This window comes from Protomyctophum bolini (genome assembly GCF_963924005.1).
Source record: "Protomyctophum bolini genome assembly, chromosome: 10".
NCBI lineage: Eukaryota > Metazoa > Chordata > Actinopteri > Myctophiformes > Myctophidae > Protomyctophum > Protomyctophum bolini.
In genome coordinates this window covers 14,282,162-14,354,250 of record NC_137871.1, presented here as the reverse complement: position 1 = coordinate 14,354,250, position 72,089 = coordinate 14,282,162, and the positions used below count along the sequence as shown (strand labels likewise).

Genomic DNA, 72,089 nt, shown 5'->3' with positions numbered 1-72,089 from the left:
GAAGAAAATTCAAAATTTCAAAAAACATGGGTTATAGCCCATCGTTTTTTGAATTTTTGAAAAAAATGTTATCCTCATTTTTCATCATTTTTGAACATGGGCTATAGCCCCTACCGTACGGCATACTATAGCACGCCGTTTTTCATCATTTTTGAGGATTTGAAGAAAATTCAAAATTTCAAAAAACATGGGTTATAGCCCATTGTTTTTTGAAATTTTGAAAAAAATGTTATCCTCATTTTTCATCATTTTTGAACATGGGCTATAGCCCCTACCGTACGGCATACTATAGCACGCCGTTTTTCATCATTTTTGAGGATTTGAAGAAAATTCAAAATTTCAAAAAACATGGGTTATAGCCCATCGTTTTTTGAATTTTTGAAAAAAATGTTATCCTCATTTTTCATCATTTTTGAACATGGGCTATAGCCCCTACCGTACGGCATACTATAGCACGCCGTTTTTCATAATTTTTGAGGATTTGAAGAAAATTCAAAATTTCAAAAAACATGGGTTATAGCCCATCGTTTTTTGATTTTTTGAAAAAAATGTTATCCTCATTTTTCATCATTTTTGAACATGGGCTATAGCCCCTACCGTACGGCATACTATAGCACGCCGTTTTTCATCATTTTTGAGGATTTGAAGAAAATTCAAAATTTCAAAAAACATGGGTTATAATATAGCCCATCGTTTTTTGAATTTTTGAAAAAAATGTTATCCTCATTTTTCATCATTTTTGAACATGGGCTATAGCCCCTACCGTACGGCATACTATAGCACGCCGTTTTTCATCATTTTTGAGGATTTGAAGAAAATTCAAAATTTCAAAAAACATGGGTTATAGCCCATAGTTTTTTGAATTTTTGAAAAAAAAATTATCCTCATTTTTCATCATTTTTGAACATGGGCTATAGCCCCTACCGTACGGCATACTATAGCACGCCGTTTTTCATCATTTTTGAGGATTTGAAGAAAATTCAAAATTTCAAAAAACATTGGTTATAGCCCATCGTTTTTTGAATTTTTGAAAAAAATGTTATCCTCATTTTTCATCATTTTTGAACATGGGCTATAGCCCCTACCGTACGGCATACTATAGCACGCCGTTTTTCATCATTTTTGAGGATTTGAAGAAAATTCAAAATTTCAAAAAACATGGGTTATAGCCCATCGTTTTTTGAATTTTTGAAAAAAATGTTATCCTCATTTTTCATCATTTTTGAACATGGGCTATAGCCCCTACCGTACGGCATACTATAGCACGCCGTTTTTCATCATTTTTGAGGATTTGAAGAAAATTCAAAATTTCAAAAAACATGGGTTATAGCCCATCGTTTTTTGAATTTTTGAAAAAAATGTTATCCTCATTTTTCATCATTTTTGAACATGGGCTATAGCCCCTACCGTACGGCATACTATAGCACGCCGTTTTTCATCATTTTTGAGGATTTGAAGAAAATTCAAAATTTCAAAAAACATGGGTTATAGCCCATCGTTTTTTGAATTTTTGAAAAAAATGTTATCCTCATTTTTCATCATTTTTGAACATGGGCTATAGCCCCTACCGTACGGCATACTATAGCACGCCGTTTTTCATCATTTTTGAGGATTTGAAGAAAATTCAAAATTTCAAAAAACATGGGTTATAGCCCATCGTTTTTTGAATTTTTGAAAAAAATGTTATCCTCATTTTTCATCATTTTTGAACATGGGCTATAGCCCCTACCGTACGGCATACTATAGCACGCCGTTTTTCATCATTTTTGAGGATTTGAAGAAAATTCAAAATTTCAAAAAACATGGGTTATAGCCCATAGTTTTTTGAATTTTTGAAAAAAATGTTATCCTCATTTTTCATCATTTTTGAACATGGGCTATAGCCCCTACCGTACGGCATACTATAGCACGCCGTTTTTCATCATTTTTGAGGATTTGAAGAAAATTCAAAATTTCAAAAAACATGGGTTATAGCCCATGGTTTTTTGAATTTTTGAAAAAAATGTTATCCTCATTTTTCATCATTTTTGAACATGGGCTATAGCCCCTACCGTACGGCATACTATAGCACGCCGTTTTTCATCATTTTTGAGGATTTGAAGAAAATTCAAAATTTCAAAAAACATGGGTTATAGCCCATCGTTTTTTGAATTTTTGAAAAAAATGTTATCCTCATTTTTCATCATTTTTGAACATGGGCTATAGCCCCTACCGTACGGCATACTATAGCACGCCGTTTTTCATCATTTTTGAGGATTTGAAGAAAATTCAAAATTTCAAAAAACATGGGTTATAGCCCATAGTTTTTTGAATTTTTGAAAAAAAAATTATCCTCATTTTTCATCATTTTTGAACATGGGCTCTAGCCCCTACCGTACGGCATACTATAGCACGCCGTTTTTCATCATTTTTGAGGATTTGAAGAAAATTCAAAATTTCAAAAAACATGGGTTATAGCCCATCGTTTTTTGAATTTTTGAAAAAAATGTTATCCTCATTTTTCATCATTTTTGAACATGGGCTATAGCCCCTACCGTACGGCATACTATAGCACGCCGTTTTTCATCATTTTTGAGGATTTGAAGAAAATTCAAAATTTCAAAAAACATGGGTTATAGCCCATCGTTTTTTGAATTTTTGAAAAAAATGTTATCCTCATTTTTCATCATTTTTGAACATGGGCTATAGCCCCTACCGTACGGCATACTATAGCACGCCGTTTTTCATCATTTTTGAGGATTTGAAGAAAATTCAAAATTTCAAAAAACATGGGTTATAGCCCATAGTTTTTTGAATTTTTGAAAAAAAAATTATCCTCATTTTTCATCATTTTTGAACATGGGCTATAGCCCCTACCGTACGGCATACTATAGCACGCCGTTTTTCATCATTTTTGAGGATTTGAAGAAAATTCAAAATTTCAAAAAACATGGGTTATAGCCCATCGTTTTTTGATTTTTTGAAAAAAATGTTATCCTCATTTTTCATCATTTTTGAACATGGGCTATAGCCCCTACCGTACGGCATACTATAGCACGCCGTTTTTCATCATTTTTGAGGATTTGAAGAAAATTCAAAATTTCAAAAAACATGGGTTATAGCCCATCGTTTTTTGAATTTTTGAAAAAAATGTTATCCTCATTTTTCATCATTTTTGAACATGGGCTATAGCCCCTACCGTACGGCATACTATAGCACGCCGTTTTTCATCATTTTTGAGGATTTGAAGAAAATTCAAAATTTCAAAAAACATGGGTTATAGCCCATAGTTTTTTGAATTTTTGAAAAAAATGTTATCCTCATTTTTCATCATTTTTGAACATGGGCTATAGCCCCTACCGTACGGCATACTATAGCACGCCGTTTTTCATCATTTTTGAGGATTTGAAGAAAATTCAAAATTTCAAAAAACATGGGTTATAGCCCATGGTTTTTTGAATTTTTGAAAAAAATGTTATCCTCATTTTTCATCATTTTTGAACATGGGCTATAGCCCCTACCGTACGGCATACTATAGCACGCCGTTTTTCATCATTTTTGAGGATTTGAAGAAAATTCAAAATTTCAAAAAACATGGGTTATAGCCCATCGTTTTTTGAATTTTTGAAAAAAATGTTATCCTCATTTTTCATCATTTTTGAACATGGGCTATAGCCCCTACCGTACGGCATACTATAGCACGCCGTTTTTCATCATTTTTGAGGATTTGAAGAAAATTCAAAATTTCAAAAAACATGGGTTATAGCCCATTGTTTTTTGAATTTTTGAAAAAAATGTTATCCTCATTTTTCATCATTTTTGAACATGGGCTATAGCCCCTACCGTACGGCATACTATAGCACGCCGTTTTTCATCATTTTTGAGGATTTGAAGAAAATTCAAAATTTCAAAAAACATGGGTTATAGCCCATCGTTTTTTGAATTTTTGAAAAAAATGTTATCCTCGTTTCTCATCATTTTGGACCATGGGCTATAGCCCATATCGTACGGCATACGTTCTAGTCTCCTGAAGAACATTTTCACTGTCCATCTAAATTCCAAACGGATGGTTAAATATAAGTTCCCGATCATACCTTACATGCCAGTGTGGCACAGGGGATAAACCTGGGGTTTATAAACAGAACATTCAGGGTTCAAGTCTCCTGAAGAACATTTTCACTGTCCATCTAAATTCCAAACGGATGGTTAAATATAAGTTCCCGATCATACCTTACATGCCAGTGTGGCACAGGGAGATAAACCTGGGGTTTATAAACAGAACATTCAGGGTTCAAGTCTCCTGAAGAACATTTTCACTGTCCATCTAAATTCTAAACGGATGGTTAAATATAAGTTCTCGATCATACCTTACATGCCAGTGTGGCACAGGAGATAAACCTGGGGTTTATAAACAGAACATTCAGGGTTCAAGTCTCCTGAAGAACATTTTCACTGTCCATCTAAATTCCAAACGGATGGTTAAATATAAGTTCTCGATCATACCTTACATGCCAGTGTGGCACAGGGGATAAACCTGGGGTTTATAAACAGAACATTCAGGGTTCAAGTCTCCTGAAGAACATTTTCACTGTCCATCTAAATTCCAAACGGATGGTTAAATATAAGTTCCCGATCATACCTTACATGCCAGTGTGACACAGGAGATAAACCTGGGGTTTATAAACAGAACATTCAGGGTTCAAGTCTCCTGAAGAACATTTTCACTGTCCATCTAAATTCTAAACGGATGGTTAAATATAAGTTCTCGATCATACCTTACATGCCAGTGTGGCACAGGAGATAAACCTGGGGTTTATAAACAGAACATTCAGGGTTCAAGTCTCCTGAAGAACATTTTCACGTCCATCTAAATTCTAAACGGATGGTTAAATATAAGTTCCCGATTGTAACCTTACATGCCAGTGTGGCACAGGAGATAAACCTGGGGTTTATAAACAGAACATTCAGGGTTCAAGTCTCCTGAAGAACATTTTCACTGTCCATCTAAATTCTAAACGGCTGGTTAAATATGAGTTCCCGATTGTAACCTTACATGCCAGTGTGGCACAGGAGATAAACCTGGGGTTTATAAACAGAACATTCAGGGTTCAAGTCTCCTGAAGAACATTTTCACTGTCCATCTAAATTCCAAACGGATGGTTAAATATAAGTTCTCGATCATACCTTACATGCCAGTGTGGCACAGGGGATAAACCTGGGGTTTATAAACAGAACATTCAGGGTTCAAGTCTCCTGAAGAACATTTTCACTGTCCATCTAAATTCTAAACGGATGGTTAAATATAAGTTCTCGATCATACCTTACATGCCAGTGTGGCACAGGAGATAAACCTGGGGTTTATAAACAGAACATTCAGGGTTCAAGTCTCCTGAAGAACATTTTCACGTCCATCTAAATTCTAAACGGATGGTTAAATATAAGTTCCCGATTGTAACCTTACATGCCAGTGTGGCACAGGAGATAAACCTGGGGTTTATAAACAGAACATTCAGGGTTCAAGTCTCCTGAAGAACATTTTCACTGTCCATCTAAATTCTAAACGGCTGGTTAAATATGAGTTCCCGATTGTAACCTTACATGCCAGTGTGGCACAGGAGATAAACCTGGGGTTTATAAACAGAACATTCAGGGTTCAATTCTCCTGAAGAACATTTTCACAACCATTTTACAATTTTTGCGGAATTTCCGCAATTTCCGCAATTTCCATTTCCGCAATTTCCGCAATTTCCGCAAATTGCGGAAATTGCGGAAATGGAAATTGCGGAAATTGCAAAATTGCGGAAATTGCGGAAATTGTAATTGCGGAAATTGCGGAAATGGTAATTGCGGAAATTGCGAAATTGCGGAAATGGAAATTGCGGAAATTGCGGAAATGGAAATTGCGGAAATTGCTGAAATGGAAATTGCGGAAATTGCGGAAATTATAATTGCGGAATTGCGGAAATTGCGGGAATTGCGGAAATTGCGAAATTGCGAAATTGCGGAAATGGAAATTGCGGAAATGGAAATTGCGGAAATTGCGGAAATGGAAATTGTGGAAATTGCGGAAATGGAAATTGTGGAACTGGAAATTTTGCAATTTCCGCAACTTCCATTTCCGCAATTTCCGCAATTTGCGGAAATTGCGGAATAAATGAAAAGAACGATGGGTTATAGCCCATGTTTTTTGAAATTTTGAAAAAAAAAATTATCCTCGTTTCTCATCATTTTGGACGGTGGGCTATAGCCTATATCGTACGGCATAACCCCCAACCGTTACTTTTCAGGAAACAGGGGGAGAGAGCACCGTCTCCCGATGGTCCTTCCCAGCACCTTGATGTCATGACATGGGACTTGAACCGGCCAACTGTCTGAAGCTGGCAACTGGGTCAAGCGCTCCACACCATTGAGCCAAGGCACCTTGGGGCATTCAGCAGATGTCTCCTGGTGCTTTTGAGTTTTTATTTTTTATTCTAGCCTTGAAAAGTTGAAATTACTGCAGCATTGGTTGAGTATTAGTTTTGAAGCAGTAACCTTTGGATTATGAACCTCAGATTTATCTTTTGAGCCACACTGGCATGTAAGGTACAATCGGGAACTTATATTTAACCAGCCGTTTAGAATTTAGATGGTTGTGAAAATGTTCTTCAGGAGAATTGAACCCTGAATGTTCTGTTTATAAACCCCAGGTTTATCTCCTGTGCCACACTGGCATGTAAGGTTACAATCGGGAACTCATATTTAACCAGCCGTTTAGAATTTAGATGGACAGTGAAAATGTTCTTCAGGAGACTTGAACCCTGAATGTTCTGTTTATAAACCCCAGGTTTATCTCCTGTGCCACACTGGCATGTAAGGTTACAATCGGGAACTTATATTTAACCATCCGTTTAGAATTTAGATGGACGTGAAAATGTTCTTCAGGAGACTTGAACCCTGAATGTTCTGTTTATAAACCCCAGGTTTATCTCCTGTGCCACACTGGCATGTAAGGTATGATCGAGAACTTATATTTAACCATCCGTTTAGAATTTAGATGGACAGTGAAAATGTTCTTCAGGAGACTTGAACCCTGAATGTTCTGTTTATAAACCCCAGGTTTATCCCCTGTGCCACACTGGCATGTAAGGTATGATCGAGAACTTATATTTAACCATCCGTTTGGAATTTAGATGGACAGTGAAAATGTTCTTCAGGAGACTTGAACCCTGAATGTTCTGTTTATAAACCCCAGGTTTATCTCCTGTGCCACACTGGCATGTAAGGTTACAATCGGGAACTCATATTTAACCATCCGTTTAGAATTTAGATGGACAGTGAAAATGTTCTTCAGGAGACTTGAACCCTGAATGTTCTGTTTATAAACCCCAGGTTTATCTCCCTGTGCCACACTGGCATGTAAGGTATGATCGGGAACTTATATTTAACCATCCGTTTGGAATTTAGATGGACAGTGAAAATGTTCTTCAGGAGACTTGAACCCTGAATGTTCTGTTTATAAACCCCAGGTTTATCCCCTGTGCCACACTGGCATGTAAGGTATGATCGGGAACTTATATTTAACCATCCGTTTGGAATTTAGATGGACAGTGAAAATGTTCTTCAGGAGACTAGAACGTATGCCGTACGATATGGGCTATAGCCCATGGTCCAAAATGATGAGAAACGAGGATAACATTTTTTTCAAAAATTCAAAAAACGATGGGCTATAACCCATGTTTTTTGAAATTTTGAATTTTCTTCAAATCCTCAAAAATGATGAAAAACGGCGTGCTATAGTATGCCGTACGGTAGGGGCTATAGCCCATGTTCAAAAATGATGAAAAATGAGGATAACATTTTTTTCAAAAATTCAAAAAACAATGGGCTATAACCCATGTTTTTTGAAATTTTGAATTTTCTTCAAATCCTCAAAAATGATGAAAAACGGCGTGCTATAGTATGCCGTACGGTAGGGGCTATAGCCCATGTTCAAAAATGATGAAAAATGAGGATAACATTTTTTTCAAAAATTCAAAAAACGATGGGCTATAACCCATGTTTTTTGAAATTTTGAATTTTCTTCAAATCCTCAAAAATGATGAAAAACGGCGTGCTATAGTATGCCGTACGGTAGGAGCTATAGCCCATGTTCAAAAATGATGAAAAATGAGGATAACATTTTTTTCAAAAATTCAAAAAACGATGGGCTATAACCCATGTTTTTTGAAATTTTGAATTTTCTTCAAATCCTCAAAAATGATGAAAAACGGCGTGCTATAGTATGCCGTACGGTAGGGGCTATAGCCCATGTTCAAAAATGATGAAAAATGAGGATAACATTTTTTTCAAAAATTCAAAAAACGATGGGCTATAACCCATGTTTTTTGAAATTTTGAATTTTCTTCAAATCCTCAAAAATGATGAAAAACGGCGTGCTATAGTATGCCGTACGGTAGGGGCTATAGCCCATGTTCAAAAATGATGAAAAATGAGGATAACATTTTTTTCAAAAATTCAAAAAACAATGGGCTATAACCCATGTTTTTTGAAATTTTGAATTTTCTTCAAATCCTCAAAAATGATGAAAAACGGAGTGCTATAGTATGCCGTACGGTAGGGGCTATAGCCCATGTTCAAAAATAATGAAAAATGAGGATAACATTTTTTTCAAAAATTCAAAAAACGATGGGCTATAACCCATGTTTTTTGAAATTTTGAATTTTCTTCAAATCCTCAAAAATGATGAAAAACGGCGTGCTATAGTATGCCGTACGGTAGGGGCTATAGCCCATGTTCAAAAATGATGAAAAATGAGGATAACATTTTTTTCAAAAATTCAAAAAACGATGGGCTATAACCCATGTTTTTTGAAATTTTGAATTTTCTTCAAATCCTCAAAAATGATGAAAAACGGCGTGCTATAGTATGCCGTACGGTAGGGGCTATAGCCCATGTTCAAAAATGATGAAAAATGAGGATAACATTTTTTTCAAAAATTCAAAAAACAATGGGCTATAACCCATGTTTTTTGAAATTTTGAATTTTCTTCAAATCCTCAAAAATGATGAAAAACGGAGTGCTATAGTATGCCGTACGGTAGGGGCTATAGCCCATGTTCAAAAATGATGAAAAATGAGGATAATTTTTTTTTCAAAAATTCAAAAAACGATGGGCTATAACCCATGTTTTTTGAAATTTAGAAATTTCTTCAAATCCTCAAAAATGATGAAAAACGGCGTGCTATAGTATGCCGTACGGTAGGGGCTATAGCCCATGTTCAAAAATGATGAAAAATGAGGATAACATTTTTTTCAAAAATTCAAAAAACGATGGGCTATAACCCATGTTTTTTGAAATTTTGAATTTTCTTCAAATCCTCAAAAATGATGAAAAACGGCGTGCTATAGTATGCCGTACGGTAGGGGCTATAGCCCATGTTCAAAAATGATGAAAAATGAGGATAACATTTTTTTCAAAAATTCAAAAAACGATGGGCTATAACCCATGTTTTTTGAAATTTTGAAATTTCTTCAAATCCTCAAAAATGATGAAAAACGGCGTGCTATAGTATGCCGTACGGTAGGGGCTATAGCCCATGTTCAAAAATGATGAAAAATGAGGATAACATTTTTTTCAAAAATTCAAAAAACGATGGGCTATAACCCATGTTTTTTGAAATTTTGAATTTTCTTCAAATCCTCAAAAATGATGAAAAACGGCGTTCTATAGTATGCCGTACGGTAGGGGCTATAGCCCATGTTCAAAAATGATGAAAATGAGGATAACATTTTTTTCAAAAATTCAAAAAACGATGGGCTATAACCCATGTTTTTTGAAATTTTGAATTTTCTTCAAATCCTCAAAAATGATGAAAAACGGCGTGCTATAGTATGCCGTACGGTAGGGGCTATAGCCCATGTTCAAAAATGATGAAAAATGAGGATAACATTTTTTTCAAAAATTCAAAAAACGATGGGCTATAACCCATGTTTTTTGAAATTTTGAATTTTCTTCAAATCCTCAAAAATGATGAAAAACGGCGTGCTATAGTATGCCGTACGGTAGGGGCTATAGCCCATGTTCAAAAATGATGAAAAATGAGGATAACATTTTTTTCAAAAATTCAAAAAACGATGGGCTATAACCCATGTTTTTTGAAATTTTGAATTTTCTTCAAATCCTCAAAAATGATGAAAAACGGCGTGCTATAGTATGCCGTACGGTAGGGGCTATAGCCCATGTTCAAAAATGATGAAAAATGAGGATAACATTTTTTTCAAAAATTCAAAAAACAATGGGCTATAACCCATGTTTTTTGAAATTTTTAATTTTCTTCAAATCCTCAAAAATGATGAAAAACGGCGTGCTATAGTATGCCGTACGGTAGGGGCTATAGCCCATGTTCAAAAATGATGAAAAATGAGGATAACATTTTTTTCAAAAATTCAAAAAACGATGGGCTATAACCCATGTTATTTGAAATTTTGAATTTTCTTCAAATCCTCAAAAATGATGAAAAACGGCGTGCTATAGTATGCCGTACGGTAGGAGCTATAGCCCATGTTCAAAAATGATGAAAAATGAGGATAACATTTTTTTCAAAAATTCAAAAAACGATGGGCTATAACCCATGTTTTTTGAAATTTTGAATTTTCTTCAAATCCTCAAAAATGATGAAAAACGGCGTGCTATAGTATGCCGTACGGTAGGGGCTATAGCCCATGTTCAAAAATGATGAAAAATGAGGATAACATTTTTTTCAAAAATTCAAAAAACGATGGGCTATAACCCATGTTTTTTGAAATTTTGAATTTTCTTCAAATCCTCAAAAATGATGAAAAACGGCGTGCTATAGTATGCCGTACGGTAGGGGCTATAGCCCATGTTCAAAAATGATGAAAAATGAGGATAACATTTTTTTCAAAAATTCAAAAAACAATGGGCTATAACCCATGTTTTTTGAAATTTTGAATTTTCTTCAAATCCTCAAAAATGATGAAAAACGGCGTGCTATAGTATGCCGTACGGTAGGGGCTATAGCCCATGTTCAAAAATAATGAAAAATGAGGATAACATTTTTTTCAAAAATTCAAAAAACGATGGGCTATAACCCATGTTTTTTGAAATTTAGAATTTTCTTCAAATCCTCAAAAATGATGAAAAACGGCGTGCTATAGTATGCCGTACGGTAGGGGCTATAGCCCATGTTCAAAAATGATGAAAAATGAGGATAACATTTTTTTCAAAAATTCAAAAAACGATGGGCTATAACCCATGTTTTTTGAAATTTTGAATTTTCTTCAAATCCTCAAAAATGATGAAAAACGGCGTGCTATAGTATGCCGTACGGTAGGGGCTATAGCCCATGTTCAAAAATGATGAAAAATTAGGATAACATTTTTTTCAAAAATTCAAAAAACAATGGGCTATAACCCATGTTTTTTGAAATTTTGAATTTTCTTCAAATCCTCAAAAATGATGAAAAACGGAGTGCTATAGTATGCCGTACGGTAGGGGCTATAGCCCATGTTCAAAAATGATGAAAAATGAGGATAATTTTTTTTTCAAAAATTCAAAAAACGATGGGCTATAACCCATGTTTTTTGAAATTTAGAAATTTCTTCAAATCCTCAAAAATGATGAAAAACGGCGTGCTATAGTATGCCGTACGGTAGGGGCTATAGCCCATGTTCAAAAATGATGAAAAATGAGGATAACATTTTTTTCAAAAATTCAAAAAACGATGGGCTATAACCCATGTTTTTTGAAATTTTGAATTTTCTTCAAATCCTCAAAAATGATGAAAAACGGCGTGCTATAGTATGCCGTACGGTAGGGGCTATAGCCCATGTTCAAAAATTATGAAAAATGAGGATAACATTTTTTTCAAAAATTCAAAAAACGATGGGCTATAACCCATGTTTTTTGAAATTTTGAAATTTCTTCAAATCCTCAAAAATGATGAAAAACGGCGTGCTATAGTATGCCGTACGGTAGGGGCTATAGCCCATGTTCAAAAATGATGAAAAATGAGGATAACATTTTTTTCAAAAATTCAAAAAACGATGGGCTATAACCCATGTTTTTTGAAATTTTGAATTTTCTTCAAATCCTCAAAAATGATGAAAAACGGCGTTCTATAGTATGCCGTACGGTAGGGGCTATAGCCCATGTTCAAAAATGATGAAAATGAGGATAACATTTTTTTCAAAAATTCAAAAAACGATGGGCTATAACCCATGTTTTTTGAAATTTTGAATTTTCTTCAAATCCTCAAAAATGATGAAAAACGGCGTGCTATAGTATGCCGTACGGTAGGGGCTATAGCCCATGTTCAAAAATGATGAAAAATGAGGATAACATTTTTTTCAAAAATTCAAAAAACGATGGGCTATAACCCATGTTTTTTGAAATTTTGAATTTTCTTCAAATCCTCAAAAATGATGAAAAACGGCGTGCTATAGTATGCCGTACGGTAGGGGCTATAGCCCATGTTCAAAAATGATGAAAAATGAGGATAACATTTTTTTCAAAAATTCAAAAAACGATGGGCTATAACCCATGTTTTTTGAAATTTTGAATTTTCTTCAAATCCTCAAAAATGATGAAAAACGGCGTGCTATAGTATGCCGTACGGTAGGGGCTATAGCCCATGTTCAAAAATGATGAAAAATGAGGATAACATTTTTTTCAAAAATTCAAAAAACAATGGGCTATAACCCATGTTTTTTGAAATTTTTAATTTTCTTCAAATCCTCAAAAATGATGAAAAACGGCGTGCTATAGTATGCCGTACGGTAGGGGCTATAGCCCATGTTCAAAAATGATGAAAAATGAGGATAACATTTTTTTCAAAAATTCAAAAAACGATGGGCTATAACCCATGTTATTTGAAATTTTGAATTTTCTTCAAATCCTCAAAAATGATGAAAAACGGCGTGCTATAGTATGCCGTACGGTAGGGGCTATAGCCCATGTTCAAAAATGATGAAAAATGAGGATAATTTTTTTTTCAAAAATTCAAAAACAATGGGCTATAACCCATGTTTTTTGAAATTTTGAATTTTCTTCAAATCCTCAAAAATGATGAAAAACGGCGTGCTATAGTATGCCGTACGGTAGGGGCTATAGCCCATGTTCAAAAATGATGAAAAATGAGGATAACATTTTTTTCAAAAATTCAAAAAACGATGGGCTATAACCCATGTTTTTTGAAATTTTGAATTTTCTTCAAATCCTCAAAAATGATGAAAAACGGCGTGCTATAGTATGCCGTACGGTAGGGGCTATAGCCCATGTTCAAAAATGATGAAAAATGAGGATAACATTTTTTTCAAAAATTCAAAAAACGATGGGCTATAACCCATGTTTTTTGAAATTTTGAATTTTCTTCAAATCCTCAAAAATGATGAAAAACGGCGTGCTATAGTATGCCGTACGGTAGGGGCTATAGCCCATGTTCAAAAATGATGAAAAATGAGGATAACATTTTTTTCCAAAATTCAAAAACAATGGGCTATAACCCATGTTTTTTGAAATTTTGAATTTTCTTCAAATCCTCAAAATTGATGAAAAACGGCGTGCTATAGTATGCCGTACGGTAGGGGCTATAGCCCATGTTCAAAAATGATGAAAAATGAGGATAACATTTTTTTCAAAAATTAAAAAAACAATGGGCTATAACCCATGTTTTTTGAAATTTTGAAATTTCTTCAAATCCTCAAAAATGATGAAAAACGGCGTGCTATAGTATGCCGTACGGTAGGGGCTATAGCCCATGTTCAAAAATGATGAAAAATGAGGATAACATTTTTTTCAAAAATTCAAAAAACAATGGGCTATAACCCATGTTTTTTGAAATTTTGAATTTTCTTCAAATCCTCAAAAATGATGAAAAACGGCGTGCTATAGAATGCCGTACGGTAGGGGCTATAGCCCATGTTCAAAAATGATGAAAAATGAGGATAACATTTTTTTCAAAAATTCAAAAAACAATGGGCTATAACCCATGTTTTTTGAAATTTTGAATTTTCTTCAAATCCTCAAAAATGATGAAAAACGGCGTGCTATAGTATGCCGTACGGTAGGGGCTATAGCCCATGTTCAAAAATGATGAAAAATGAGGATAACATTTTTTTCAAAAATTCAAAAAACGATGGGCTATAACCCATGTTTTTTGAAATTTTGAATTTTCTTCAAATCCTCAAAAATGATGAAAAACGGCGTGCTATAGTATGCCGTACGGTAGGGGCTATAGCCCATGTTCAAAAATGATGAAAAATGAGGATAACATTTTTTTCAAAAATTCAAAAAACGATGGGCTATAACCCATGTTTTTTGAAATTTAGAAATTTCTTCAAATCCTCAAAAATGATGAAAAACGGCGTGCTATAGTATGCCGTACGGTAGGGGCTATAGCCCATGTTCAAAAATGATGAAAAATGAGGATAACATTTTTTTCAAAAATTCAAAAAACGATGGGCTATAACCCATGTTTTTTGAAATTTTGAATTTTCTTCAAATCCTCAAAAATTATGAAAAACGGCGTGCTATAGTATGCCGTACGGTAGGGGCTATAGCCCATGTTCAAAAATTATGAAAAATGAGGATAACATTTTTTTCAAAAATTCAAAAAACGATGGGCTATAACCCATGTTTTTTGAAATTTTGAAATTTCTTCAAATCCTCAAAAATGATGAAAAACGGCGTGCTATAGTATGCCGTACGGTAGGGGCTATAGCCCATGTTCAAAAATGATGAAAAATGAGGATAACATTTTTTTCAAAAATTCAAAAAACGATGGGCTATAACCCATGTTTTTTGAAATTTTGAATTTTCTTCAAATCCTCAAAAATGATGAAAAACGGCGTTCTATAGTATGCCGTACGGTAGGGGCTATAGCCCATGTTCAAAAATGATGAAAATGAGGATAACATTTTTTTCAAAAATTCAAAAAACGATGGGCTATAACCCATGTTTTTTGAAATTTTGAATTTTCTTCAAATCCTCAAAAATGATGAAAAACGGCGTGCTATAGTATGCCGTACGGTAGGGGCTATAGCCCATGTTCAAAAATGATGAAAAATGAGGATAACATTTTTTTCAAAAATTCAAAAAACGATGGGCTATAACCCATGTTTTTTGAAATTTTGAATTTTCTTCAAATCCTCAAAAATGATGAAAAACGGCGTGCTATAGTATGCCGTACGGTAGGGGCTATAGCCCATGTTCAAAAATGATGAAAAATGAGGATAACATTTTTTTCAAAAATTCAAAAAACGATGGGCTATAACCCATGTTTTTTGAAATTTTGAATTTTCTTCAAATCCTCAAAAATGATGAAAAACGGCGTGCTATAGTATGCCGTACGGTAGGGGCTATAGCCCATGTTCAAAAATGATGAAAAATGAGGATAACATTTTTTTCCAAAATTCAAAAACAATGGGCTATAACCCATGTTTTTTGAAATTTTGAATTTTCTTCAAATCCTCAAAATTGATGAAAAACGGCGTGCTATAGTATGCCGTACGGTAGGGGCTATAGCCCATGTTCAAAAATGATGAAAAATGAGGATAACATTTTTTTCAAAAATTAAAAAAACAATGGGCTATAACCCATGTTTTTTGAAATTTTGAATTTTCTTCAAATCCTCAAAAATGATGAAAAACGGAGTGCTATAGTATGCCGTACGGTAGGGGCTATAGCCCATGTTCAAAAATGATGAAAAATGGGGATAACATTTTTTTCAAAAATTCAAAAAACGATGGGCTATAACCCATGTTTTTTGAAATTTTGAAATTTCTTCAAATCCTCAAAAATGATGAAAAACGGCGTGCTATAGTATGCCGTACGGTAGGGGCTATAGCCCATGTTCAAAAATGATGAAAAATGAGGATAACATTTTTTTCAAAAATTCAAAAAACAATGGGCTATAACCCATGTTTTTTGAAATTTTGAATTTTCTTCAAATCCTCAAAAATGATGAAAAACGGCGTGCTATAGTATGCCGTACGGTAGGGGCTATAGCCCATGCTCAAAAATGATGAAAAATGAGGATAACATTTTTTTCAAAAATTCAAAAAACAATGGGCTATAACCCATGTTTTTTGAAATTTTGAATTTTCTTCAAATCCTCAAAAATGATGAAAAACGGCGTGCTATAGTATGCCGTACGGTAGGGGCTATAGCCCATGTTCAAAAATGATGAAAAATGAGGATAACATTTTTTTCAAAAATTCAAAAAACGATGGGCTATAACCCATGTTTTTTGAAATTTTGAATTTTCTTCAAATCCTCAAAAATGATGAAAAACGGCGTGCTATAGTATGCCGTACGGTAGGGGCTATAGCCCATGTTCAAAAATGATGAAAAATGAGGATAACATTTTTTTCAAAAATTCAAAAAACGATGGGCTATAACCCATGTTTTTTGAAATTTAGAAATTTCTTCAAATCCTCAAAAATGATGAAAAACGGCGTGCTATAGTATGCCGTACGGTAGGGGCTATAGCCCATGTTCAAAAATGATGAAAAATGAGGATAACATTTTTTTCAAAAATTCAAAAAACGATGGGCTATAACCCATGTTTTTTGAAATTTTGAATTTTCTTCAAATCCTCAAAAATGATGAAAAACGGCGTGCTATAGTATGCCGTACGGTAGGGGCTATAGCCCATGTTCAAAAATTATGAAAAATGAGGATAACATTTTTTTCAAAAATTCAAAAAACGATGGGCTATAACCCATGTTTTTTGAAATTTTGAAATTTCTTCAAATCCTCAAAAATGATGAAAAACGGCGTGCTATAGTATGCCGTACGGTAGGGGCTATAGCCCATGTTCAAAAATGATGAAAAATGAGGATAACATTTTTTTCAAAAATTCAAAAAACGATGGGCTATAACCCATGTTTTTTGAAATTTTGAATTTTCTTCAAATCCTCAAAAATGATGAAAAACGGCGTTCTATAGTATGCCGTACGGTAGGGGCTATAGCCCATGTTCAAAAATGATGAAAATGAGGATAACATTTTTTTCAAAAATTCAAAAAACGATGGGCTATAACCCATGTTTTTTGAAATTTTGAATTTTCTTCAAATCCTCAAAAATGATGAAAAACGGCGTGCTATAGTATGCCGTACGGTAGGGGCTATAGCCCATGTTCAAAAATGATGAAAAATGAGGATAACATTTTTTTCAAAAATTCAAAAAACGATGGGCTATAACCCATGTTTTTTGAAATTTTGAAATTTCTTCAAATCCTCAAAAATGATGAAAAACGGCGTGCTATAGTATGCCGTACGGTAGGGGCTATAGCCCATGTTCAAAAATGATGAAAAATGAGGATAACATTTTTTTCAAAAATTCAAAAAACGATGGGCTATAACCCATGTTTTTTGAAATTTTGAATTTTCTTCAAATCCTCAAAAATGATGAAAAACGGCGTTCTATAGTATGCCGTACGGTAGGGGCTATAGCCCATGTTCAAAAATGATGAAAATGAGGATAACATTTTTTTCAAAAATTCAAAAAACGATGGGCTATAACCCATGTTTTTTGAAATTTTGAATTTTCTTCAAATCCTCAAAAATGATGAAAAACGGCGTGCTATAGTATGCCGTACGGTAGGGGCTATAGCCCATGTTCAAAAATGATGAAAAATGAGGATAACATTTTTTTCAAAAATTCAAAAAACGATGGGCTATAACCCATGTTTTTTGAAATTTTGAATTTTCTTCAAATCCTCAAAAATGATGAAAAACGGCGTGCTATAGTATGCCGTACGGTAGGGGCTATAGCCCATGTTCAAAAATGATGAAAAATGAGGATAACATTTTTTTCAAAAATTCAAAAAACGATGGGCTATAACCCATGTTTTTTGAAATTTTGAATTTTCTTCAAATCCTCAAAAATGATGAAAAACTGCGTGCTATAGTATGCCGTACGGTAGGGGCTATAGCCCATGTTCAAAAATGATGAAAAATGAGGATAACATTTTTTTCAAAAATTCAAAAAACAATGGGCTATAACCCATGTTTTTTGAAATTTTTAATTTTCTTCAAATCCTCAAAAATGATGAAAAACGGCGTGCTATAGTATGCCGTACGGTAGGGGCTATAGCCCATGTTCAAAAATGATGAAAAATGAGGATAACATTTTTTTCAAAAATTCAAAAAACGATGGGCTATAACCCATGTTATTTGAAATTTTGAATTTTCTTCAAATCCTCAAAAATGATGAAAAACGGCGTGCTATAGTATGCCGTACGGTAGGGGCTATAGCCCATGTTCAAAAATGATGAAAAATGAGGATAATTTTTTTTTCAAAAATTCAAAAACAATGGGCTATAACCCATGTTTTTTGAAATTTTGAATTTTCTTCAAATCCTCAAAAATGATGAAAAACGGCGTGCTATAGTATGCCGTACGGTAGGGGCTATAGCCCATGTTCAAAAATGATGAAAAATGAGGATAACATTTTTTTCAAAAATTCAAAAAACGATGGGCTATAACCCATGTTTTTTGAAATTTTGAATTTTCTTCAAATCCTCAAAAATGATGAAAAACGGCGTGCTATAGTATGCCGTACGGTAGGGGCTATAGCCCATGTTCAAAAATGATGAAAAATGAGGATAACATTTTTTTCAAAAATTCAAAAAACGATGGGCTATAACCCATGTTTTTTGAAATTTTGAATTTTCTTCAAATCCTCAAAAATGATGAAAAACGGCGTGCTATAGTATGCCGTACGGTAGGGGCTATAGCCCATGTTCAAAAATGATGAAAAATGAGGATAACATTTTTTTCCAAAATTCAAAAACAATGGGCTATAACCCATGTTTTTTAAAATTTTGAATTTTCTTCAAATCCTCAAAATTGATGAAAAACGGCGTGCTATAGTATGCCGTACGGTAGGGGCTATAGCCCATGTTCAAAAATGATGAAAAATGAGGATAACATTTTTTTCAAAAATTAAAAAAACAATGGGCTATAACCCATGTTTTTTGAAATTTTGAATTTTCTTCAAATCCTCAAAAATGATGAAAAACGGAGTGCTATAGTATGCCGTACGGTAGGGGCTATAGCCCATGTTCAAAAATGATGAAAAATGGGGATAACATTTTTTTCAAAAATTCAAAAAACGATGGGCTATAACCCATGTTTTTTGAAATTTTGAAATTTCTTCAAATCCTCAAAAATGATGAAAAACGGCGTGCTATAGTATGCCGTACGGTAGGGGCTATAGCCCATGTTCAAAAATGATGAAAAATGAGGATAACATTTTTTTCAAAAATTCAAAAAACAATGGGCTATAACCCATGTTTTTTGAAATTTTGAATTTTCTTCAAATCCTCAAAAATGATGAAAAACGGCGTGCTATAGTATGCCGTACGGTAGGGGCTATAGCCCATGTTCAAAAATGATGAAAAATGAGGATAACATTTTTTTCAAAAATTCAAAAAACAATGGGCTATAACCCATGTTTTTTGAAATTTTGAATTTTCTTCAAATCCTCAAAAATGATGAAAAACGGCGTGCTATAGTATGCCGTACGGTAGGGGCTATAGCCCATGTTCAAAAATGATGAAAAATGAGGATAACATTTTTTTCAAAAATTCAAAAAACGATGGGCTATAACCCATGTTTTTTGAAATTTTGAATTTTCTTCAAATCCTCAAAAATGATGAAAAACGGCGTGCTATAGTATGCCGTACGGTAGGGGCTATAGCCCATGTTCAAAAATGATGAAAAATGAGGATAACATTTTTTTCAAAAATTCAAAAAACGATGGGCTATAACCCATGTTTTTTGAAATTTTGAATTTTCTTCAAATCCTCAAAAATGATGAAAAACGGCGTGCTATAGTATGCCGTACGGTAGGGGCTATAGCCCATGTTCAAAAATGATGAAAAATGAGGATAACATTTTTTTCCAAAATTCAAAAACAATGGGCTATAACCCATGTTTTTTGAAATTTTGAATTTTCTTCAAATCCTCAAAATTGATGAAAAACGGCGTGCTATAGTATGCCGTACGGTAGGGGCTATAGCCCATGTTCAAAAATGATGAAAAATGAGGATAACATTTTTTTCAAAAATTCAAAAAACAATGGGCTATAACCCATGTTTTTTGAAATTTTGAATTTTCTTCAAATCCTCAAAAATGATGAAAAACGGAGTGCTATAGTATGCCGTACGGTAGGGGCTATAGCCCATGTTCAAAAATGATGAAAAATGAGGATAACATTTTTTTCAAAAATTCAAAAAACGATGGGCTATAACCCATGTTTTTTGAAATTTTGAAATTTCTTCAAATCCTCAAAAATGATGAAAAACGGCGTGCTATAGTATGCCGTACGGTAGGGGCTATAGCCCATGTTCAAAAATGATGAAAAATGAGGATAACATTTTTTTCAAAAATTCAAAAAACAATGGGCTATAACCCATGTTTTTTGAAATTTTGAATTTTCTTCAAATCCTCAAAAATGATGAAAAACGGCGTGCTATAGTATGCCGTACGGTAGGGGCTATAGCCCATGTTCAAAAATGATGAAAAATGAGGATAACATTTTTTTCAAAAATTCAAAAAACAATGGGCTATAACCCATGTTTTTTGAAATTTTGAATTTTCTTCAAATCCTCAAAAATGATGAAAAACGGCGTGCTATAGTATGCCGTACGGTAGGGGCTATAGCCCATGTTCAAAAATGATGAAAAATGAGGATAACATTTTTTTCAAAAATTCAAAAAACGATGGGCTATAACCCATGTTCTTTGAAATTTTGAATTTTCTTCAAATCCTCAAAAATGATGAAAAACGGCGTGCTATAGTATGCCGTACGGTAGGGGCTATAGCCCATGTTCAAAAATGATGAAAAATGAGGATAACATTTTTTTCAAAAATTCAAAAAACGATGGGCTATAACCCATGTTTTTTGAAATTTTGAATTTTCTTCAAATCCTCAAAAATGATGAAAAACGGCGTGCTATAGTATGCCGTACGGTAGGGGCTATAGCCCATGTTCAAAAATGATGAAAAATGAGGATAACATTTTTTTCCAAAATTCAAAAACAATGGGCTATAACCCATGTTTTTTGAAATTTTGAATTTTCTTCAAATCCTCAAAATTGATGAAAAACGGCGTGCTATAGTATGCCGTACGGTAGGGGCTATAGCCCATGTTCAAAAATGATGAAAAATGAGGATAACATTTTTTTCAAAAATTCAAAAAACAATGGGCTATAACCCATGTTTTTTGAAATTTTGAATTTTCTTCAAATCCTCAAAAATGATAAAAAACGGAGTGCTATAGTATGCCGTACGGTAGGGGCTATAGCCCATGTTCAAAAATGATGAAAAATGAGGATAACATTTTTTTCAAAAATTCAAAAAACGATGGGCTATAACCCATGTTTTTTGAAATTTTGAATTTTCTTCAAATCCTCAAAAATGATGAAAAACGGAGTGCTATAGTATGCCGTACGGTAGGGGCTATAGCCCATGTTCAAAAATGATGAAAAATGAGGATAACATTTTTTTCAAAAATTCAAAAAACGATGGGCTATAACCCATGTTTTTTGAAATTTTGAAATTTCTTCAAATCCTCAAAAATGATGAAAAACGGCGTGCTATAGTATGCCGTACGGTAGGGGCTATAGCCCATGTTCAAAAATGATGAAAAATGAGGATAACATTTTTTTCAAAAATTCAAAAAACAATGGGCTATAACCCATGTTTTTTGAAATTTTGAATTTTCTTCAAATCCTCAAAAATGATGAAAAACGGCGTGCTATAGTATGCCGTACGGTAGGGGCTATAGCCCATGTTCAAAAATGATGAAAAATGAGGATAACATTTTTTTCAAAAATTCAAAAAACAATGGGCTATAACCCATGTTTTTTGAAATTTTGAATTTTCTTCAAATCCTCAAAAATGATGAAAAACGGAGTGCTATAGTATGCCGTACGGTAGGGGCTATAGCCCATGTTCAAAAATGATGAAAAATGAGGATAACATTTTTTTCAAAAATTCAAAAAACGATGGGCTATAACCCATGTTTTTTGAAATTTTGAAATTTCTTCAAATCCTCAAAAATGATGAAAAACGGCGTGCTATAGTATGCCGTACGGTAGGGGCTATAGCCCATGTTCAAAAATGATGAAAAATGAGGATAACATTTTTTTCAAAAATTCAAAAAACAATGGGCTATAACCCATGTTTTTTGAAATTTTGAATTTTCTTCAAATCCTCAAAAATGATGAAAAACGGCGTGCTATAGTATGCCGTACGGTAGGGGCTATAGCCCATGTTCAAAAATGATGAAAAATGAGGATAACATTTTTTTCAAAAATTCAAAAAACAATGGGCTATAACCCATGTTTTTTGAAATTTTGAATTTTCTTCAAATCCTCAAAAATGATGAAAAACGGCGTGCTATAGTATGCCGTACGGTAGGGGCTATAGCCCATGTTCAAAAATGATGAAAAATGAGGATAACATTTTTTTCAAAAATTCAAAAAACGATGGGCTATAACCCATGTTCTTTGAAATTTTGAATTTTCTTCAAATCCTCAAAAATGATGAAAAACGGCGTGCTATAGTATGCCGTACGGTAGGGGCTATAGCCCATGTTCAAAAATGATGAAAAATGAGGATAACATTTTTTTCAAAAATTCAAAAAACGATGGGCTATAACCCATGTTTTTTGAAATTTTGAATTTTCTTCAAATCCTCAAAAATGATGAAAAACGGCGTGCTATAGTATGCCGTACGGTAGGGGCTATAGCCCATGTTCAAAAATGATGAAAAATGAGGATAACATTTTTTTCCAAAATTCAAAAACAATGGGCTATAACCCATGTTTTTTGAAATTTTGAATTTTCTTCAAATCCTCAAAATTGATGAAAAACGGCGTGCTATAGTATGCCGTACGGTAGGGGCTATAGCCCATGTTCAAAAATGATGAAAAATGAGGATAACATTTTTTTCAAAAATTCAAAAAACAATGGGCTATAACCCATGTTTTTTGAAATTTTGAATTTTCTTCAAATCCTCAAAAATGATAAAAAACGGAGTGCTATAGTATGCCGTACGGTAGGGGCTATAGCCCATGTTCAAAAATGATGAAAAATGAGGATAACATTTTTTTCAAAAATTCAAAAAACGATGGGCTATAACCCATGTTTTTTGAAATTTTGAATTTTCTTCAAATCCTCAAAAATGATGAAAAACGGAGTGCTATAGTATGCCGTACGGTAGGGGCTATAGCCCATGTTCAAAAATGATGAAAAATGAGGATAACATTTTTTTCAAAAATTCAAAAAAATGATGGGCTATAACCCATGTTTTTTGAAATTTTGAAATTTCTTCAAATCCTCAAAAATGATGAAAAACGGCGTGCTATAGTATGCCGTACGGTAGGGGCTATAGCCCATGTTCAAAAATGATGAAAAATGAGGATAACATTTTTTTCAAAAATTCAAAAAACAATGGGCTATAACCCATGTTTTTTGAAATTTTGAATTTTCTTCAAATCCTCAAAAATGATGAAAAACGGCGTGCTATAGTATGCCGTACGGTAGGGGCTATAGCCCATGTTCAAAAATGATGAAAAATGAGGATAACATTTTTTTCAAAAATTCAAAAAACAATGGGCTATAACCCATGTTTTTTGAAATTTTGAATTTTCTTCAAATCCTCAAAAATGATGAAAAACGGCGTGCTATAGTATGCCGTACGGTAGGGGCTATAGCCCATGTTCAAAAATGATGAAAAATGAGGATAACATTTTTTTCAAAATTTCAAAAAACGATGGGCTATAACCCATGTTCTTTGAAATTTTGAATTTTCTTCAAATCCTCAAAAATGATGAAAAACGGCGTGCTATAGTATGCCGTACGGTAGGGGCTATAGCCCATGTTCAAAAATGATGAAAAATGAGGATAACATTTTTTTCAAAAATTCAAAAAACGATGGGCTATAACCCATGTTTTTTGAAATTTTGAATTTTCTTCAAATCCTCAAAAATGATGAAAAACGGCGTGCTATAGTATGCCGTACGGTAGGGGCTATAGCCCATGTTCAAAAATGATGAAAAATGAGGATAACATTTTTTTCCAAAATTCAAAAACAATGGGCTATAACCCATGTTTTTTGAAATTTTGAATTTTCTTCAAATCCTCAAAATTGATGAAAAACGGCGTGCTATAGTATGCCGTACGGTAGGGGCTATAGCCCATGTTCAAAAATGATGAAAAATGAGGATAACATTTTTTTCAAAAATTCAAAAAACAATGGGCTATAACCCATGTTTTTTGAAATTTTGAATTTTCTTCAAATCCTCAAAAATGATGAAAAACGGAGTGCTATAGTATGCCGTACGGTAGGGGCTATAGCCCATGTTCAAAAATGATGAAAAATGAGGATAACATTTTTTTCAAAAATTCAAAAAACGATGGGCTATAACCCATGTTTTTTGAAATTTTGAATTTTCTTCAAATCCTCAAAAATGATGAAAAACGGAGTGCTATAGTATGCCGTACGGTAGGGGCTATAGCCCATGTTCAAAAATGATGAAAAATGAGGATAACATTTTTTTCAAAAATTCAAAAAACGATGGGCTATAACCCATGTTTTTTGAAATTTTGAATTTTCTTCAAATCCTCAAAAATGATGAAAAACGGCGTGCTATAGTATGGCATGAATTGAACAAAGGGCATTGTTCAATTCATCAAAACATTTAGAGACAAACAAATAGACACTTATATGTAGTTAAAGCAACAGAGTTAAGCAACAGAAACAAACAACAATGGATTCTACAGTGTAAAGACACCAATTTAATTATAAATGTCAATAAAGTTGAATATCTAATAATATCAATTTAAAATGTATTATCCAATACAAATTTCCTTACCATTTTTAATGTTTTAGTTTTGTATTGCTATTTTTATTTGCTAATTGTAGATTGACCTACTTTTTGTTTCTGGCATTCCGCTGCTTGTTATTTTATTTTCATGTGAAGTACTTTGAGTTGCATTTTATGTATGACATGTGCTATATAAATAAAGTTTAATATGTGAAGTACTTTAGTTGTCAAGGATGCAGACAGAGTTGAACCCAGGAGCAAAGTCACAACAAACTAGAGTATAATAATAAAGTATTTAATAAAGAATTACGAGATATCTTACACAGGGGAATGCAGGTAGGAATCAGGCATGAATCAGAATGACATCAAAGTCAACACATGAACAGGCAGGACATCTGTGACACAGGTTATGAACTGACAATGAGTGTTTGTACTGAGTCCAGTTTTATAGTGAGCAGGTTGATTGGAGAAGTGTTCACTGCTGGGCTGATTAGGTAGTTGACAGGTGTGTAAATGGAACTGGGTGTGCTGGAATGGGATATGGGAGGCCAGTGTGGAGACTGAGGGAGAGACAGAATGTGACAGAGTTGCATTTTATGTATGAAATGTGCTATATAAATAAAGTTTACACCACTGACTGTCCCTCCATATAAAATAAAGGCGAAAGTCACAAAAGAAAATTGATCAGTTACAATTCCAGACTATGAAGAATCATTTAATAAAGGAATACTTCCAGATTCAGTTAAAGATTAGCTACAATAATTGTGATATTAAAAGTTAAATGCTCGTCATATGACATAACAGAGAGGAATGGGCCGGACCCTGCGCGCTAGCTCAGTGTGATGAGTGGCTGTACTTGTCATCCACAGGTCCACGGTTCAAATCCCACATTATTCATGTGTCTCTGTGATGCTTTGCTTTGCACACTGACTTTCAGAAGGACAACTTTAAAGCAGCACAGAAATTCCCCATGATTGTGTGCCTCAGTGGGCCAACGGATAAGTCAAATGATATCCGTAGTATACCTAGTAGAAGTGTGCCGGTTCGAACCCTGACATACTCAAATCTTTACTGACACTTTGCATTCCACACTAACATCAACTAGCACAGAAAATCTGTGTTGTAGTAACCCATGGCAGAGTAACAAAATATACTCTGCCATCACCCCCCCAAAAACACAATATGCAACGAAGAAAACGCAGTGCACTTTCTCAATACACGCGTGCCTCCAAACATTTGCGAGCCAGTCGCGCAAAACAAACCCAAACAGGTAAATCACACAGCATGTTGCATCCTTCTCAATGTTGCTTGCTTAATCGTTCGTTTGATTTATCCATACATCGCCCTGTGTGTGTGTCGCGAACCGAAACAGGTAATCACACAGCATGTTGCATGCTTCTTAATGTTGCGTGCTTAATCATTTAATTTATCCATACATCGCAATTGCGCGTGTGCGAGCATGTTGCATGCTTCTCAATGTTGCCTGCTTAATCATTTCATTTATCCATACATCGCAATTGCGCGTGTGCGCTGAACCTGCACACTCATGCACTATCCATTCCATGCACATTATTAGTCGCCTATATTTACTACAGTAGACTATGCCTACACGCTGGCCCCAGTGTGTGTGTGTGTGTGTGTGTGTGCCCCTCCACCCTCCCCCATGGCGCTGGCGCTGTGGAATGTCCATCTAAAAAGGAACAGTGAACCTCACGACGGCCATTTACACAAAGCACGCCAATTGTTGCAGCCTACACAGATCTATTCAGGCCCATTCAATTAATCAATCACTACATTAGTTGCCTGTTCAATCTATCATCTTTTGTTTTACTGCCCATTATTATATATATAAAAAGTCATTTTACAAAAATTATTTTGTAAAATGACAACCATCTGTGCAGACTTTTTCTGGTTGGAGGACTATGAAAAACTGGAATTATGTTTTAGGAAAGGTACTTTTGCTTTGGCAGACTTTTTATGCAGGGCGTGGGAAATAAGGCAGAATGTTTGTTTGTGTAAAAAAAAAAAAAGGGAATATCAACAAAACATATCTGTTTATTGTACACAATGCAATATTGAATGCAATGATATGGTGTGTCCTGTAAGCCCATGTGGGCTGGGCGCCTTTGGTGCATGACACAAAAATAAAGAAATCTATCTATCTATTCAAGACATGTGAATCCCTTGACTCCTTCAAAACCGCTCTCAAAGGGCACCTACGGATGGCTGCAATTCGAAACTGGCCTCTGTAAAATCTGAATCCCCCCCCCCTTTATGTATCTTTTCCCTTTTTGCTTCCTTTATGATGAATTCCTGTTCTGTTTTTTAACTACATAGAAGTGTCTATTTGTATGTCTCTAAATGTTTTGATGAATTGAACAATGTGGACCCTGTTGTAAACAAGTGTAATGGTTAATTGGGTCGTCCACTCACAGTTAACAGTCTTTGTATTGAGTTTGTGCTTGAAATGTACTGTTCTACAAACTGTTAATAAATATTTCAATCAATCAATCAATGGTAGAGGACCATGCCATGCGAAGCCCATGACCATTGGCCAAAGGGTGGCGCTATAGCACACAATTGGAAATGCAAACTTTGAACACGCATAGCTCATCAACCGTTTGACCGTTGGCAATGAAACGTTGAAAGTCGTTGATACACATGTGTACAATTTAAACTGACCACGTCACAATTAGTCTTCTTTTTCTCAAGTGTTCCATTTCTATATGGCTTATTGTTCTTATTGCCTTCTTTCTTGGTCCTGCCTTATCGCTGCTTGCAGCTATATTTTGTATTTCAAATGCTTTTTATGATGCGGTTTTTTTGCACTTGTTAATACCTTTGTTGTATGTAGCTACTTTGAATTGCCCCGTTGAAATGTGCTATACAAATATTGACTTGCCTCGACTCCACAAGCCTTGAGCCAAAGACACCAGATAAAAATGCAATTTTATTCAATAAAACTATCAAGAGATTCCAGTCCTCAGAAACCAGTATAAGTGAAGAAATTATTTTTGGCAATACTAAGTCCTTGTTCAGCAATGATGAAAAAACTGCTACTTTCCACACAGAACAGATTGTGCAGTACACAGGATTGTTAGATAGAAAGGTTATCATTTCCTGAACATCATATATTAGGCATATTGTCTCTGTCGGGTAGAAAGCTATTAATGTTCAAAACTGATCCAACAGATCTCAAGCTCAAAACGTGGCGCTTTGTGCCACGTTTCGAGCTTCCAGATGAGCTACTTTTTATACCTTTGTGTGACGCTGTAGTAAAAAAAGTAGGGAAAAAAACACAAGTTAAAATATGGAGATAAGAGGTTTCCGGCCGACAGCAACGATATAAAAGGGTGAACTCCGGTTCTATGACCCATTGTGCCCCCTCACCAGTTGAACAAATACCCAACAGTACTGTACATGTTTAGTTCACATCACATCCATTAAACTAGGTTGAGATATGTGGTTCACAACCAGCTCAGAGTCAAAGATCAAGCTGCGTTCTATACATTAGATCATTCTATCACTTTAAGTAGTCTTTCGGCCAGGAGACAAGAAGCCATTTTCATAAGGTAAAATTCCCAAAGTGCTAAATGCATAAGTTGAGACTTTTGGAGGCTACGAAACTGCACATTCCACACAAATCAATTCAAACACTAATGTTAATACATTGAACCTTCAACTATGACGTTGACGACAGTGACCTCTACATATGAGAAGTCATCCATTCATGAACCAGGTTCATTGGTTTACAAGGCCCAAATCCAAATGTTCAGGTTAATAGCCTTGAAATAGAATTCCCCAAATCACTATCAGTACTGTAATTTCCAGAAGGGGCATATTTTGTGTTTCCTTCCTTTTTGAGGGAAATGTGTTCAAGACAATGCGGTGAACAATGTACTGTGGAGCTGTGCAGAAGTAGCTCAAAAACCTCCAATATACATGACAACAAGTTGTGATGTCTAAATATTTTCCTTCATACGTTTTGGAGTATACATTTTGTAGTAGTTTCTACAGTATATCTGCCACAATTCTAAGATTAGAAATAGTATCACATTCTAGATAATTGCAGAGATAATAAAATCAGCACTGCCTCACTAAAAGTTAGCATTATGAGCATAGTCTTGCATGGTCCTATTTTTTTAAATCTCACCTGCTTATTGGTCCATTTTATGGCTAATGACTTTACTGGACAATTTCAAGACGCTAAATATGTTGGTGTGTTGAATTAATGAATTAGCCTGTCGCTAACTCCCACCCAAGCCCGTTCTTGGCCAATACCACGTGAGCAACGGTTACTAGGTTAGGATCCTGGTCAAGCTTTCAATGCTGGTCAAAATGGTTTTGCAGTGTCAATAAATATATTTGCTGTACATCATGTGTGGACCTCAGAAAGAGGGTTTGTTTTCTTACCTTGTTATGAGCAAACTAGTCCATTCCATGAATTATTTCGCTCCGTTGTGCAGTTTAGTATAGTATTAGAAATAAAAATAGGCTCTCATTGACTTCCATTGTAACGGGGAAACAACTCTCAAAGTCACTCTTTTAGAACACTAAACTGATTCTGACCATTTATGAGTGACGTCAGGAAAGCTCATGCTGTTGTCACGTTGTCTTGTTTTTGTTTTGACTACGGTGTTGCCAAATTGTGTGAGAGATATAAGCCAATCCACCTCCAAAAACAAGCAAACTCTTAAAGCAAAATCAAGAAAAACAAGCCAAAACAAACACAATAATATGACCATATATAATCCTATCATGTTGGTGGGGACCATTTATCATCATAAATACTATGTAGGCCTATATGATAATTAATGTTTTATTGTTTTGGTATTGTATTACAGTACTAAGTAGCGGGAAATAAGCAGACTTGGCAACCCTGACAAGTTTGTGTGGAAAGAAGTTCCGGTTTGCCTACAAAACGATCCGATTGGTCCAAATCTGTACACACACTCCTGAAGTAGCCTCGGTCCCAGGCTTACCATCCAGACCGTTGGATGTAAACAAATGTATTTGATCTCGTCCACTTGTTACACATACACAATTTTGGACGTGTTTGAGGGAGATGCTTTAGGTCAGGAGAAATGTCTGGGAGTCGGGACTGCAGCTGCATGGGTGCATCTCAAACAGCATGGCGACTTGTTTACAAACGAGGAACACCAGAACAGCTTCACTGTATATCTCCAACCAATATAGTTATTTTATAAATCTATCAAAAGACGAAAAATAAAACGGCATGAGTTTTCCTGATGTCATAAACTGTCAGAATAATCAGCTTTTGTTGTGTTTGCTTATGTGCTAACTGACTTTTGAGATTTTGAGAGCTGTTTCCCCGTTACAATGGAAGTCAATGAGAGCCTATTTTTTTATATACTATTAAACTGCACAACGGAGCGAAATAATCCATGGAATGGACTAGTTTGCTCATAACAGGTAAGAAAACAAACCCTCTTTCTGAGGTCCACACATGCTGTATAGCAAATATATGTATTGACACTGCTTAACCATTTTGACCAGCATTGCAAGCTTGACCAGGATCCTAACCTAGTAACCGTTGCTAACGTGGGGGCTTGGGTGGGACTTATATAGTCCTATACATTCAGTCCATTCTATTACAGATGAGGATTGGAAGGCAATAGGTTAGTAGTGCCATCCAACAGACAATCAGGAAGTCAGTCATGTTGACAGACTGGCAGATGTCAAGTCATCAGATGGAGATGGGTACACATTCTAGGCAATTAACCGGAAATATATTGAAACCAACATTTAGAACCAATAACCCACTAAATCTGGCTCATGTAGGTTAACAGAACCTACAGAGCAGACAAACAAAGTTTGAATATTTATCGACTAAATCAATTAGTCTGATTTACCACCCTGTATTATACTTTCTTGTCTGGGGGGGCACTCATTAAATATAAATGAATCCACAAAACTAGTGTAATTTGCATTGTTGACCCATTTCTACCATATAGCGCAACTTTCGTTCAACTTTGATCCCTCAGTCACATGGAACAATTGTTTTTGTGTCCAGTATCACTATGCCAGCAGCAGCACAAACACATGGCTTTGAAGTCACGTAGCCCTAACATCCATCCCATCAACCAGTCTACTGCCAGTGTGAATAGCCCTAACGTCCATCCCATCAACCAGTCTACTGCCAGTGTGAATAGCCCTAACGTCCATCCCATCAACCAGTCTACTGCCAGTGTGAATAGCCCTAACGTCCATCCCATCAACCAGTCTACTGCCAGTGTGAATAGCCCTAACGTCCATCCCATCAACCAGTCTACTGCCAGTGTGAATAGCCCTAACGTCCATCCCATCAACCAGTCTACTGCCAGTGTGAATAGCCCTAACGTCCATCCCATCAACCAGTCTACTGCCAGTGTGAATAGCCCTAACGTCCATCCCATCAACCAGTCTACTGCCAGTGTGAATAGCCCTAACGTCCATCCCATCAACCAGTCTACTGCCAGTGTGAAAAAGGGGGCTTATACTTTGTTGCGCACAGCTGTCAGCGCATCAAACACAGCAGCTCTACAAGCTCACATGTCGTACGTAGCGCGGCATGTTGTGGGCTTCAGGGCTTGTAGATTTGCCATTTTGGATGCATGGCAGATAGTGGCACCCGTGTGCAACCAAGCATAACATAAAGGCTCAACAGTCGGCGTATGTCTCCAGTGCATTAGAAGGGACCATACCAAACTCAGTGAGCCCACTTGATCACCCTTGCTTGGACCACTGGTTTTCAACCAGTGGTCCAGGGACCACCGGTCCCTGAGGGAGGTTCAAGGTGGTCCGTGGACCGTGGCTCAGATGCCGGAAAAAAATGGGCCTCGATATGAAAAAGGTTGAAAACCTCTGCTCTACATCACTGGTTCATGGTCTGTACCTCAGAGAGTGTACAGAGGGTTACGTTTGGGACGCCCCACCACTACACTGTAAAATCATATTCGTGTTTATTTTACATAGTGTGTACAAATGGAACCAAATGCACTCTCATGAGTTACAGACCTGTAAGGGTCCAATTTGGACCCCTGGTGGTCCCCATAGCCGGACATAATGAATACACCCAGCACACCCATGATGTGGGCAGATTGCAGAATGCTGTAGTCCATCTCTAGAAGATTATTTAGAAATTCCCTTTTCAGAACTTTTACAGTTTGTGTTTGTTGAGTTTTTTTCCCCCAGAGGAAGTTGATGCAAATAATCATTTCACAAGACAAAAGAAAAGTAGCACAAAAGAATATTAAATATGACACTAGATTTGCATATCAGAGTTTCTCTACATTCTTTAAATATAATTAATAACCCCTAGCATTATATCAGAAAACTCTAGAAAGTTCAAGTCGCCAAAGTTAAGAACAATGCTCTACAATAATGTTAGGCCGCAACTCAGTCAGGAATTCCAATTCAATCAGAAAACAATTTGGTCCAACGTTTGGCAACGCCCACCGATGCCACAGCAAGTAGTCGGTTAGCCTGAAAGAGCTCTGTGCTTTTAGCGCTGGAAATGGACGCGGGCTCCCTATTGGGTCACCAATCTATGTGCCCGCCTCCCCTCCCCTGTAGTACACAGCGGAGAACACTGACTGAGGAGCTATGCCCCTCTGCACTTATTGGTTAGCGCTGCTATGCCACTTTTCCTGAGGCGTTCGCCAAGGCTTTCATTTATTTTGATTTTTTAACAAAACGCCTGCCGTCTCCGAGGCTAGCAGTGGAATAGTTCAGACTGTCCCACAGAATGTCCGTAAAGGAGAAAAGCCGGAAGCTGTGCACGAATACAGAATTATGTTTTAACCCATTAAAACCGAGAAAGCATCTGTGGCATTATTTTATACTTTGGCTATTCAAAAACAGCACATATACAAGCTCAGTTCGTGCCGCACTACAAGCAAACATTTGTGCAAATCTTTGAATATATATATATTTTTAACTTATTCTTTTAACTCAAATCTTTACTTCTGGAAGTCCTGGAACAAAATATTTTGAAATGGGGGGGGTCGGCTGCAAATATAATTTCAGGTGTCCTTGACATGAAAATGTTTGAGTACCACTGATATAGAACACATTTGTATAATTGGCCTCAGATCTTAATGGATTAAAATAGCTGGCAATTTTGTCGGTTGCCATTTGTTTCCGTTAACAAAGAGTGTTGTCAGTGTGTGTGTGTGTGTGTGTGTGTGTGTGTGTGTGTGTGAGAGCACCGGAGAGAACAGGTCCATCAGTTGACAGAGTCGGTCACTTTGATCACTCTGCGTTATGGAAACGTTCTGTGCCGTTTGGCTTAAGTAAGTAATTTCCCTCCTGAAAATATAAATCTTTGCAACAGCAGTTCAAAATGAGGGTTCAGCGTCTCAAACTAAACCTGTAACCTGTCGGGGTCAGGTAAGAGACTAAGCACAATGGGAACCTTTTTGGCATTTGAAGAGGATGAAGATTTTCACAGAGCTGCTATCGTGTTAGCAAGTACTTCAAAATTCTGAATCGGAGCAAAAAAAAAGTCCTCTCCTGCCAGAATGTCTGGGGAAAGCAGCAAAATTATCACGCGGGGCAGTACCCAACCTCAGGGGCAGTACCCCATCCTCAAGTCCTGTTGGCGTTCTCCATTTGGCCCAGTGTGCATCTCTGACTGTCCATTTGGCAGTTTGTGCCTCAAACCTCAGAGAATCTCAGTTCTGTTGCCATAGTGTTGGTGTTCTGGGGGGGCCGTCCGTCAGTGGCCCAGGGGTCCCTTAGTCATAATGGCTTGTCAATCACTGCCACTCCTGTAGGAGAGAGTGAGGCAGACACAAAGAAAGGACTTGCGATAAGATATTGCGATGTTATTGTCACTGCATGGAAAATACACAAAAACATATGTTTTAGTGCAACCACTTAAAATCATTAAGCAGCATCAACAAAGAAATATAGATACAGGATCATTGTGCAATAAACTGTCAGGTAAGTTGTAGTCAACACGGTCATCATAGTCTGTTGTGTATAATAATGCTTTTTGTATTTTAGGGCACTGAAACATATTTGCACAGGGGCCTATCACCATGATGTTACGCTACTGGTCAAGATACAACAGTCACTCACATAAATGTGTGTGGGGAGAAACTGTCATTACGACAACATTGGGGAGAAAAGGGGGGTAAACATAATTGGCTACACTAAATTAAAAGAATAATAACACGTCAACAGTGTTTTTTAACCATTGCTTTTTATGGAATAATAAATAATAATAAAGGATTTTCTTGAACTAAACATAGTTGCCTTGGACCTTCAAGTTCACCACCTTCATTTTTTTCCACTGTGATTTTTACAAAGGAATTAAAAATAACTCTTTCTATATTTAAAGGACTCCTTTTATCTGAAAAATAAAAATAAACACTTTGTGCATTTTAGAAACCTCAGTGCGGCTCTGTGTCTGTTGGGTTCACCTGCATAGCTGCGTCCGTTGCTCATGTTGGTGGGGACCAGGCTCCACTTGTCCGTGGCCGGGTTGTAGTACTCTACCGAGGACAGGTTACACGACCCGTCGTCTCCTCCAATCACGTACAGCAGGCCGTTGATGGCACACACGCCTGCACACAGTCAGCGGTGGACTTAAGTCAAACTATCAATACTGCCATGCAGAAATACTCGGTTACAAGTAAAAGCCCTGTAATCAAAAAAGTACAAAGGTATTGGCATCAAAATATACTTAAACACCAACAGTAAAAGTATGCGTTATACAAAATGTCCCACTTCAAGTTTTCAAACGCATAAAAAGCGTTTGAAAATAGCAGATCTGCAAGCTTGTTTGCTTGTAGATCGGCTATTTTCAAATGGCTGAAATATATACATAGTGCTATAGTGCTTAATTTTTCTAATAATACAAATCTACAAATAACTAAAGTTTTCAAATAAATGTAGTGGAGCAAAAGTACAATATTTGGATCCAAGATGTAGTGGAGTAGTAAAATTATTGGAAATTGGGAATACTCAAGTAAAGTACAACTATTTCAACATTGCTCAAGTACAGTACTTGAGTAAATGTACTTAGTTACTTTCCACCAATGCACTTGATCATTACAACTTCCTTCCATGTGATCGCTCTTGTCATTGAATGTTTGCCAGGTTCTAACACGTTTGGACACAGACGTTATGTAATGTCTACACGATTGTTAGTCACATATTTAGGCCGGTCACCAATTTCACGGTAACACTGCCATGCTGGAGGACAGATGACGGAGGGAATGAGGAGACAGACATTTTAGTATTGGAATGGTATGTACACACACCATTTTGGAAAGAACCTTCCTTACTTCCTTTACAGGTGCTACCGATGATACTAATGAAGACTCTGCTCCATTCTGGTCAAACAGAGTCGGCGTGCTGCTATTTTGCATGTTGGCTCACTCTGCTACACAACAGTGGGTTATCACGCGAGTGGGTTCCAAATGGCATTATGGGGGTCCTTGAAATAAAAAAAAGTTTAAGAACCACTGCACACTGCAGCCTTAATTAGTATCATCGGAAATAACCGTGAAAGAACTAGTGAAGGGGCCAGGAAGTAGGAAGAGTTATTCTGTGTGCAAATGGCCCATTGGGCTCATGGGATTCAGCTCCAGTGTACGTTGTTGCGTGAGCGCTGACCTGCGTTGCGGCGACACATGTTCATGTCACACACCAGCCTCCAGGTGTTGGACTGGGGGTCATACACCTCCACACTCTTCCTGACCAGTGGTCCGTCGTGACCCCCCGCTGCATAGAGCTGACCGCCCAGTACACCCACACCTGTATGTATGCACGCGCACGCACGCACGCACACACACACACACACACACACACACACACACACACACACACACACACACACACACAGTTGATTTAGTTGACAAAATGTTATTTTGGAGGGCCTTGATGGCGTCGTAATGGCAGATTTTACACTTTGCATGCTGACAATAGCCGATCTACACTTGAGCGTGCAGCCAAACACAAAATACTTTTAGTTTTACTGGATCTCTTCTCCACTAGACCCTCCCTAACGTTTTAGTCTAGTTTTTATTTGTTGAAGAACTGAGTTTTAAATAATCATGGCTTAGTTTTTATTTAGTAGTTTTTCATCAGTAAATGTTTTTTTTGGCAGTTTTAGTCGAAGAAAATGACACACGTGTGCACAAGTGAGTAAAGATATAAAAATTCTTGTAATATCTGTACATGTCATTTTCTTATCCTACGCACAAGGATAAAACACACGAAAGATGAGAAGGTAAGTACGGATAACTGAATTATGTTCTAACACACCTTTTGCCAAACAGTGGGTCAGAACCAAAGAAAAAGAAAATCACGGTACATCTTTAAGTATTTTCCCCCTTTATCTACACCCAGATAAAACAAAAACATGCTGACTTGATATAGTACAGAATCCATGTTATATGTCTACACACACCACAAGATGGTGCTGGTGCTGCATAGCAAAATTTCAACATTACATTATATCCTGCTACCCTAATAGACAGGGGTGCATGAGCACCTGGCCGTTCATTCGTGCTCTATCTCCGACCAAGCCACACTTCCACCACACATCTCTCTATGCAAAATAAAACCTGCACACTCCCACAAAAGACATAGACTACATTGCATTCGCCAAAAATGTCTTCTTTACTGTTTAAATATTACTTTTCTGAAACACGCTATTCTTGCTCAACCTCAACAGCCTACGTCAGAATCGTCATGTTGGCGTCTACTACGCCAACTACGTTCACTTAATGGGGCCAGTCCTTCACAGTGACACACGCGTTAGATCAACCACGCGACCGGGATGGTTTCTACCCCTCAATGTCGTGCCTACTCTACACTGCCATCCGAAGGCCCCTCCCCCTTTCACTGCTCCTGTGTGTGACCTGTGAACTACTCTCTGACTGCACTGTGGCTTGATTTATATGTGCGAGGTTGAAATGTAATGCACATAAATTAATTATAGGTCCAGCAAGCAAATCATGATTGTCTGTTTGTGCTCAATAGGTCACCATCACATTCCGATTTTAGGTGTTGTGTTTTCTATGACATTTATTTGGGCCAGTAGTTTCATATCTATCCTTTTTCCGACCAACACAGAACATGCTAACGGTGTTAGCGCGTTAGCATCCATCTTGCTTTTCATTTATATGTGCGAGGTGGAAATGTAATGCACATAAATTAATTATAGGTCCAGCAAGCAAATCATGATTGTCTGTTTGTGCTCAATAGGTCACCATCACATTCCGATTTTAGGTGTTGTGTTTTGTATGACACTTTGGCCAGTAGTTTCATATCTATCCTTTTTCCTTTGACCAACACAGACCATGCTAACGGTGTTAGCGCGTTAGCATCACACAGCTTACAGCGTCAGTGTTGCATGAATACTTTCAACCATGACAATGCCGACTACTTTTGCTACACACACTTCCCAAGGATTATGGAGATGTCTTTATTTTTTTTTTAAGGTTGAGAAATGAAATAATTATGGTCGTTTCTAATCTCAGCATTTCACAAGAGAAAGACGTGGATGCCTTTCGCTGCGCTGTTGGCGTTGCCATGTCTCATAGAAACAAGTAAATAGGTCTTTAAAAAGAATCCCAAAACAAGCGCATATAACAGGGGTCTGTAACCTATTTTAAATGAAGTGCCATGTTTTTATTTTCTAGATAGTGAGTCAGCCACAAGCTCACATCACAACAATAATCCATGTAATAATCACAATAACAATACTAATAATAATAATCATAATAATCCTGCTACCCTAATAGACAGGGGTACATAAGCACATGGCCGTTTATCCAACAGCTTTCTCCGACCCAACCACACTTTCACCACACATCTCTATATGCAAAATAAATTCGGCACACTCCCAGAATACATATAGGCTACATTTCATTGAAAGAAATGTCTTAATTACTGAATAAATATTACTTTTGTCAACCACGCCATTGTTGCTCAACATCACCAGCCTACGTCAGAATCGTCATGTTGGCGTCTACTACGCCAACTACATTCACTTATTGGGGCCAGTCCTTCACAGTGACACACGCGTTAGATGAACCACGCGACCGGGATGGTTTCTACCCCTCAATGTCGTGCATTTGCTGCGCCCTTCTAATGCTGCGCCACGCCTACTCTATACTGCTCCATGCGACTCGAACAGCGTCAGCAGCAGCAGCTCCGAGCCTCCGTCAGAAAGGCTGCCCACAGCACTGCACAGCCCCACACGCAAATGAATCGAATGAATGAATAAGGCGCTTATACCGCTATTGCTCAGTGGATGGGACATTTACATTAAAAGCAATCGGATGGACGCGTGGATAACGGCATGGTTGTGTGCAATCGGAGGGAAAGCTTCCATAATCCATATAGCTTCCATGCTAGCTGCTTCAGACACAGGGGAGGGGAGGGAGAAATAGTGCGAAATAGCGCTTATGCAACAATTACCCTAAAACACAAACACCTCAACTCGATGTCATTGTGAATAAGAATTTCGAGCGAAATAATAATTTTTGGAAGGACACTTTCACCCAGTATGAAGCTAAATGTGGAAGCCGTGTGTGTCACACCAAAACGGCTGACCTATAGAATCCTGTAACCAGCCTCTCGCACTGCCTGCGAGTTGGCTCCGTCTAAGGCTCCGTCTTATGAGCAAATTTAGAACTTCCGGTCTGACAGCTAGCAGATTTAAGACATCCGGTTGCTTTCAGAATAAAATAAGATTATTTAATTCGTTAATTAAATAATTTTTACATTACATTATTAGTATTATTATTACATTACAGTTATTGTAAAGACACACATTATGTTTCTGTGTAAAAATAAGTAATTAAATAACTAATAAGTTATCTAAATGGATAAATGCTATTCACTGGAGTGCATGGACTTTATAAAGTGGACACTGGACAAAAGACGGCTCCGCCAGGCAACTATCTGGACATACCCACGCGTTTGGGAAGATGTCCTCTACCACCCCACAGTCTCCGCTAAGCGGGAGAGGTGTAAAATTCACAGCAGCAGAGCTTCTACTGGGGTCAATGCAAAAAAATGTACCGTTTCCGGACCCAGAATGGACACTGGACAAAGAGGCCTCCGCGAGGCAACTATCTGGACATACCCACGCGTCCGGGGAGATGTCCTCTACCACCCCACAGTCTCCGCTAAGCGGGAGAGGTGTAAAATTCAGAGCAGCAGACCTTCTATTGGGGTCAACACTCAAAAAAGTGCCGTTTCCAGACCCAGAATGGACACTGGACAAAGAGGCCTCCGCGAGGCAACTATCTGGACATACCCACGCGTCCGGGGAGATGTCCTCTACCACCCCACAGTCTCCGCTAAGCGAGAGAGGTGTAAAATTCAGAGCAGCAGAGCTTCTACTGGGGTCAATGCAAAATAAATTACCGTTTCCGGACCCAGACTGGACACTGGACAAAAGACGGCTCCGCGAGGCAACTATCTGGACATACCCACGCGTCCGGGGAGATGTCCTCTACCACCCCACAGTCTCCGCTAAGCGGGAGAGGTGTAAAATTCAGAGCAGCAGACCTTCTATTGGGGTCAACACTCAAAAAAGTGCCGTTTCCAGACCCAGAATGGACACTGGACAAAGAGGCCTCCGCGAGGCAACTATCTGGACATACCCACGCGTCCGGGGAGATGTCCTCTACCACCCCACAGTCTCCGCTAAGCGAGTAAATGGGTGCTTATATTTCTATGTGAAATGTGGTGATGCTGGCATCACAATAGATGCCAGCATCACGCTGCCTCCGTCTAATAAGCACATTTACAACTTCCTGTTTGGAAACCGAAACAGATGCTTCTGACATTTGCCTGTGCGTGCTTAATCGTTGTACTTCTGAACACATTTCCCAAATCTCAGTGATTTATCCACACATCGCTCTGTGTGTGTGTGTGTGTGTGTGTGTGTGTGTGTGTGTGTGTGTGTGTGTGTGTGTGTGTGTCGCGTCGCCCTCCAGCTGCAATTGCGAGTGTGCGCTGTGTGCAGGGCACACTACTGAGTTTAAAACCACAGCTGAAACATGAAGTGGAGTCTGTCAATTCCCGCAATTTCCTTCTTCCCATATTGCGCTGCAACGACACTAGGATTGAGCCCCCCGAAGGGGGGCGAAATTCTAGTTTAAGTAATTTTCCCCTTTATCTACACCCAGATAAAACAAAAACATACTGACTTGATAGTACAGAATCCATGTTATATGTCTACACACCACAAGATGGTGCTGGTGCTGCATAGCAAATTTTCAACATTACATTATATTTAATCATATTAATGTACTTTAGTGTGTGTGTGTGTGTGTGTGTGTGTGTGTGTGTGTGTGTGTGTGTGTGTGTACATCTTTGACAGCTAATACACCAGATGATGATGTGGTTGATGAAGAGTCCAGAGAAGTGTCTGCACCTGACCATAGCCTATACTCGAGGAAACTTTTGTGACCATGAGCATTAAATACCAACCACTCCAGTACATACCATCTCAGAGTTGGGCTATAGGTGCAGACTATTTGTTTTAATATTTGGCAGCTTAGGAGGACATACCCAAGGCTGGTTGTTACTGGGTTTCAACAACTTGGGATGCCCAAAAAGGAGGCAAAAAGCTGGCAAAGTATTGTGCTGTCTCTGCTATAATTGGCAGCTGCTAATTATCTGCCTGGCAGAGAAGCTGTTACTTATACCCATAGAGCAGTGGTTTCCAACCTTTTTCATATCAAGGTCCATTATTACAATTTACACTCTCAAGAGTTCAATATCTAATAAGAGTCCATTTGATTACCAATCCCCTCAAGGACAGCTGGCGGTCCTCGGACCACCGGTTGAGAACCACCGCGAAGGATTACTGAGTGACATGCTTATTGTATCATGAAGACATGTGCCATGATTTTGCGAATGTAACCTCACTGCACCTACTGGTATAATTATTTGTGTCCTTGGATGCTCTCCTTTGTGTGGACATAAATAAATGGTTAAAGTGTGTCTACCTGCGCCACTGCGTCGTGTTCCCATGTCGGCTACGTAGCACCATTGGTCCGTAACGGGGTCGTACTCCTCCACTGTGCTCAGGCACTGACGGGAGGCCCCATCATATCCTCCTACTGCATACAGCTTCCCTGTGAGAGAGAGAGAGAGAGACACACAAGTTTTGACTTGTTTGGCAGACGAGGTATTTCACAGTATGAAAGATTGGTAATATTACCTAGCGGTCTGCGTGAGGTCGGCGGAAAAAAGCAGGGGCGAGATGGAATTGGGGCGACCGTACTGATGCAATAATCTGGTATTCCAGATAAAAACAAATGTACATATACGTTTTTTGGTGTGTGTCTTACCGTCGACCACCCCCACCCCAACACTGCTGCGCCGCGTGTTCATGGGGGCGACATACGTCCACTCATTGGTCTTAGAACTGTAGGACTCCACTGTAGACAGGCCTAAGAGAGAGCGGGAGAGAGACACAGGTGAAAAGAGAGAAAGACTGGAATACAAATTACATAATATAATTGTGACAGGCCTATCTGTAGTTTCAGGTTTAAATCATAATTGTGACAGTCCCAGGATTTCCAGAAGGTGGCATACCCGTTTCCTATTCCTGTTTCCCACCGCTTCGTTTGATTGGCTCAGCAGCAGATTGGACCGTAAACAAAACGTGAAGGCGTCGTCATATGTGTGTCCGGGTTCAAATCTGTTGCCTAGCCAATTAAAATAAGTTATGGAAACATGAACTAGAACAGGATATGCCACCCAGCCATGACTATAGCTACGCAGAAGAGGCTGACGGAGGAGGGAGAGAGAAAGGGAGAGTGTGAGAAACAGAAACACCAAGATAACAATACAGGCAAAGAAAAAGTGTACGAGCGATCCACCCACCTGCTGTATTCAGCGTAAAACTGCACTGTGCTCTAGTTTCAAACTGTTTGAACTCAGGGAACCCATGTAAATAACTTTTTTCGTCTACGGAAACCTGCACCTTAGAAGTTATGTCACATTACCAACCATAGTACATAAACATGTACATCTTTCCCCCTAAGATACAGTATGCTTGATATTTAACCAATTGGATCCCAACACCTCTATTCTGGGGGTGACCATTCGCCAAAAATAGTCGTTCTTCAAGCTCATATCACAACACGAGGCATTGTGAGCTTGTAGATCTGCAATTTCTGGCAAGGAGATTTGGCGTAGATCGAAAAAGAAGGCATCAAGTAAATCCAGTGCAACCCAGGTCCTAGTATAGGGTGGCCGTGAAACTGAAGTGATAGATGAATTCCAAATATGATCAAAGTATTCTGAGGCACCCCTGGACTTGCGTCAAGGCACCCTCGGGTGGCACGGTATCTCACTTCGAGAAACCCTGCTCTAGTGGCAATGAGAGAACAAGGAGTCAAACCCTGTAGTACAATGAACCTGCTGCTACCACACACACACTATAAGGTTAGACTCCACCGCAGTGGTGTCCGATTAGAACTCAATGAGTGTAAGGCCAGGTATCAATATCTGGGTTGTAAGGCCAAATATTCCGTCTCATGCTGAAGGTCTGTTGTGACAACAGTAGGGGTTGCTGATAGCTACCAACTAATCCTTCTTTTATACGGTTTGCTGGATCTGTGTCATGACGACGATGCCAGCCAACTGGGTACGTATGAGACACACACACACACACACACACACACGTCACACACGGCACCTGCCTGATTCAAGTCAAATTGATTTATCAAGCTTTTTGTTTTTGAGAAGAGGTTTTTGTCTTTCCAAAAGATATGCGATACATTTGTACTCAAATGTATCACACATCTGGTAGATATGACAACGGTGTGTGCAGGCATGTGCATGTTGAGTTGAGACGGATTGTAAGCTGTCCTGAGTCTTCACTCCCACTCATGCCATCAGATTTCCTGACACTGGCAAGAAGCTCATTCCAAGCAGTGACACATCTTGTTTGTGTTCACTGGTCAACAGGAAGATAGTGATTGAGGGGAGCAGCTGTGTGACATCCTACTGGTCACTGCATACTATAGCAACATCTGTCAAGGTGGCGGTGACGGCAGGCTCAAGGCTCAAGCCTCAGTACACACACACACACACACGCACACACACTAGAGATGGTGTAGTGCGGTGCCTCTGTAATTGAACTAGGATCAAAAGTACAACACAAACCTACAAAGAAATTATAAACTATAGGATACCAGGTAAACAATTAACGTAGTATCCGTCTAAATAATCATGTTAACGTTGTGATCAAGAAAAACTAGTTTAACCCATTCATATTGGGAAAGAATCAATGTCATTTTAGATTTTTGCGTTGGCTATTCGAAAATAGCAGCTGGTCACTTCGTGACGCCCTTTTTGAACAGTCTTGAAAGTGTGAGAACTTCTGATTTAGAGGGCATTTGTAGAATCGGCCTCCGGTAACAAAAACATGCGAACAAATAAATGACATACAAAGGCCACTTTTCCACTAGGTTTGAACCGGTTCATTTCATCCCCCCCCCCCCCCCCGCCTAATTATTGAACCAGTTCAGAGTGTTTCCACTGATAACGTTCAGAACCCTAAAAGTTGGTTTGGAACTGGAACCAAAAGATGGTTGCCGGTTCCGTGAAAGAACCAGGGTTCCAAGAATGTAGAACGGAACCAGTTCTCGAAGCAATGTTCTTTTGGTGGAAAAAAGGGGCCACGGTACACTACCTATGCTTCCATTGAAGCCGCCCACAGCGTAGAGCAGCTCCCCCAGCACGGCGGCTCCCAGCGTGCTGCGTCTCTCCTGCATGCTGGCCGCTGCACTCCACTGGTCCTTGACCCCGTCGTACGCGTCCACCGTGCGCTCCCGCAGCGAGCTGTTGAAGCCCCCGACGGCGTACACCCGCCCCCCCACGGTCACCACACCTGCAAGGAGGATGGTGACGAGACACAGAGGGAGAGCATGTTCACATCATTCTTATTTTTCCCAGCTTTGTTTGTTTGTGTGAATTTTAGCGATGGTTTGATTGGCTGAGCACCTCACAGCGATGATTTGATTGGCTGAGCAAAGTACATATTGAGGATAAAAAGTGAGGGCAGAAAAGTGAAGAAGCCAATTTCGCTTGGCCGGAATGTGATGATATATGATGACAAGAGTGCCCCTCACTTCACACGGGTTTGATATTTAAACATGTTTTGGGCTTTATTTATTTCTTTACAAAGTAATGTTCCTCATAGACATTTCAAAAAGTATTTATTTTAAGACCTTTTAAGCCTCGTACAAAGCCAGCTCTTGTTGTGACAAATCATGACAACAAACACAATTTTTCAGGCCAAAGAAATAATTAGAAAGAAGAAGAAAACGGCAGGTTAACACTTTTGTTTTTTTTCTTCTTTGTAATTATTTGTTTGGTCCAAAATATTGACTCGAGTTGGCTTATAAAGGTCTTTAAAAAACGTTTTGACATGTCTATGGGAAAAATGCATTGGGAATTATTTCCTGGGCCTGGCATCGCCATGAAAGGGGCCGGGACTGCGACGCTCTATTGGAGCCACTAGAGGCAAAAGGGTACACAAATCCTACAAATGGTCTCCACCATCCAGATCTTGCAGAAGAATAAACAAAAGGTTATCAACTATTTGATTAATCAAAATTGTATAATCACAAAAAAATAGAATAATCATTAAGACAATAATGGATAGTTCTGGATCCTTTAGGATTTTAACGTTAGTGGTCCGATTCCCCGGTTCCCTGTAACGGTTCCTATAGGGGGTTCCAAATGAAACCGTACAGGACTGTAACTCAGAGTACAGGTGGAACTAGAGATGCTCCGATAATTGGCCACCGATCAGTGATCGGCCGTATCGGCCGATATTCACTCCGATCTGTGATCGTCAAGTTACCCTATCTGGAGAAACTGATCTTTTACACCATTTAAGTGGTATAAATGTCAATCGGATATATAGTATAATATCATATTTCATCTTTGTGACAGGCCAAAACATTCTACCCTTCCTCCCAACACACAGGAAACAGTTTTGACAGATACAAATTTTAGAAATATTCAATTTTTCCCATTATGCACAAGATCGGTATCGGCCGATCATGAGAAAAACAATCGGTGACAGGGATGCTCCGATCAGGGCTTTTTTGGGACCGATCCCTAAGTCGAACCAAATGGACCCGCGTACACTCTCAGGTTTATGGTGGTCCTTGAAATTAAAAAGTTGGAGAAACACCAGTTCCAAATGTAAATGGAACCAATTCCTGTTCCTCAAAGTTCCGGATCCCAAGCCCACTTTCCAATCCATCCTTGTGAGGACACTGACCTGCACGGCAGCGTCTGGACGGCAGGTCTGCTACCTGGTACCAGCGGTCTTCTTGGAAGTCATAACACTCCACACTGCGGATGGCCTTAGGAGCCTGGCCCCCCACCACGATCATCACCTACACGCATGCACAACAAAGTGAACAAACATGATCAAAGTTGGTCTGTTGGTGTAGAGCTGGTGGTTTCCAAACTGGGGGTCGGGACCCCCAGGAGGTTCCCAAAAATAATGTTGGCGTCCCCCCAGATGATTGGCTTAATGTGCAACATTGTTTTCTCACTCATCAGTAAACAAACCAACATACAGTATAAGTATACAGTACAGGGTATCTGTACATTTCTAGTGTAGTGACAATTTGAGCACTTTTAACAACAAATTAGCCTCGTTAGAATTACATAAGAAATAGGCAAACATTGCGAAAAATGCTTATCTACAAGCTCACAACGTCTCGCAGTGCGAGACACCCCGCCTCTACAGCTTTTTAATAAACAGAAAATACATTTTCAGGGTTCTTTGCGACACCACTTCACTCGTTTAATCTGTATCCGGAGTTCTCTATCTTGATTGGATAAAATTGGTATCCTGACCTGGAAATTCTTTTTAATAAAGAGCTGGAGAGACATGGAGACTCCTGTTACTGAACGAACACTCTCTATCAGAATATAGAGCTAACGTGTGTGTGTGTGTGTGTGTGTGCGTACCTTTGGTATGCTGATGGGTGTGCGTGGCCGTGTCCTGTCGGTCTTGATAAGGTGCCTCTGATCTGCTGGTAGTAGGTGGTATTTCATGGCCTCGATGAGGAAATCCTTGCAGGTGTTGTTGTTCTTGATCAGAGCTTCCTCCTCCACGATCTGACACCCCAAACAGCACATTTACAAATGACTTGGTGTGATGATGGTGGTAGAATGTTGGTGGTAGAAAGTAATCTTGCTCATGTAGGTCAATCAGATAATCAAAAGAACATTTTTGTGCTTATACATCAACACATTATTTTTTATTGTTTAATCCACGTTTTTAATACGTCTTAAGTAATACGGGATTTCCATCGGACAGAGTGGGATAGGTGACGTCATCGCAAAAAACATCCGTCGCACCGGCAAGCAAAGGGTTCTGGGAAATTGAGGCCCAATGCATTACAATGGCGGCGGTGCCACACAGCGCGCACATTTTTTCTCTTGGAATACGATTGTTTAATCACGGCATTAAAACTGTTAATGAGCAATTAGTTGTATTTTCTGACTTGATCAATGGAACTAACGTACTATACAGTATATTTACTATACAAGTTCCTATTCATTTGTATTATAATAATGAAAACAAAAATGTCAAGGTTTTAAAGAAAACATACTATGACTTTTTTTTCATATATATTTTTTTAATATTTAATGTCATATTATGATTCAAATCTTCATGTTTTGCCAATTATTTGGGGGCCCACTTGCAATTTCCTCACGGTTTGAGAATAAGCTAGACTTGGAGGAGAAGAGCCCATAGTGTTTACCTGTACCAGGTAGTCCCTGGACAGCAGAGGCAGTCTGACATGCTCCATCAGTTTGGGCATGTGCTCCAGGCGAGACTCTTTGTCATTCTTTATCCACGCTATCATGGCCTCAAACACCTGAGATGGATACAACGTTATAGACAGACAGTAGATGGAAGGAAATACAGACAGATGGAAACAATGAAATGGAGAGAAATGGACAAAAGAGATGCTATGGTGGTGTTGAAACAGACTATTGAATCCAAATTCAGACCCTTGCCAAAATTGTACGCTTTAACGGAATTTGGATAAAAGTGATTAGACCAATCCCATCATCTAGACTCCAGACAGTTGCGCCGTGACTGACAAGTTGATCATCAAATCCAGGCTCTGACATTTTCAAATTTTATTTCTAAACATGAATTTGGTGTATTCAACATAAAACGTTTGCTATGTCCAAAGGATTGATTGATTGAAAACTTAATTAACACGCTTGTTAACAGCACAGTACTGTGACAAAGAGCACGTTACATGGATTAAAACTAAATAAAATATCACGACTGAAAATGTTTGTATGACCAAGTCCTAATGTGCGATTTGTGAAACTGTGAAAGGAGCCGCCCTACACTGATTCCTAAACAATTAACACAATATGTTTTAGACCTAGAGTAGTTCAGGAGGAACAAATTGTGTGGCCCTGGTTTTTCCCTAATGGGACTTATCGAGGGTAGCTACTGGGACGTAAGTCGGGACTTGATCACCCCGGCTGGGTCACCTGAGTGAGGGGTATGATGTTGAGAGACCCGAAACCCCGATGACCTTGGGATACATCACTGAGGATACGTCCCAGGTGCATCCATTTATGTATGTATTTTGTTATAGTTATAGTAGCCTAATATTGTTCCTGCTGCTCTACACACTGCCAACTAACAGGTGAAGAAATCACAGATCGAGGCTTTAACCTTTGCTATAATGTGAAATATCAGAGACTATTTAAGATTTTATAGAAGACACAATTTTGCCTGTCTTGTCTTCTTACCGTTTTAAACCTGTTCAGCACTTTGGTCGACCAAGTCGTTGACTTCTGAACATATTATTGCTCTAATCTCTAATCTTATTGAACACATACTATCTACAAGCGAGAGCTTGTGCAACATGCTTCCATACATGCCGACTTTTACGGAATCCAAATGACTGAACTCAGTCGTGGGCCCGTGGCGACTGAGAACTTTAATCCATGAGGTTTTCAGAGGTTACACGAACACAAAAAGCCTCAGGGGGCTCATTTTCCATTGTGCTCAATTGTACTCAATAAGTAATACATATACAATACATATTGGAAGAAAGCTCAGTAGCCTCATAATAAGGTAATAAAGGTATATACAGAGAAAGGACGGGTGGAGGCAGATGCCACGGTGTTCAAAGAGTTAAACCATGTTTAATTCAGACAGAAAAAATACGTTATTTTAGACCTTGGTACAGTCACATTCATTCCTGGGACGTTCCCTGTACAAATAGTTTCAAAGTGACAATAATAACGCCAGTGCACATTCCAAACCCATGGACTTCCCTTCAGTTTCAACTTAAGGATACCAAATGGATATAAAATTTTCTATGGAAATATTTTTAACATTCTATTTCAGTGGTTCTCAAAGCAGTGTCCAGGGAGGGGGTTCCAAATGGACCCTTACACTGGTCTGTAACTGTGCGAGTGTACAAATGGAACCAAAAGGTTCGGCTCCATTTGTACAACTCTGAAAGTCATGGCTGTCTTTGAAATTCAAACGTTTGAGAACGACTGTCCCATTTCATTTAGACACACCGTCCATCCATCGATCTGCCTAAGCCCGTTTTATACTTCAGTGAGAATAGCTGAGGCTTGAGCCTGCCATCACCGCCACCTTGACAGATGTTGCTATAGTATGCAGTGACTTCATGTTGACCAGTGAACGCAGCAGACAAGATGTGTCACTGGCACTGCTTGGAATGAGCTTCTTGCCAGTGTCAGGAAATCTGACGGCATGAGTGGGGGTGAAGACTCAAAACTCATGACAGCTTACAATCTGTCTCAACTCAACATGCATGGCCACCCACCCACACCCAATGTATCTCATATCTTTTGGAAAGGCAAAAACCTTTTCGTTTGAAAAAAAAAGCTTGATAAATCAATTCGACTTCAATCAGGCTAGTGACCAGGGCACCAGCCAGCTCCTATACTAGGTATGCGCGCGCTCATGTGTGTGTGTGTGTGTGTGTGTGTGTGTGTGTGCATTTATACCTACCTTCTCCTCAGTGGAGACTGTCAGTTTGTCACTGGAGATGAGGCTGCAGACATGCAGAAGAGACAGACCAAGAAACTCCTCTCCCTGTACAACCTCCACAAAATGCTGCTCTGTAGACACGCAGACAAACAATTAACATACACAAATACATGCATGATAAGGGCTACTTCGACATTTTCCTGACAAACTCTGCATAATTGCCAACAGTGCGCACACACACACACACACACACAAAGTCACTGACCAGCATATGAATGAGCCTGGTTGAGAAGCTGTGTACAGGCGTGCAAGTCGGCGAAGTCCCTGATGCCGAGACAGTTCGTGGGGTGGAGCTGAGACTGGAGGAACTCGCAGCACACCTGACGGACATCCATCAGCTGGAGAAGGCTGGCTGCTGGCAGCAGGACCTAGCAAACATTTCAGTCCAAAGTAAGCATGACTTTATTATAATATGATGTTAATCAATTTGGCCAAGCACCAGGCAAAGCCATGAACTCATCTGACCTGACCAATACTTTATCTATTAATCCAGTATCCTGGTCACTGATCTACTACCAGCAGGTCGGCCGAGCCAGGGAGTCAATCAGAAGCTTGCACAGCTTGTAGATCTAATATTTTTGGTGCTCGACACTGGCGCAGGCATAACCCTGCCAATGCCGCTGCCAGCGGCTATTTCAGTCTAGACTGAGTTTACCACAAACCAGTCAGCCCTTCAATCATCAGTCCATCAATAGTCAGACAGTCAATATTACGGTAGTCAACCAGTCAGTGTACTACTGTTGATGGTGCAGTGCTGCCATTTGATACAGGCTACTTAACTAGGTCAGTGAGAGACAGAAGAGGCTCTGCTGTGAAAAGCCCTGTATTCTCTCACATGCAGAGCTCGTTCTCTCTCACACAGTCTTACCTTGTGTTTTTCCTTCTCTCATACACTGAGCCGCTCTCTTCTTTAACTAACACACAGCTTTATCGCTTTCACTCACTCCATGTTACAGTAAGTGTGTGAGTGAGTGTGTGTCTGACATTTTCTGTGCACAACTGCCCTGGGGCCTTTTTTCCTAACAGAGCATGAACATGTCTGGGACTCAGCTGTGACATGCGTTTTCCCCTTCAAAATAGCAGCTCTACAAGCTCACGATGCATTATGATCGGCTATTTTCCTCCATCCATCTTCTACCACTTATCTGGAATCAGGTCGCAGGGGTAACAACAACTGGGACTCTGCTTTCAGCACACACACACACACACACACACACACACACACAGTACACACTTGAATTATTTTATTTGGATCTGCACAAGAGGCGCAATACTATAGACCCTGATCAGAATTAGGTTACATTATATGGTCCAACCAGATATAACTGCTGCACATGCTTAACACATAGAGGGAAAAAAAGAAAAACAAAGATAGCACATTGATGACACACTATTACTTCATCCTGTCTATTACTACTACTAGACAGGATGTTTGTTTTGGGTTTTTTAAGCCACCTAGGGATAAATGAAACAACGCCTTCTCCAGATAGACCGCCCGGTGCCCACACACACGCACGCACACACACGCTCGCGATGGCTGATTCTTCGCTTGCGAAGATCATAGGAGGAGTTTAGAGTTAGGAGTCCTTTAGCTTTGCTTTGCAGCAGGCACGTTCATGTTGGTATAATCTGATCCTTGATTCGCAGATTCTCGGGCAACTGGTGCACTTGAAGTCTTGATCCTGATGCGGCTGCGGTAGAGGTCTGGGTGGGTTCGTCACCCTTTCGGCGAGCACGTTTGTGCATTGCAGCCGTCTGCCTGATGTTGCCGAGCTTCACAGCAGCTACATTTACAGCAGAGCGCCAAGAGTTTTTGTCAGCGGCAGTGGACTCCCACGTTTTCGCTTGTAAGCCTGCTACCGTAAGTTGGTATTTGAACTGGTCTTTGAAACGTTTACGAGGTCCGCTTCTGTCCCGCTTCCCCTGACACAGCTCACTGTAAAGGACTGCTTTTGGCAGCCTGGTGTCCTCCATGCATGCGACATGCCCAGTCCAGCACAGCAGTGTGGCTTCTATGCTGGGTAACTGAGCTCTCTCCAGGACTTCAATGTTGGTAATGTGGTCCTGACCGTCCTGCCATCTGATGTTTAGGATCGAACGCAGGCAACGTTGATGGAAGCACTCAAGCAGCCTCAGCCTCAAGCAGCCCTGTAGAGGACCCATGATTCTGAGCCATACAGTAGCGTACTGAGTACAACGGCCCTGTAAACATGATTCTGAGCCATACAGTAGCGCACTGAGTACAACGGCCCTGTAAACATGATTCTGAGCCATACAGTAGCGCACTGAGTACAACGGCCCTGTAAACATGATTCTGAGCCATACAGTAGCGCACTGAGTACAACGGCCCTGTAAACATGATTCTGAGCCATACAGTAGCGCACTGAGTACAACGGCCCTGTAAACATGATTCTGAGCCATACAGTAGCGCACTGAGTACAACGGCCCTGTAAACATGATTCTGAGCCATACAGTAGCGCACTGAGTACAACGGCCCTGTAAACATGATTCTGAGCCATACAGTAGCGCACTGAGTACAACGGCCCTGTAAACATGAATGTTGGTGGTCAGACGCAGTGAGTGGTTGTCCCACACCCGTTTGCGGAGCCTACCAAATGCACAGTTTGCTTTTGAGTCTATTGTCAATGTCTTTTGTGATTGAAGCATCGTTTGAAATGACACTGCCCACACAGTAATTACCACCTTGCTGGCAAGATGGCTGCGTCTGCATATGGTCAATAGAACAGCTCTAGGATAAGCCCTGATGGTATCAATGTGATTGAAGAACGATAACAAAAACATATAAGAGTTCTAGGATCACCTCCAATGGTATCTCTGCAATACACAAGATTGAAGAACGATCACAAGACACTAGAAATGTACTGTACTGGTGCTACCACTGTGATTGAAGAATGATCAACACAGAGAAGTGTTGTGGCTGTGGGCTCCACAGCAGCCACCAGGCGTCCGTCAGTGTCGCATCAACGCAGGGAATGTTCCCTTCTTAATCAATGCCAACGGTTGCGTTTGGACGGCGTCACCCATTCGCCCCAGTACATTTTTTGACGCCGTCCAAACGTAAAGTGATGCAACGCACTCAGTGGAGCCCAGGACTTAGGCAGATAAACAACTGGACTCAAAAGAAATTGTGAGGCGCTGCATTAGAATTGGTTTCTTGCATATGGTTGGCATTTGCAAACATACAAGCACATACACAAGCAGTCAAGACGTGATTGAAAGAAATATAGCTAACCCCCCCCCCCCCCCCCCCAACAAATCAAGCAAGCCCACTGTTAACAGTGAGAGGATTTCCTGTTTCTCTCCATGCACACTTCCTGCACTAATAATGACAGGAAGTATCCTGCCTGCTGCCCTGGACACTGGCTAGAGCCATTTGTCCACAAATAGTTTCATGCCACCCAAATCCATAACAACCTGACCCTGTGCATTCACTGTGGGCTACAGATCCCCGAGGCACTGTTCTTATGTCCCTCGCGGGCACGTTTGGTGCATTATCCCATTTTGACCTGAGATCAGATTCTAAAAATTCTCCTACAACTTGACAGGTTTCTGAAAAAGCTATGTTTCGATTTTTCAAAAATAGCAGACCTACAAGCTCGTAGCGCGCCACTCGGTGGCACGCTATGAGCTTGTAGATCTGCTATTTATAATTTATTTATTTATAATTTATTAATAGCTAAAGCATAACATATTGCTAACACCAAAAGTTAACCTACCAAAATAAATTAAGCTTTGCCAGCTGAAAAAGATCAGGATAACACATTCAATGAGGCTGTGGCAGTGGGTGGTCTAGTGTAGTGGTTTAGAACAGTGGTTCTCTGCATTTTCTGGATCAGGGCCCACTTGAGAATCTTGAAAGTTTTCACAGCCCACGTGCTGTGTTAAGGGGTCAGATGGGTGGGCCACGTGCATGTTTATTTTAATGATCAATCAAGCGATTGTGTTCTGGTTTAGATCATGGAACTAATTAAAATAGTATATGTTAAGTTCCCATTTATCTGTATCAGAATGAAAACTCGTTCTTTTCAAGACTTTAAGAAAATAATCACCATGATTTTTTTACATAACGTTCTCATTTAGAATTTAAAAAATCATTAAAATTATAAATGTTAAGTGTTTTGCACAGGTTAGAACATGGATGTTCTATAGCCATGACACTATCATAGTGAGCTAACATTTTTATCAACCAGTCTGGTCTACAGACAAAAAAGGCCATAGAAACGTGTGACCAGTCAATGCAGTCATATTCTGTAATGTTAGAGATCGAATATTATAAGATTAACCGGATAAGAGCATTTATTTGTATACATTATATTGGCAGAACTCTCTTTGCATGTATATGTGCTAAAAGAGTTGATTTAGACCAGTTTCTTTCTTCAGTGTAAATGGAGAGAGACATTTTTATTTCTAGTTCCCACTCACAAGAGTGATAGATAAAGATGCAAGACAATATTTAGTTATATCATGTAGCTACACAACCCAATTTGATATCCAATAGCAGTTCAACACCACTAAAAGAAAGTGCAACTTATAGTGCATACAGAACTTGCTCCAAGTCAGTCTGCACTGTACATTCTACTGAAATTCCCTTTCAGGTTGAGAGAGAGGAGAGGACAGGAAGCGCTTCAGAAAGAGAAAGACCACAACCACAGTAGGATATGGGAACTTAAGAAAGCCCTGCTTGGAGGGTTTGACAATTAGCAGCTGTAATTACATAACAGCAAACATTAAAAGTACTATTCAAAGCTGTGCGCTGATAAGTGTTTCGGAAGCCATGAATCAACAAGAATTGTCCCGTCTCCACTCTCCCGACACTTGAACTGACCTGTACGTTGTGCTCCGTGACCTCTATCTCAGCTGTATAGATGTAGTCCACCAGTGTCCTCAGCGTTCCACCGTCCACCTCTCTGATCTCCACTTGTTGGGCTTTACTTTCACTCATATCACCTATGGAACGTAGTGCATGCACGCACAACACACACACACACACACACACACACACACACATCTCCGTTTACTACAGTAGATTATCAAAAAATTAGTTTATTCTTGATGAAATCTAACCGTGCACATTCTGCACAACGTACAGTACATATATACTTTGTACTTTTATCACATCAATGACAAATTAAAAGACACAACATAAGAACACACGACAGATCTTGAAGACACACACACACAGACCAGACAAGAAAATGATAAACCACTGTGTAACAACTACAAATGTTACATATCAATTTCATGCCAGACCGTGTCCATCTTTGAAAGCCCGATTTATTTATGCACTTATTTATTTACTTAGTTAGTGGCATGCCAACGATAGCAGGGATGCAAGCTCACAACGCACGATTCTCAGCACCAAGTCAGGCATAACATTGTGATGTCATGCCGTCACGGATCATGTCAGATGATTCATCCGACACTATTCCCCTTGAAGAGACATCCTGTATGTGATGTGTAGTGTAGTGTAGTGTAGTGTAGTGTAGTGTAGTGTAGTGTAGTGGCCTGCCGGCAAAGTAACTGTACCTGTAAACATGGCACAGAAGTAGGGACTACAGGAGGCTAGGACCACCCGGTGAGCTGGCACCTCCACACTGCCTGCTACCAACTGGACATCACATAAAAGGTTTTTACTGCAAGGAGAAAGGGAGAGAGAGAGAGGGGGAAGGGAGGAGGAAAGAACAAAAAACAGTAACAGTGAGAACAATGGAGAAGAGAAAGAATCAAAATGGATATAGAAGAGAGCTGGAAAAGAAGAAAAGGAGAAGAAAAATGGATGGAGGAAGAATGAATGAGACAGTATAAAGGCCCCATTTACACTGCAGTCAAATCCAGCCAAATCCGTTGTTTATTTGGGTGTGGCTCAAGTCGCATTCGTAAAAGAATCGGATTCCATGTGACTTGTTTGGGTTTAGACTTTAGACTTACCGTATTTAAACAAATCAGATTCCAATCTGGATGGGGCACAGATGTGATTCAAGCTGGATTTAGCTGCCAGTGTATATGGGGCCTAAGCCTTATTCAGTCAATCAAAATAAACAGGATGACACTAAAAAAACAATAAAAAACATACAATACTATGTGTGGACATCAACATTTTAGGCAACTATGTAAATGCCATTTTACCATGTTTAATCCTAATGCTCTGTTATACTGTAGATCTAGATCTGAATATTTTCACATTTCATATTTATTGTCTCCACCAGCAGAAGGCCTGGGGGAGAGTATGTTTTGCACGTGTGTCCGTCCGTGATATTATTCCTTCAGATTCTGTCCAAACATCCCGCAAATTGTTACACAGTATCTCTATAGTCATGTGCTCAATATTTCATATTCCATCCCAATTGGCTAACATTGGCTTTCAAAGTTTGCAGGATTGGCCCGTTTTGAACAAAGAGCCTCAAATCATGAACGCAGCATGCAAGTGAAATCTCTCACGCACCTATTAGGCTGAGGAATACATTCCACCCTTTTCACAGTGGCCTGTTATAGCGCCACCAGCAGGTGGATTTTTGCAAAACACATTTTCGGAACAAAATGTCTCAAATCATACAATTGCCGGCGTAAGAAGAAATGCCACCCTTTTCACATTGGCCTATTATAGCGCCACCAGGAGACCACAACCTCACCTGGCCTGATTGATAAATGCCAAAAGTTACTTTGAGATGACCATGGTAAAGGTTGAGAAATGAGGGACAATATATTTCTCAAATTCTATACTTGTAGGGACCATTGCCCCTCACTAGTACAAAAGTATGCATGCACAACACACACACCTCCTCAGGTCATTCATGAGCTGAAATGCCTTTCTGGTGTGTGTCTGGTTGAAAGTGTACATCCCTCCTTCCACAGCATCCTCCTCTGAATCCCCAGTAGTGGAGTTTGGCCGCGGTGACCCTGCAGTGGCCATGCGGCTGGTCAGACAGGACAGGCAGTGTCTAGATCATTGGGGGAAAGAATGAGCTTAGAATTTGAATAGCATACAAATCATTGCTACCCTTGCACTAATTAAATTAAAGCAACATTGTCTGAAATATATTTTGTGTAATCCATACAATCTCGTTTGCAGCGGAACAAAACTAAAATATTGTGAAAATAAATTATTGATTATTCTACAAAGACATTCTAAAATAACTTAGACAAAAAAATATTGGTACCTTTAGGAAATTTTAAGAAATAATTGTAATCCGTTTTGTGCCATTGGGTGTATCACATTGCAGAGAGTGTTGGCAATTAGAAATAGGTAATAATAACCAAGCATGGTCAAACACAAACCAGCTCAGGGGCCTTGTGGTTTAGTGTCCATCATGAGAATGGAGGTGCGTTAGGATATAGCACACCGACAAAACTAACTAATAGTAATACGCGAGTGCGCTCCTGGTGCGCAAGAGGAAAATTGGCCCAGAAATCTTCAAGCTCAAGATACAACATTTTCTAAATCTGCTGTCTAACACAAAAAACTGGATTGGAAAAACAACATTCCTTCTAGGAGAATGTTCTTTGAACGAATAGAGGATAGGTGAGCACTACAGTCATCTGGGCACCTCAATATAAAATGATTTTGTCTAACATGTTTAGCAGCGACTGAAAGTGTGAGGTCCGCCAGGGTGACAGCAGACTGCTGGGCGAGTGCTGGCGCTTTGGCATGGGGGGGGGGTCAGGTCAACATATGTAATTAATTCTGTACTGGCCATTATGGAGCGTGTCTTGAGTGTACAGGGTTTGATGAGGTCAGATCAGCATATGGAATGTCAGAACAGGAAGGACGGTTGAGGAAGGATCAAGATATGGAATGTCAGAACAGGTCAGCTCCATATATGGAGATCTTCCCCACCCGTCCTCAAACCTGACCTCAGAACCTCAAACTCTTAGATTCTATGGGTTTGAGGTCAGATGTATAGTTGCTGGCCGGGTCCGTATATGCAGATATGGACGGTCTCCATGATGTCACGACTCATATATGGAGGCGTGATTTCACGAGGCGTGACCATATATATGGTAGTCTAGGAAAATTGGCCTCAGATCCTGTGCAGCAGGGGCGTGGCCCAGTGCGTTGCGTTTCAAATGAAATGCGAATCAAAAGACAGGGGCGGGTTCCACATGGAGTGGGCGCTACATCTAAATAAGACGGAAGGGAAACAATTGCTCCTTGAGCGGTGGTGGCCTACTACAATTCAATTTGGAATTGGATTCCCTTCGGACTATTTTCATGGTATGCACAGTGCTTCAGACCGGAAAGGGGAGTGTCCGCTCAAATTCTGAGCGCAATGTACTTCCCTCACAGGGATACGTTCCTTTTTTCCCAGAAGTTCCTTTTTTCTCACCCGCCTAGTGGCGAAAAATAAAACTTCTGGGAACTCAGATTATATATATGGAGACTTGATGTCACAAGGTGTGACCATACATGGAGACGTGGGTGACTAACTAACTAACTAACTAACTAACGGAGGGATGGACCGACGGACGGGAGATGCAGGTTTTCATAGTAAATGCGACCAATGGATACAATATTATTGTTTATGTGCCCAAATTACTGGATATACATTATACAATTTTTTTAGCGATTGTAGAAATATTAGAACTTACTGTAATTGTCGAATGTTTAGGAATGTTCTAATCATGTATACTTTACTGACATTTTTTTAAAACTTTTTTTAACACTGAGGTGCCCTCCTATCCTGTTACCCTTTGAAAATATGAAACAAAATCAATGAGAGATTTTCAAATCGGACCAAATCTGTGTTCATAGAATACAAAACAAAGCTTTCGAGGGCATACTGTGAAACCTAGAGGAGACTCAGGTATGTTTTAGGGTTGCTCTGCTGACTTAGGGCTTATTCTCGTATGTGCCTTACCTCTTTATCCCTAAACTTTGTATTTTGAAAAACATTTTAAAATACTTCAAATAGCTGCTCTACATCGACACGTTGTGAGGTACTAGTAGATCGGCTATTTGAACTATTTAAAAATGATATTCAAACTAGAAAAATTCAGGGATAAGGCACGAAAATAGGTACCTCTGTGCAGGGCACAGTGAAATCATAAGTCTTCAATCAAAACATAGAGTAAAGGTTTGATTGAATACTGTATTAGTCAGAATGTGTGTCAGAACAGTGTAGTCAGTGATGTAAATAGGTTTTCAATGTAATGAGTCCCGGGATGGTCTTTTACAGTAGATGAGTCCCAGGGACATTTTATGAGTCCCACTTCAATTTTTACAATTTTTTATATGGTTATAATGTGGTTATATTTATGTAGAAAACAGAAGAAGAAATGATTATTATAACTAAAGCTAGCAAAATAAACTAGAATAAAAAACAATACAGTAGTACAGTACTGCATCCTGTGGATGCAGAGGTCGTTGTTTTATTGCGTCCCTTAACTATAAACTGTGTTTTTGGATGCAAAATGCACCCTATTTTAATCTCTGCATAGTCAGACATTAAGGCAAAAAGGATAATACAACAAAGTCTGGGGGACTAGAGGTCTTGGGTTAACGTAAAAAAGAAAGAAGTGATAAAGAACCTAATATTTATCTCCATAATCATAAATGGCCATTCGAGGAATTTTAAGCATGCTGATGTAAATTGAAATAGGCTAAAGATAAAGAGTAATAATTTCCATGACAACTGAGATGTACAACAATCTGAGAGTAATACAGGGGAAGCATGGGAGACTGGCTAGATTAATGATAAATAATAACAAGCAATGGTTAAAAATGTCCCTGTGCCTGAAGAGTTTTAGTGTAAGTGGCTGCAAAATACATAATCCAGATCAGAACGTTATGAGTGGGTGTAAGTAACTTTGATAAGTCAAATGACATGACAAACCTTGCCTTGGGAGCCTGGACATGTCAACTTCGTCAGGATTTTAAATTTGTGAACTCAGAGAAAACGTCGCAGTTCTCAGAAAAATATGCCTCTAGACTAATAACTCTCCTTCTCATAGTATGTATGTGCATGTGCATATGCTTCAGCTTCATGAGTACAACGCCTCTCTCCTCACTCTTCGGGGTGGGAAGGATGCTGTCACCACCGGTCATCGACAGCCACCTGCCATCAGTCATAAATCCTGATCTGATTCACGTTATTGTCGAACATAACTGTCCTGTGTGAGACACTATCGGTTGGTAATAGTGGTTGTTCAGTTTCATTTTATATCAGTCTTGGGATTTGTTGTAACGAGCTGCTCAACTGGCTAACGTTTGCCCCTTAACGTCGCTAACAGGCTAACTTTACTGTTAACATTCAAGAACACAACTCGTTATCATCACAAAACACTGATCCGATTATAAAGTAGTCTGCCCTGACAATGAACCAAACACGTTTCGAGAGTCTGAGAGCTCTATCTCTCACGCAAGCTACGTGTATGATTAGCTCGCCTAGTTTTAGCAACTTACAGTTAGCTAATAGCCAACAATGCTAACGTTAGGCTAGTGGTAGTGGGTTCCATCGGTGGGCTCCAGTTTTAGCTGATTGCTTGGTCCAACAGTAAAGTCATGATCCGACCGCTGTAGTAGCAGCATGAATCACACATGGACGTGGAATCACAGGCTGTAGTAATCTAGTAGTGTAACGTAATCCCTGCCGCTGTTTATCAAGAACTCACCCCAACGATACACTCTCCATGTCCACACACAGAATGGTGGTGATGCATCCAGCCTGGTCGGTTTCTGCTGGTGTTGTCTAACTACCTTCTATTCTACTACACGGATCTCTTGTGCGCTACTGCCCTCCACAGAAAGAAAAAAAGAAAAAAGTTACAAATCGTCTTGGATACATTGACATCGAGGAGTTTGTCTATTTTGACCCACATTCTTCACAAAGTAATCATAATTAAGAGTAATTACTATTTGCTGCAATGCAGTTTATTTTGCTATATATATTCAGATTAATATAAAAAATAAATACCGGATTTTGAGTGAAATCCGGTAATGTAACACGGTAATTCTGGGGATCGAGAGACATTAACGTAACGTTAATTTAACGTTAGATGACCAGTATGCCAGAGTCGTATAGTAAATCTGTGTCCTACATATTTTGAAGAAAACCTTGAGACGTGACATTCAGTAAATGCCGCGGACAATTAAGACCAACGGCGTACGGACATGTTGATGACCCCTGATAACCCAAACATATCTATCTGGTCCAGGACTAGCTCTGGTCCATAGCCTTCAGTAGAAAGCTAGAGCTAGTCCAGGACCATATCCGAGCTTTAATGACTTTATTAGGTATTAGAGCTATGGACCAGAGCTAAGCCAACACTATAAAGAATGTATTAACCCGGTGAGTTATTTGATCACAGCGCCCGAGGTATGAGGAGATAATGTTAAAACTTCAGTCACATCTGGCACCCGACCGGTGAGTTGTAGGCAGACACCCACGATATAACCCGAAATCCTGCGGTTGATTTTAAGGACTTCACTTTTCAACCTACCATTATACAATTGGTCCTTACTAATGTACATGATAAAAATGCCAAATCCCCCTCTGTCGGCAGTTCAGGGACATCAATGGAGAAATCGAAGCCAATAGAAACTGCATGATTTATATATTCCTGAAAAAGTTGCAATTAGATAATGGAACGCATAGTTCTCACAATAAAAATCTAAATATATATAAATCTGCCTAAATAATGGGGGTGCTGGTAACACTTTTGTACTAATTGATGTTCAGTCCCCGGCATTAATGTCAAAATTGTGGTTGAGTTAAGTAAAATGGCCGATGAATGGGGATCAACTGTTGAATACTCCCACCTGGTGGTTAACTGTGATCTTTAATAGTAAGCTACATCTTGATAAGTAAAATCAGGTCATGATTATTGCAACACAGGGCTAAGCCAGAGATCCACACCTTCAGGCTACCTTAAGAGTCCTTTTACCTTTCAACCACCGCCATTATAACTTTTGCATATAGGCTACCACAAACCCCGCCAAAAAAAACTCGTTTAGCATGCTAAACACAGACGCAGTATCACTGGAATTAAAGTACAAGTAGAGTTCATGGGCTTTAAAAAACATTAAAAATTTTAATGAAAGCAAGAACAGTAAAACATAGGGGTAAAACTGAACACATGATTTTCAAACATTCTCCAAAATGCAACATAAGAAAATAAACAAAGGGGCATCATCCATCATGTCAATTTACAGAACAAAAACGGCATGAAAAAAGTGACTTCAAGACTCAAGCTACACTGCCACACTGATACCCTGAGTTCAGGATGCCAAAAAAATAAACGTATCTGGCTGGTTTGTAAGACAAACAGCTTCCATTCTAAGGTTTTTTAAGCAGTGACAAGATTTACACATCCCTCAAAACAGAAAGCAATATCCCCAGTGGAATAAATTACATCTCAACACTTAACAAAAAAAAATTTAGTTCTTGGTAGTTAAAGTCCACAATGTCTGTTGCTGTTCTCTGCAGAATGGTGGCAGATGGGGTCCAGGGGGGAGGGGCAGTTCTTATATCATTCGGTGTGGGTGATGGGCACTGCTCCCTCATTGAGAGACACAAAGAAAACGGGTGCCTCTCGACCCGCGCGTGGGTTGTGTGGAAATTCGGTTCGTTTCAGATTTTCCCTATGAACATTGCAATACTAAGACATTTTAATAGCCGCCATATCCACCATACCCACCCCGACCGCCTCCACTTCCGCCCCTTGGGGCGTAAGGAGCAGCGCCGGCGCTCCTGTTTGAATAGCTACCCTGCTTCATGGCACCATAACCGGAGGACTGCTGTCCATACTCGCCACCAAAGTCACTGTAACCATTCCCGTATCCACCCCCCATCTGCTGGCCGTAGCCTCCCCCGTAACCTCCCTGGCCGTATCCCCCTCCGTTACCATAACCGCCACCACCATAGCCTCCTTCTTGGCCATAGCCTCCACCGCCATAGCCTCCGTAGCCGCCGCCGCCTCCTCTTCCGCCGCCATAGCCGTTGTACGCCATCCCTCTTCCTCCTCCTCGCCCTCCTCTTCCTCTGCCGCCGCCGGACGCTTGCATCTCCTGCTTGGACAGGGCTTTCTTCACCTCCACCTTGTGTTCGTTGATGTTGTGGAACTTCATCACCACGGCCTTGTCGGCGGAGTCGGTGTCTTCGAAGTAGACAAAGCCGAAGCCTCGCTTCCTACCGGTCTCTTTGTCGGAGATCACTTCGACCTTCTCGATCATGCCGTACTGCGCGAAGTAATCTTGGAGGTGTTCCTCGCAGATATCGTCTTTTAACCCGCCGATGAAAATCTTCTTCACTTTGGCGAGCGCTTCTGGTTTGTTGGCGTCTTCTCGAGATACGGCCCTCTTCACCTCCACGGTGTTGCCATCTACGACATGTGGCCTAGCGGCCATTGCTGCGTCGGCCTCGTCGGTGCTGGAGTAGGTTACGAAGCCGAAACAGCGGGACCGCTGAAGCTGCTGGTTAAGCACCACCACGCAGTCGGTTAGCTGACCAAACTGCTCGAAATGCTTTCGGAGGCCATCGTCCGTCGTCTCTATGTTCAATCCACCGACAAAAAGCTTGCAAAGTTGATTCGTCATGATTGCGTCTGAATTGAAAGTGGGATCTGAAAACTCAAATCGTCTCCTTCTTCAATGGAACGACGTAGGGCGGAGCGTCCTTAGCCGCGCCGTGCGTTGTGCTACGTACTTGACGCCGATTGGTGGACTCGAGTGTCTCCGCCCACCCACACTGACGTCAACCACCTTAGGAGAAAGCCGATTTACAAGCTCAGAATGTGTCGCGGATGCAAAGCGTCGGGCTTGTAGATCTGCAATTTTAGGCGGTTTGTTTTAATTTAAGCAGCTCAAATAAAATGATACTTTGAGTCCCATGGTTGCTAAAAGCACAGCTCTGCAAAACCAAAACTACTAAACCATGCATCTTACTTTGCAAAACCAAAACTACTAAACCATGCATCTTAGTTTTTTTAACTGTTATTTCTTTATTCTCTAGTAGACCACTGTTCATTAAAATAAAAAGTTAATAAACTATACTCAAGAGTGCAGATATTACTTTTTTCATTGTATCTTCAAGAATCTGCAGCCAGCTACGGTTTTTGATCTATTTTAACTGCCTCATCCAGATTTTATTTTTCTTTCCCACTTTTCAAATAATATTTGAAAAGTGGGAAAGAAATTGTTAACAGAAATTTGTTTTATATTATAAAACTAATGGTGCTCATACGGTATGACCAAAGCAATCACCCATTTTCCTTACACTAAACCTGTGATATTGTAGGCTCAGCGATTGTTCATGTCCTATTCTGAAGCCAGTCACAAAACTGACTACAATATTATGACCAAAGCAACTTTGTTGATCCAAGAAGACCCCATAAGCTTAAAACATTTAATGTGTTTGACCAACCCAAGTGGCTCTATACTTTAAATATTGTGGGCACAAAAATATAACTTCCCTCTATTGGAAGATGAAATAATGTTCTACTGTTCAGAGTGCATAGAACATCACAACCAAACTGGTCCTTTAAACATAGCAATCTACTTTATGCTGTTAAAGTATTCTGACCATATAAATCATACTCAACATGACTAACAACATAATGTAGGCCATTCACCTACTACACTGTACAATTGGAAACCAAGATAAATACACATTGGCATGCTTTTAGAGGACCTAAATACAGAAATACATCAGAACAATTGTTTAAATATATTTATTTTAGATTCAAATAAAAAAATAAGTTATTTTGTACAAGTTGTACATTTGACAAGGCTCCTTTCTCCATATTATGGGATGGTCAGAAACAGTCAAGCACTTCTATCCTACAAAAGAGGTAAAGAGAACAGTACAATTCATTTCGCTGCCATGTATATAACCTGCAATGTAAACATCTGTCATGAACCAGGTAATTATTTGTATTACAAATTGAGTGTGGCCCAGTGTGTTGATCCAACATACAATAGATCTTAAATTTCATTACATAAATGGCACATGTTCACAGCTTTTAGTTTCAGTCCAAATTCACACCAAATTGTGAGCAATAATTGCCATCATCTTGATTTCATGAGACATTTTCTTAAAGGCCCTGAACACTGTTAGTAGATATGGGGTTTTCAACTGATTTTGACCCAGGAACCACCATTCTGACTAAGAGCAACCTGGGGACCACCACTATTTTGTTGGTTGGGCTGACCACCCGTTCCGGGACAGTCCCGAAATAGCACTACAGTCCCGCAAATCAAAGATATGGAAAATGTATTGAGCATGTGATACCACAATCACAATAATCTTTAATCATATTCAAGGGCTTTTGGAGACTCTCAGAGGGCATGTGTGAGTGTGTGTCTGTATTCAGCTGTGATGCTCGTTATGCATCAAGCAATTATGTTTCTGCACAGTGCACTGTCAAATAGGCCTACATCTGGCTTTTGTTCAAGCTGTTAATAACTAGGATATATTTTGTTGGTTGTATGAACCACTTTGATACATAAAGCACTTTTAAACTGAAGATGATGGCCGTTGATAATTGAAAACCATTTGAAAACCCATGGATTAGTCAGTGAGTGGTTTTCAGGTCAAGGACACCTTAGCTGAGAGGCGAGGCAAAGCAGGGACACCCCCCAAAGCCTTGCATTTGAAATTAGCTTTAAAGGGGGGGGGGGGGGGTGCATCTTTGATGGATTCATAAATTTACTGCACCATCATTATTTATTAAATCTACAATAGAGTATCATAATTAGAATATGCATTAGAAACCGATTAAAGGTCGTGGACATTGGTTCATATTGATTTTTTAGAAATTTGACAGGCTACCTGTAGTTAGAGGACTCCTTCAGAGGTCCCAGACCACATGAATACCTTTTGTTACTAGCTGAGTAGGTAATTGCAACTTAAACAATGTGAGGGAGTTGTCAAAACCCAGCCATATTAAACTACCGGTAATAGAGCGCCACAGTCCCTCCCCCTTTCAGAAAAACGAGTGGCCCAGGAAATGAAAACTCAATGCATTCTCCCATCGGCACTTCTTATTTAATTCATTTAAAGACGGTTACGCCGCGGACAAAGCCAACTCGGATCGTGACAAATCATGACAATGAACACAATGTTTTGGGCCGATCAAATAATTTATAAGACGAAAAACTAATGATTTGATCGGCCCAAAACATTGTGTTCATTGTCATGATTTGTCACGATCCGAGTTGGCTTTGTCCGTGGCGTAACAGTCTTTAAATAAATTAAATAAGAAGTGCCGATGAGAGAATGCGGTTTCCATTTCCTGGGCCACTCGTTTTTCTGAAAGGGGAGGGACTGCGGCGCTCTATAATACATGCATTTAGTGTCCAGGACCTTTAATCGGTTTCTAATACATATTAAAATTATGATATACTCTATATTTAATTAATTTCAACACTGAAAGTACCGTTTTACCAAAAATAGCCAATCTAAAAGGCAAGCTCAGAACCCATTGAATTGTGATGCAGTCTTTAATCTTAACCGAGTCATGATGGGAACCCCATGGTGTTCTAAGGATTACGTTATACTTTAGCTATTGAAAAATAGCACCTCTACAAGCTTGGCACAGAGTGCCATGCTATGAGCTTGTAGATCATGTTTGGAAAAAAAAAAAAACGTGAAAATGTGGCCCAAATCATTGAATATTTAAAATCCCTGGAACTACATAATTTCAGATGGGGGGGGCTGCATATAATTTTTGGGGTCCTTGACATAAAATGGTCTGAGAACCACTGACATAGAAACATAGGTTTTTCAGATTCAGCCTCAGGTCAAATACATATATTCTGTCAAGATTTGTTACATCTTTGCTTTCATACCAGTAACTTTTGGAGTACCATTGGAACTACAAATTATACATATTTATTGAATCCAGAAGGCTCATTTGGCACTACTCATACAGGTACAAATTGATACTACAGGTAAAAACATCAGTGAATAAAGCAATATGCTTAAAACAGCAATTGTCAGGGATTCTGATTTGAACTTTTTCCAATTTGCATACAAATTGAAATATGACACAATTTAATTTTAATAAAGGATAAAAAAGCATAAAAGATTTCATCAACTGAATTGATGACTGAGCTTGCATTGGAACGACACTGTAAATGGACCAAATCCTTTCTGGGATCACCTGTAGGAAAAAGGAACAGCCACGTCTCTGGTCCCTGGTTGGCATGGAGACACACCCAATTCCATTATTGGGGTGATGCCCTGGAACCCAGGTTACCATAGCAACCTGGAGAGACAAAAGAGGTAAAATGAGAACCAAGACATGGGACGATTTCCTCAGGAGACACCAATATCGTTCCATTACTTCAGTAAATGAGGAACAAAACTTGGGTCCCCTTCCACCCATTTAATCTGGATATAGGACCGAATTGAGCAGACCCCGCCCGTTCCATTAAATAATCAATAAGACGCATAATTAAGTAAAAACTATGAGTAAAAGTTATATTAAGAAAATGGTGCATTTGCACACCATCTCAAAAAGGCAAATTCCATACATGGTTGACCAACACATAGTGAAGACAGGTTGATTTACATACCTAGGTTGCTGGATGAAGATATCCTAAAGAGATATTTCAGAGTCCTATCACAATCGACCCCAGGTAATCAACAGGGTCCTGATGTAGCCTATAAAAAACTGCTACGGCTATTTTTGCTGGGATAGTGGGATACGAGTAAGAACACCTAAATATAGGAATAAAGATGAACATCAACGCCCCCATGTCCACAATATATTAAATTCAGTGATATTCAAAAGTCAAGGGTTAGATGAAATAACCAGAAATAACCTTTTTTATATAAATGTATACAAGGCAAACCCTACAAAGCCTACATGCATTGGCTGTGGGTAGACTACAACCATTTCACCAACCTGGGAGTACGCTTAAACAGAGGGACAGATGCCATGTAACTAATGTGCAACGAGATGGAAGTCATAATCACTTCTATAACCTGTGGAGTGGAACTTAAGGCAACCTGGTTAAATGAGTAATAATAACTAAGCTAAGTTTGTTTAACTTTTTATTTAAAATGAACATACATTAATAATATGCATACCAAAATTCAACCAAAATACAATATACATGAGATATTGCTGCAAGTGAATGGAAAAGGAACAATATTTAGGAAGGATGGTGATAAACTGGGACACTATGTGTATGTGCGATGGGAAATTACTGACGTTGACTTTTATACACAACATGGTTGGATAAGAACAGGGACGCTGCCTCGATACTGCAGCACCATTTTCCCGCCGTTACTAAATGAGCTAAGAGCTACAATAAGCACTAAGCAGTAGTTACACAAATGTGTTACCAAATACATAACTAAAAAAAAAAAGGAAAAAAAAGCAAACCATATCACATGCGCCCTCACCCCCATACATTGGAAACACACTAAATTTTAGAATGAAAATAAACGAATAAACCATTTGCTTAAAATGAAATGAATCATATATAGAATATTTTCAACAAAACAGTCCTACATTGACTAAAGGTTCCAAAAAATGTACGCAAAAAGCAGATACCAAATGTATAAACGACAGCTACAGGCCCGACAGCTATACATGGGAACATAAAGGAATACTCTGAGTCTGAAATTCGTAATAATCGAATCAATGTGTCCTAGGAGTACGGCAACAGCTGCTCGTGCAAATCAGGTTTTCTGGGAAGGGATCTTCCTACCTGTTTGGGGGTTTTGAGGTCTTCCGTTTTGATTAGGGAGGGGGTCACAGTGTCCGATAGTTCTGCCGTGGTTGGACATTACGGCAGACGCCCCATCATTTAATTATTTTTTTTACTTTCGTCCAAATCTGGAGGTATGGCGGAGGAGTTTGTGGAGGTTTTCTTCGCGAACAGTCTGTCGTTGCGGAGGGCGAAGGAGGTGGTCTAGTAGCCGCCACTATAGCCTCTCTGCTGGTAGCCCCCGCCACCGCCGCCTCCTCGGGTGTATGGGGCCGCGCTGCGCTGAGCGCCGTAGCCACTGGGAGCAGCGCTCTTCATGGGGCCGTAGCCTGAGGGCTGCTGGCCATAGCCGCCACCAAAGTCACTGTAGCCGTTTCCGCCGCCATAGCCGCCCATCTGGTCTCCATAACCACCTCCATAGCCTCCGCCATAGCCGCCTCCATAGCCACCAGCGCTGGCTCCATATCCGCCGCCGCCGCCATATCCACCTCCGTAGCCTCCGCCATAGCCGCCATCACCACCCCCGTAGCTGTTGTAGCCTCCTCTGCTACCGCCGAAGCCATTTTGATTTCCTCTCATGCCTCTCATCCCCCCTCCTCTTCCTCCCCTCATCATCCCACCGCGGCCGCCTTGCGAAGCCTGCATCTCTTGCCGGGTGAGGGCTTTCTTCACCTCGACCTTGTGTCCATTGACGTTGTGGAACTTCATGACGACCGCCTTGTCCGCTGAGTCGTTATCCGTGAAATAGACAAAGCCGAAGCCCCTCTTCCTGTTGGTCTCCTTCTCTGAGATCACCTCGGCCTTCTCGATTTCGCCAAACTGACCGAAATATTCGATTAGGTGGTCTTCCTCGATGTCGTCTTTAAGCCCCCCGACGAATATTTTCTTAACTTTGGCGATGGCCTCGGGCTTGTTGGCCTCTTCCCTCGCCACGGCTCTCTTCAGCTCGACCGTGGTGCCGTCGACGACATGTGGCCTAGCCGCCATTGCGGCGTCGGCCTCCTCGGCCGTCGAGTAGGTTACAAAGCCGAAACAACGAGACCGCTGCAGCTGCTTGTTCACCACGACGACGCAGTCAACGAGTGTGCCGAACTGCTCGAAATGCTTTCGGAGGCCATCGTCGTCGGTATCAACGTTAAGTCCACCGACAAAAAGTTTACAAAGTTGGTCAGCCATTTTCGGTTTTAGCTAAAGACTTGTTGACCGCAGAACAACCGTAAGCAAGAGTGTGCTAAGCTTGAAGGTGGTGGGGGAGGAGAGCGGCCTTTATTTATACAAACGCTGTCTTGTGACGTCAGAATAGATTAAAAACGTCACCGCCTCTTCCTTTTGCGCAGAACAGAGCCACATGGCGCAGAATAAAGGCCTGGTTGATATGCTTCGTCATATGACGGTACCGCGCGGCGAAAATGCCAGATCACCATACATTATGGATAACGTATACGTTAAGCACATGCATTACAGTATATGTATATATAAGATAAGTGATTTTGGAAAACCATCAAGCATTCTCCAACACTCCTGATTTTATTTCATTCCATTCAAAATGGAATGGAATTGTTTTGGTTTTAGTTTTCAACATTTTTGACAACAAAAATAAAGAAGAATATAAATATAAATAGCTGATACATTTAAAGGTGGGCACTAGTCTAGGGACATGCGCCTCAATGTAAAATTGGTTATTTTGTACAAAATGTAAAACTAATAATAATAATAATAATAATAATAAATGTAATAATAATAATAACGATGCTTTTTCAATTACCGGTATTTCATAATTAAAAAAGCAGGCCTAATGTATATGATGTGAAGTTTCTGAACATGCACAGTAGGCCTACATCATCATTAATTCTATCCTTCAACTTCTTGTTTATGCCCCAAAATGACTGGATAGGAATGTTCTAATCATGTATAGGCCTACTTTACTTTACACATGTGCCATGAATTTGTGATTGTATATTGTTTGTCAGAGCGACTATGACTGTGTGGAACGGAGCATCAACTTCCACTGACTTATGCCTAAGGTCGCCTCCTATGGGCACAACAACAAAGACAGCAACAACATTGGACTGTCTCTCACTCTCTCAAAAAAATTGCCATTGATGAGTGCATTGTTGTTTTTACTTTGAAAGCGAGATTACAGGTTCTACCTTCTAAACTTAATCTCTCCATCTGCTTCCCAGGCAATCATGCGCCTCACTGTATCCATCATGGCCACGAACAAATAGCTGAAACCATGTCCCACATCTTAAATGGTTGCCATGTTTACAGGGGCCTTTACATAAGTAGGCATGACAGAATAGTGGATTTGATATCGAAAGACATCTCTTCCATTTTCAGGTCCTCCATCATGCTTTATAAGCATTCTGTGAAACCGAGGATGTTTAACCTGTGTAATGATGATTCTGTGTTCTCTAACATTTCAGCTAGTGGTTATGATTTGTAAATGAAAACCATAGAGAGGTGAACACCTCTATGGTTTTCATTTACAAACCATAACCATTAGCTGAGGTTGGCTGTACCTTTGACTATAGCCTGGAAGAAGCCTTTCTAACCAAAGTGCTGAAGTATCAGCAGCTAGTGCAGACCATCTCACAGCTAGGCTACAGATGTAAACTTTTAGTTTTTATTTATTTTTGGCAGCCTAGGGCATGTGCATAAGTTGGTTGTGAGGGGCTTACAAATGGCCGACCTTTCCAAAAGGAGAGCCGAACAGTTAGCGAGGTACTGCTCAGTTTCAGCCATTATAGGAAGCCGCTCAATTTGGAGGAGGTGTTGTTTACTTTATCCATGATTTATGTCTGCTGCCCTGTGTCCGACATGTCAGCTGTATGCCTATACTGTATGTAACGATGCTTTGCCGTCCATGCACGTTGTAACTGGCTGCTCTCCCACTGTCAAACTGCACTGGCAGTGTTTATGTCCTTTGTACAAGGTATTCCTGTACTTCTTATTATGTGGACATAAATAAACATTGCAAATGTGTGTGTGTGTGTGTGTGTGTGTGTGTGTGTGTGTGTGTGTGTGTGTGTGTGTGTGTGTGTGTGTGTGTGTGTGTACACTACAGTTATATTGTTTTATCTTTTGTTCTATTTTCCTGACACGGAAGTTTTGATTTAGTTAAAGCTGCACTAGCCGCCTATATGTAACTTCCCTTTTCTATGCCGGATTTGAACCCGGTTTCCTATGCAAGTGCTGAGTCTGCTGACATTTTTACCATTGAGAGCCTGTCTGCTTGAGTCTGGTCTTGACCATCAGGTCAAAATTCCTGTCAGATCCTGTGTCTAGGTGAGCCATGACCTTTGACATGATCTACCAAATGTCTCTATAGCAGGGAGACAACATACAACCACCCCAATTGCATTGATTGATTGATTGATTTATTAACAGTTTGCAGAATTACAGTACATTTCAAGTACACCTCAATACAAAAACTGTTAACAGTGAGTGGACGACACCATAAAGCATTACACACGTTTACAATAGGGCCCACCATTAATCAAACATTTAGAGACGTACATATACACAACTATATAGTAAAAAATAAATCATCATAGGAGGTAAAAAGGGAAAAGAAACATATACAGTGAGGGGAAACAGGGGTGGGTGGGGGATTCAGATTTTACGGGTGCCAGTTTCGAATTGCAGACGTCCTTCCGAGTCAAGGGATTTGCATGTCTTAATGACTGTTGGTAGGGCGTTCCACATTTTGGTGGCATACGAGTGAAATGAATTTAATCTCATGTTTGTGCCGAATCTGGGTTGCACATGGTTTGTTGAACTCCCTCTGGTGTTGTGGGTGTGGACTTCGTTGACATTACGGAAGTATTTAGACAGGTACATGGGTATCTTGGTGGTGTAGCGAATCTTGTGGACCAGACCCATTGCAAGGTGCTGTACTCTGTCGTCAACCCTAAGCCATTCCAGCCTGTCAAAGTGGGCAGGGGTGAGGTGGGTTTGGGGAGTGAGGCCAAGTAGTAGCCTGACCAGTTTGTTTTGGGAAGTCTGGAGCCTTGTTTTAAGGGCCTTAGAGGTGCTGTGGTACATAAGATAAGTTACAAATTTAATAAGGTTACATAGTGATGCTTTAATACATTTGTGAGGAAAATAGGATTTAATAAATATATTCTGTAGTGAAAAGTAGAATTGCAATAAAGAATATAAATCTGAGGGTATCTTGTGTGGTACTTTATCCCTTATGCCCAATCTTCTTATTTTTTTTCAAATAGTGAAAATAGTAATAATTCTTTGAAATTAAAACGTTTATTCCTAATGTAAAAATCATACAGGGTGCTTCAGTTGAACCTTTGAGACAGATGGGGTTCAGTGCTCCGAAAATGTTGGGAACCCCATGCATTTACATGAAAGGTTCTGTCCTAAGTCGAGACTGGCCTACTTTTGTCGGGGGTAGTTGTGGTGGTTGGGGGGGGGTCTTAAACTGTGGCAGTATAGTTTACACATCAGAACCTGCGAGACAGCATCTGGCCCATGGGACAATTGTTG

The 72,089-nt window shown here is 39.4% G+C and overlaps 2 protein-coding genes across 7 annotated transcripts; both read right to left on the bottom strand.

The window, feature by feature from the left end:
• Positions 1 to 32,055: 32,055 nt before the first annotated feature.
• Positions 32,056 to 60,472, bottom strand: LOC308323147 (kelch-like protein 3). Of its 4 annotated transcripts, XM_080774788.1 has the most exons (16): positions 60,368 to 60,472; positions 59,540 to 59,658; positions 55,708 to 55,869; positions 54,458 to 54,564; positions 53,757 to 53,878; positions 49,116 to 49,278; positions 48,872 to 48,981; positions 46,611 to 46,727; positions 45,811 to 45,960; positions 45,110 to 45,227; positions 43,508 to 43,705; positions 41,154 to 41,255; positions 40,809 to 40,937; positions 35,449 to 35,589; positions 34,251 to 34,394; positions 32,056 to 33,593 (listed from the first exon to the last, which is right to left on the bottom strand). In XM_080774788.1, exons 2-16 carry the CDS (start codon positions 59,557 to 59,559, stop codon positions 33,565 to 33,567), a joined length of 1,812 nt encoding a protein of 603 aa, XP_080630914.1. In that variant the 5' UTR covers positions 59,560 to 59,658; positions 60,368 to 60,472; the 3' UTR covers positions 32,056 to 33,564. The 4 variants fall into 4 exon arrangements, with proteins under 4 accessions (XP_080630914.1, XP_080630915.1, XP_080630917.1 ...); XM_080774789.1 differs by lacking the exons at positions 59,540 to 59,658; positions 60,368 to 60,472 and adding an exon at positions 58,762 to 59,352; XM_080774790.1 differs by lacking the exon at positions 32,056 to 33,593 and having other exon boundaries at positions 34,332 to 34,471.
• A 461-nt stretch (positions 60,473 to 60,933) lies between these two features.
• LOC308322955 (uncharacterized protein) lies at positions 60,934 to 68,818 on the bottom strand. Of its 3 annotated transcripts, XR_013964781.1 has the most exons (4): positions 67,587 to 68,818; positions 66,444 to 66,588; positions 66,029 to 66,133; positions 63,581 to 63,704 (listed from the first exon to the last, which is right to left on the bottom strand). XR_013964781.1 is itself a non-coding variant. In XM_080774469.1 (2 exons), the coding sequence occupies exons 1-2, from the start codon at positions 68,760 to 68,762 to the stop codon at positions 61,536 to 61,538; spliced, it is 1,188 nt and encodes a 395-aa protein (XP_080630595.1). In that variant the 5' UTR covers positions 68,763 to 68,818; the 3' UTR covers positions 60,934 to 61,535. The 3 variants fall into 3 exon arrangements, 1 of the variants encoding a protein (XP_080630595.1); XR_013964782.1 differs by lacking the exon at positions 66,444 to 66,588; XM_080774469.1 differs by lacking the exons at positions 63,581 to 63,704; positions 66,029 to 66,133; positions 66,444 to 66,588 and adding an exon at positions 60,934 to 61,795 and having other exon boundaries at positions 67,835 to 68,818.
• Between the last annotated feature and the right edge of the window lie 3,271 nt (positions 68,819 to 72,089).

Bases quoted from the DNA above. Each gene is read 5' to 3' on its own strand.
- LOC308323147 (XM_080774788.1), bottom strand. From the start codon at position 59,559: ATGGAGAGTGTATCGTTGGG. The intron at 55,870-59,539 runs GTGAGTTCTTGA...CCAATGATCTAG, and splicing joins ATGGAGAGTGTATCGTTGGG to ACACTGCCTGTCCTGTCTGA. The intron at 41,256-43,507 runs GTAGTGTACCGT...GCTCTCTCTTAG, and splicing joins CGGCTTCAATGGAAGCATAG to GCCTGTCTACAGTGGAGTCC.
- LOC308322955 (XM_080774469.1), bottom strand. From the start codon at position 68,762: ATGGCTGACCAACTTTGTAAACTTTTTGTCGGTGGACTTAACGTTGAT. The intron at 61,796-67,834 runs GTGGCGGGGGCT...ATGGCCAAGAAG, and splicing joins ATACACCCGAGGAGGCGGCG to GAGGCTATGGTGGTGGCGGT.